This window comes from Hyla sarda, chromosome 4 (genome assembly GCF_029499605.1).
Source record: "Hyla sarda isolate aHylSar1 chromosome 4, aHylSar1.hap1, whole genome shotgun sequence".
Classification (NCBI taxonomy): domain Eukaryota; kingdom Metazoa; phylum Chordata; class Amphibia; order Anura; family Hylidae; genus Hyla; species Hyla sarda.
The window spans coordinates 189,927,535-189,999,623 of record NC_079192.1 but is presented as its reverse complement, the minus strand read 5'-3'; the positions used below and the strand labels follow the sequence as shown (position 1 = coordinate 189,999,623).

Sequence of the window (72,089 nt, the reverse complement as noted above, 5' to 3'; positions counted from 1 at the left end):
CCTCACCTGACCTAGACCCTATTGGATCTAGCACGTTTCATGCAACCCTGTTGGCTATTTTCAACAACGTTTGATGGTTCTGTGATCACGCCCCAATATCTTAGCTGCATCCCTCTGAAAGACTTTTTATGATTTTTTTTGGGTCCACTTTGCCTGAGAAAAAAAGCTTTACAATTATACAGTGTATTATACAGTGTATTTTTTTCTGCTCCATGTTTGAGCTGGAGTAAATTTAGTCAATTTTTAACCCTGTTGTGACTTTTTTTTTTGCGCAGTTGCGACTGTCGCAGTTAGTCCATTTTAAAATTATTACTTCGTAGTTAAGTTGTTGAAAACTTGCTTTTCTCGCTTTCCAGTCAAAATGTCGCACGAAAAATCACGTAGTCGCAGGTGCGACATTTTTGCTACATTTTTAGTAAAGAAAAATTAACTAAATCGCTTTATAAATGCCTGTCATGGTGAGGTCTTCCACGAGCTTTAACAAATGGGCCATATTCTGGCATCAGGGTTCTGGTGCTTTGAGTGTTAGGCACATGTAACCAGTAGATACTGTTCCATATGTCTTTAGATGACTGTAATAAGAAATGTATATGTGAACTGCAAATTTCTATTTAATCTGTGAATGTGTAATGTGAACATCCTGTTCCATATCATCCCACTTATGATCTAGCAACTGTGGCGCTTACTACACTGTGATGTTCCAGGAACAATTCCAGCATTCTTCTAGCCTTATGGTGCGGAGTATTGCATTGATGACAAAGCCAGACTGAAGGCATACTGCTGTCGATGAGAAAGGATCCTTGTCATGAGGAACCATGCGCATCTTCTGTAGATGTCACATATGCTATAGTTTGCTGGAATTAAAACAAAGAAGATTTAACCCAATCTGAGAATACAATTGGCACAATATTTTTGTAATATACAGATGGACACCAGATTAAAGAAGGTCTTACTACAATAAAGCATTGTTATATGTAAGGATTACTTTAAAAGGGTTCTCCGCTGGAATTATTATTATTTTTTTATCAACTGATGCCAGAAAGTTAAACAGATTTGTAAATTCTATTAAAAAATGTTAATCCTTCCAGTACTTATCAGCTGCTGTGTGCTCCACAGGAAGTTTTTTTCTTTTGGAATTTCCTTTCTGTCTGACCACAGTGCCCTCTGCTGACACCTCTGTCCATGTTAGGAACTCTCCAGAGCAGGATAGGTTTGCTATGGGAATTTGCTTCTACTCTGGACAGTCCTTAAAATGGACAGAGTTGTCAGCAGAGAGCACTGTGGTCAGACCGAAAGGAAATTCAAAAAGAAAAGAACTTCCTCTGGAACATACAGCAGCTCATAAGTACTGGAAGGATTAAGATGTTTTAATAGAAGTAATTTACAAATCTAATGGAAGAAGTAGGAATTCAGCTCACCTGATTCAGCACGTGCACGGCCAGCCTAGACAAAAATCAAGGAAGGGTGGAGCCAGCACTGTGTAAAGGGTACTTCTTTATTGTAATCCAAGTTAAAAGTCCATGGAAGGCAGGGACCAAATAAGCACAAGGACAAAAGTGCATGGTTGGAGCATCTCAGAATGCTGACGCATTTCAGGCCATTTGGCCCTTAGTCATGGCATACATGTTGTCTCTCCAACACACTCCTTTATACTGAAAAGGTCCAAAAGTTCTCCTCCCACAAGGGGAGGTAGAACCAGGACCAACCCATTTGGACAACCAACTTTATTGTCCAGAGTGCAATAAAAAAAACATATAAAAGAGGACACTTGCAAGAAAGGAAATTAAGGGTTAACAAAATTATATCAACGCAAAAATTCCAAAAGCTAGTAATGAAGAATTAAATCTGTTCTGTTACTTAAACCAAAGGGATAAATGCTATTGAATAAATAAATCCACATAACCTCCCTATTATGCAGATATCTTATATTATCACCTCCCCTTTTATTTGGAGTTATTTTTTCAATAGCAGAACATTTCTAATTTGACACATCGCCATTATGAACTAATTTACAAATCTGTTCAACTTTCTGGCATTAGTTGATAAAAAAAATAAAATAAAAATGTTTTCCAGTGGAGTACCCCTTTTATGGTGGGTCATCTTCTTATATACTTTATACTGTATATCTGAGGCCATGTTTTAAGAAATACTTCTTACCAGTCTCACAAATGTGCCAATAGTGTCTATAATCCCAAAAAGGGCTGATCTTTCACCCATGACATCTACCTATCTTGGGCATTACACTTTATTTTGGTCATCTATCTAAAAACTATTTGATTTTTTCCCTGGTTCTCTCTAAAGAAAGGACTCATGCCAGTTACAATACTGGTGTAAAATCTATGGAATACTATGAAAATACTGGTAGTTATTGTAGTAACACTGTATTCAGGATCTGTGAGATATGGTATGAATCCCAAATACACTTGTGTGTACACACACACACACACACACACACACACACACACACATATATATATATATATATATATATATATATATATATATAGCCTTAACCCATTAACCCCTTAAGGACGCAGCCCTTTTTCACCTTAAGGACTGAGCCCTTTTTCGCAATTCTAACCACCGTCGCTTTTTCGGTGTTACATGCATCTTTTTTTGGTGAAAAATCCCCAAATTTCATGAAAAGTTAGCATTTTTCTAACTTTGAAGCTCTCTGCTTGTAAGGAAAATGGATATTCCAAATACATTTTATTTTTCTTCACAAATACAATATGTCCACTTTATGTTGGCATCATAAAATGGACATATTTTTACTTTTTGAAAAAATTAGAGGGCTTCAAAGTAGAGCAGCAATTTTCAAAAATGTCATGAAAATTGCTAAATCTGAAGGGACAGATGCTACAGAACTACAACTCCCAGCATGCCTGGCCAGTCTAGGCATGCTGAGAGTTGTAGTTTGGCAATATCTGGAGGGCTACCGTTTGGGCACCACTGTAACAGTGGTCTCCAAACTGTGACCCTCCAGATGTTGCAAAACTACAACTCCCAGCATGCCCAGACAACCTTTGGCTGTCTGGGCATGCTGGGAGTTGCAGTTTGGCCTTCCTAGTGGTTGCCACAGTAAAGATCACTTTACTTTCACTTTCATTCCCCCCCCCCCCCCCCCCCCACACCGTCGTTTCCCTACCTGAGCCAAGATCTTTGCAGTCTCCAGCGACGATCAGCAGTTCCCAGGCATCTTCTCCTCCAGGGACCAGCCTCCATCTTCTTCCCATGTTCCCCTCGACATCCAGGGGTGGGCAGAAATGGGGGTTATTAACTGACAACCCTCAGGGTAGCCAGGGGTAATCACAACTATTAACCAAACCCTGGCCAAAAGCCTGGGGTAAAAAAAAACCCTGATTAGTCGATCCCTAAAATCACTTTTATTAGTTACATATCATATAAAATGTCCCCAAAAGAAATATTTAAAATTGACACTGGCAGGTGGTGACCGTGATATAGTATTATGCTGCGCAACACCCCTGTCTTAGTGTCTATTAAAATGAATCAACATGCCATCCCCAAAGATTCCCCCATATCACATAGCACATAGTTAGAGCCCCCCTTGAGGCAGCACATAGTGGGATTTGAATCCAAGGCCCCAGCCCTGCAAGGCAGCAGTGCTAACCTCTGAGCCACCATGTTACCCTTATGGCATGTTGATTCATGCGTACCTGTCAGATCCAACAAAATTTTTTTTTTTAAATATATCACTCAGTACCTAATCCTGACCATGTACATTTAGTTTTTATGTGTCTAGCACCTTTATTTATCATTTAGCATTTTGTCTGCTCACATCTCCCCTAGCATTAGCAAAACTACAACTCCCAGCTTGTCCTCACTGGCAGTAGCGGGACACAAGCTGACAGTGGGACGATTTTTCCTCCAGCTGTGAGCCCTGCACTCACAGCTGTCAATCAAGAAAGTGTGTCCATGACATAGGGGATGATGCATGGACACAGCAGGACTAGTATGTGTCCAAGCAGGCAGGGGGGCAGTTCAGTGGCTTTTTCTGTATGAAATACTGAAAAATTTCTAATGAAAGCAATTGCAAAACCTATTGGTTTTGCATGCTTTACAACATATCAAAAGTTCCAGGCCAATTTTATTTTAGCATTTTCGTTTTTTCCTTTTCGCCTTCTAAAAATCATAACTCTTTTATATTTTCACCCACAGAACCATATGAGGGCTTGCTTTTTGCGTGACCAATTTTACTTCGTAATGACATCACTTATTTTACCATAAAATGTACGGTGCAACCAAAAAAAATTATTTATGTGGGGAAATGGAAAAGAAAAACGCAATTTAGCAAATTTTGGAAGTTTTTGTTTTCACGCTGTACACTTTACGGTTAAAATGACATGTTTTCTTTATTCTGTGGGTCAATACGATTAAAATGATACCCATGTTATATGCTTTTCTATAATTGTACCGCTTAAAAAAAAATCTAACTATTTTGACCAAATTAGTATGTTTGAAATTGCCCTATTTTGCCCACCTATAACTTTCTCATTTTTTCCTATATGGGGCGGTATGAGGGCTTATTTTTTGTGCCATGATCTGTAGTTTTTATCGATACCACTTTTGTTTATATTTTACTTTTTAATCACTTTTTATTATTATTTTTTTTATAAAATGTGACAAAAAAGCAGCACCTTTGGACTTTTTTTATTTTTATGTTTACGCCATTCACCATACAGGATAATTAACATTATATTTTGATAGTTCGGACATTTACACATGCGGCGATATAAAATATGTTTATACATTTTTTTTACGCTTTTTGGGGGTAAAATGGGAAAAGGGGAGGATTTACATTTTTATTGGGGAGGGAAGTTTTTTTTAATGTTTTTCTGGAGACAAACGGAGGCAGGTGAAGGGACCTCCGGCCGCCATTATGGATGATCGGAACCCTTTGAAAATGCCGCTGGCGATCCGATCATCCATTTTACTGACCGCACTGCCGCAGATGCCATGATCTGTATAGGGGGCTAATGTCAGCCATTATCAGCAGGTCCCTGGCTGCTGTGCATGATGCGAACACCGGTCCGGAGGTCGCGGTTATGTTCATGACGTAAATGTACATGACGTAAAGGTGTGGGAAATCCCACCGCATCATGACGTACATTTATGTCAGATGTCGTTAAGGGGTTAAACAGATCTCAGAAGAGATTTGATTATTTCAAGCATTCTTTTATACAAGGTCAATTTTTAACTTTACCATTATATTTGACCATTTAGTTAAGTGTTTCCCAACCAGGGTGCCTCTAGCAGTTGCAAAACTCCAACTCCCAGCATGCCGTTGGCTGTCCGGGCAAGCTGGGAGTTGTAGTTTTGCAACAGCTGGTGGCACCCTGGTTGGGAAACACTGATCTAGTTTTTAACCCTTCAACATCATCTATAGCTAATGCATAGGTGTACTAGTTTTCTAGATGCCTCCACCGATTGGGGTCTGCCCAGTAATACGCTGGTAAATGCATACTCATATATCCAAAATAATGCTAGGACATTTGAGCACATGACCAATCAATTCTTTAAAAAAATAGAGGGTGACCTGGGGTCCTTGTTGGATGAGGATGGTCCACTGCATTATCCTATACTCCCCTGCTGTCCTTCTTTGAGGCTAACCGTTTGTTGAAGCCGTTCCTTCTACACAGGGTGTACAAAACTCCAGTGATCCTGCATAGGCTCGGTCTTAGACCTCACTCTTCATGCCAGAGAGGTGGCCAGTTGGGGGCCCATCTGTTTCACATGGTGTGGGAATGCCCAGTCTTGGTCCCTTTCTGGAGGGAGGTGCTGTCGCTCATCCACAGTGTGTATAGAATAGTGGTGGTACCACTGGAACTGAAGCCCTGTCTGCTGGGCCTAATATGGTGTGGAACTGAGCCATTGGGGAATGAACAGGTTAGGTTAGTCTTCGTATACTGTACCAAACAAGAAAGCTTATAGCTCAATACTGGATACGGGCGGGTCCCTCTACAGTAGCTGATTTAGTTGCTAGAATTACACTTATTGTTCGTTTAGAGAGGGGTATCTGTGAAAAGCGTAAAGCCAGGCGTACGTTCCATATGGTCTGGGATCCCTGGGTGCAGGTCTATAGTTCGTAAGTGACCTGTTTGTATTATTGTGTGTTCTTGTATGTCTATTGTCTTTCCTGGTGTATGCTATCGCTGTATTCATGAGGACCATAATTGCTATAGCCTTTTTGGAAGGTATTATTTCTTTGATTGTTTTGTGGGGGGAAGGGGGGAATGGGGAGTTGTGTTTCTTGAAATTGTACTTGTTAAAAAAAAACTTAATAAAAAAAAAATGTATTGGCATCACATGTTGTTCTTTATTAGTTCAGCACCATCTAGTGTTCATTCTTCATTATTACATTATAGTAAGATGCTTCAGCATTGGTTTACTATGTATGTTTGCTAAACATGGATAACATCATTGAGCTCTGTAAAGAAGCGATCTACAAAAGTATGTTATGTGGGGAAACCACCTAAAATAGTCAATCTCATTTTACTGGTTTACAGATTATGCTAATGTCAGATGCTCGACATGAGTATTTTTAGTCATTTTAGCTTTCTACAAAATCCAGTCGGACCCCCATGATCTGACACTTATTTCCCCTATCCTGCAGATAATGGATACATTTTATTTTATAATGGATAACACCCTTAATGAATAAAGGTAGCCTTCAAAAATCTGGGAAAGCAGAGACACCAACCCCTGTAAGCACCATAAGGGTATCCATGCTGGTAGTCTCTAAGATATAAAAAAAAACAAAAACAAAAAAAACTGATCAGAATAAAAACAGCTGAGTGAAGGTGTTATATTTGCAGAGGATTTTTCCATTTTAGAGAACTAACTTCTTCAATTACGTACGAGCTCCAACAGTAGCATTACGGCTCTAATATAAGATTTATTCATCCCATAAACAGTCCAGAATATATAAAATTGGGCAAAATTTATTAATTCATATTTACAGTATAAAGATACAAAAAATATTTTGGTAACAGCTTTGTGTTCAACATCTACAAATATTGTCATCTTACAAATTATTATTATTTTTAAATAAAAAAGGGAAGTCAAAATACTGCATTTACTATACAATGTTCAAGCGGCCAAGCGCAGTCCGTATACAAGCTCTTTTCTTTTGTTCTAAAACATTTCCCATTCCTGCCTTAGAATATCCAAACTCTCATAAAGGTGTTTTATCTCCTGTTTGTAGTGTGTGGAAACATATCTATAGGGCTACACAGTAGACCCTTGGGCACTGTACGTTTCCTGTACTAGCTCCAGAATCTCAATGCCCCTTTAGCTGAAGAATCAGAGTGGTGAAAAAAATCTATTGAACTTTTTGTTAGAAATATTAGATAAAAACCTTCTAAATACTATGCTATTTGGGGAAGTAGCATATACATATTTCCCATGATATGATCATTTTTTTCCCAACAAAGACTGGTTGAGGAAATATATTTATTCTTCTCTGGAAGAAATGGAGTGTAAATAGTAATATCTACTACAGATGACCACTTTTGCTGTCACAGGTACCCACATTTAGTTTAACTACATTTAAGGGGTACTCCGGTGGAAAACTTTTTTTTTTTTTTTTTTTTTAAATCAACTGGTGACAGAAAGTTAAACAGATTTGTAAATTACTTCTATTAAAAAATCTTAATCCTTCCAGTACTTTTTAGGGGCTGTATACTACAGAGAAAATGCTTTTCTTTTTGGATTTCTCTTCTGTCACGACCACAGTGCTCTGTGCTGACCTCTTCTGTCCATTTTAGGAACTGTCCAGAGCAGCATGTGTTTGCTATGGGGATTTTCTCCTGCTCGGGACAGTTCCTAAAATGGACAGCAGAGGTCAGCAGAGAGCATACTCGTGACAGAAGAGAAATCCAAAAAGAAAAGCATTTCCTCTTTAGTATACAGCCCCTAAAAAGTACTGGAAGGATTAAGATTTTTTTTAATAGAAGTGATTTACAAATCTGTTTAACTTTCTGGAGCCATTTGATTTAAAAAAAAAATGCAACTGTATCTGTGGCATTTCAAACTGCATATGAACGGCAGAAAATTGAGTCTACATCTGATTCCTGCTATGGATTTCTTTGCAACTTGTGTGCCATTTTTTCTACTGGAAAGGAGTGGAAATAAAGTCAAATTATGCACTTGGGAAATGAATAATATACTTTAAGGAGTTAATAACTTCTCAGAACTAAACAGACCCCTCTTTGTCACTAGTTAGTGGCTCGACAACAAAACCCCAAGAGGAGGTACTAGGGTCAAATCAACTAACAACATTAGCCACCAGACTTTACTGACGAAGCTGGGGTGCCAGTGAAACGTTGGAAGGGCTGGCTAATATCTGGTTATTTTAATTTGCAGTAGCCACCGGCTCCTAACAGATAGAAGAGTGAGCTACTAATCAACGCTCACTCTGTTATTTCACATTCAAGTGTTTACAAAAGACAAGCACAGGAGCTAGGGAGCCAGGTGGCAACTGTGGTTTTAAAGTTAGTGGTGGTGTCATTACACCTACTTGTAGAATCACATATTTATGTTGGTCACAGATTATATTTTAAATGGATCAATAAAAGGTATATTTTAATATTGGGGGGTACTTAGTTTAAGGGTTCCACTAGGGGGGTTCCCCTAAAATTGTTGTTAGTGGCTCGGACCCCCAAAAGTCACCTGATCTCATTTGGTGATCCACTTGGCTTCATGTGTCATTGCACATAAATATGGGACATAAGTCTGCCCTGATTTGTACCATTCACAACCATGACAATATGAACTAGGCCGAGATGACACAGGCATGTTCTGTGAGATAAGGGAACATGAACACTATGTAAACCTTTGCAATCACATGCGTTTTATTGTTCCAGTGAATCTGCAATAAAAAATGAAGCAAGTTTATAAAAAGGCTTTTTTTTTTCAAATTCTGTACAGTTTATGTCAGTCATTCTGTACAGTTTGTAATTTTTTCCCGAACATACACTAAGTCAGTGTTTTCCAACCAGTGTGCCTCCAGCTGTTGCAAAACCACAACTTCCAGCATGCCCAGACAGCCGAAGGCTGTCTGGGCATGCTGGAAATTGTAGTTTTGCATCAGCTGGAGGCACCCTGGTTGGGAAACACTGCACTAGGTATATTAGTAGGACGTAGGGGACAGATAAAAGGCAGAATGGCTGCAGGATTAGACTACACCGGGTTTGTTGTCTGTTCCCATGGAGACACACACCGGTTGTAGACACAAACTGTAGGAAATTTGTAATTAAGGCTATTTTTAAAATTGCTTCTTTTTCATATAAATTGCACTGCAGCAAGAAAAAAATAGCTGCAGAGGAGGACATAGCTTTTAAAGGAGTGCTCCGATGCAAAACAATTTTTTTTAAATCAACTGGTGCCATAAAGTTAGACAGATATGTAAATTACTTCTATAAAAACAATCTTAATCCTTCCAGTACTTATCAGCTGCTTTATGCTCTACAGGAAGCTCTTTACTTTTTGAATTTCTTTCCAGTCTGACCACAATGCTCTCTGCTGATCCCTCTGTCCGTGTCAGGAACTGTCCAGTTTCTGACATGGACAGAGGTGTCAGCAGAGAGCACTGTGGTCAGACTGGAAAGAAATGTAAAAAGAAAAGAACTACCTGTAGAGCATACAGCAGCTGATAAGTACTGGAAGGATTAAGAATTTTTAATAGAAGTAATTTACAAATCATTTTACCTTTCTGCCACCAGTTGATTTAAAAAAAAAATAAGTTTTCGACTGGAGTACCCCTTTAACCCCTTAACGACGCAGGATCACATCACGTCGCGTCGGTCCCGGCGCTCATCAACGTCCGGGACCCGCGGCTAATACCACACATCGCCGATTGCGGCAATGTACGGTATTAACCCTTTAGAAGTGGCGGTCAAAGCTGACCACCGCTTCTAAAGTGAAAGTGAAATTTTTGGGTACAATGACTAATGTCACTGCAAAGTAGAATTGGTGACGCAAAAAATAAGTCATAATATGGATTTTTAGGTGGAAAATTGAAAGGGTTATGATTTTTAAAAGGTAAGGAGGAAAAAACGAAAGCGCAAAAACTGAAAAACCCTGAGTCCTTAAGGGGTTAAAGATGGTGAGTTCCCGTGTCAAGCACTAATAAGTTTGCATATGTTTCAGACTGAATATTTAGCATCCGAGTATGCAGGTGTCCATTCTGCCTACCAAAATCCACATCAAATGACTGCAAGACAGCTTATGTGGCACACCAATGGCAGCACACAGATAATTGCAAACATTTAGGAATTCTCCAGTAGGTAAGAAGTTGTTACGTATGAAAAAAGGCTAAATATGTTGTAAACAAAAGTATTTTTTTTTTAAATATTAAAACCTACTCAAATGGGTTCACTGGGAAATAGAAAAAAAGCATAATACAAAATTCATTTCTATGTGCGTCATAAAGATTTTAGAAAATACACTGTACTTTTTTATTTTTATATAGAACTGCTCATTTTTTCTAGGAAGTACCTTAGCCAAAATGGCCGCTGTCACTTTGTTACAGATGCCATCTGTCCTAGCACACAGCAGGAAGGGTTGCCAATGACAGAACAGGAGACAGACATCACCCTACCTGCTCTGTCAGTAATTAGCACATTACAGGTTATGATACAGGGATAAATGTAGGAAAGTGGATGCCGCCTAAATGTATCTCAGTAGTACACTGTGTACTAACCCCCAAATAGAGCTATGCAGTGCTTTTGTCCCATTGAGGTTATCCACAAGTGTAACGTACATAGACACTGCTAATGGTGCCAGAAAGTTAAACAGGTTTGCAAATGACTTCAATTAAAACAAAAAAACAATCCTTCCAGTACTTATCAGCTGCTGTATTATACACAGAAAGTTCTTTTCTTTTTGAATTTCCTTTCTGCCTGACCACAGTGCTTTCTGCTGAGACCTCTGTCCATGTCAGGAACTGTACAGAGCAGGAGAGGTTTACTATGGGGATTTGCTCCTACACTGGACAGTTCCTAAAATAGACAGAGGTGTCAGCAGAGAGCACTTATGGTCAGACAGAAAGGAAATTCAAAAAGAAAAGAACTTCCTGTGTATTATACAGCAGCTGACAAGTAGTGGAAGGATTGGATTTTTTTAATAGAAGTAATTTACAAATCTGTTTAACTTTCTGGCACCAGTTGAGTAAAAAAAAAAAAAAATGTTCCAGTGGAGTATCCCTTTAAAAGCACACAGACACAGCCTAGGGATATTTTGGGGAAAAAGTACACAGTATAATATTAGGATAAATGTAGGTTAAATCCAAAGAGAGAAAAATCCAAAGAGTTTCATTGTTATCATGGTGGAAAAAGCTATCACCAGTTCTTCTAAAAGAAATTCAATGGTTCTAAATGAAAACAGAAAACAGACAGCATTCCTTATACCTGCATTGCACGCCTATGTTTATCACAAGGAAATATTCTGGCTCTTAAAGGGGTATTCCAGGAAAAATCTTTTTTATATATATCAACTGGCTCCAGAAAGTTAAACAGATTTGTAAATTACTTCTATTAAAAATCTTAATCATTTCAGTACTTATGAGCTTCTGAAGTTAAGGTTGTTCTTTTCTGTCTAAGTCCTCTCTGATGACACCTGTCTCGGGAAAGCCCAGTTTAGAAGAGGTTTGCTATGGGGATTTACTTCTAAACTGGGCGTTTCCCGAGACAGGTGTCATCAGAGAGGAGAGCACTTAGACAGAAAAGAACAACCTTAACTTCAGAAGCTCATAAGTACTGAAAGGCTTAAGATTTTTTAATAGAAGTCATTTACAAATCTGTTTAACTTTCTGGAGCCAGTTGATAGATATAAAAAAGTTTTTTTCCTGGAATACCCCTTTAAAGAATAAAATAGAATTTTCCGATACAAAATAAAAAGAAACACATTATCACAGGGTGCTGTTCTGTGCTTCCTACATATGACCATTAGTGTACCTTTAAAATTGAGTAATATCTATAGGTTACAAAAATATAAAAAACTAAAAAGCAAGCACATCAAATCATTTAGAGAATATATATCGACAATACAAATCAAGATGTATAGCCTATATAATACTTTCCATAGGAAAGTAAACTGACCAGACCTACAAAAATAAGTTTCTATCACAATACACTTAAAAAAAGCTGTTGATATGTAAGTTTAAGTGTACCTATATCTTAGGTGATAAGGTTACTGAATTTTTAAAATTGTATAAGAATTTCACCTACCGGTATTTATTTATTATATAGATAATGGGGGGGGGGGGGGGGGGAATAAAACTTAACTTTTAATAGATCGCTAAAAAAAGTATTAACATATAAGTGAATGTATCATGGAGAGAAACTAATGATGTCCCTCCATGGTCAAGACAACAATGACTACTGTTAAATGAGTAATGTCAAAGTGTGTCAGGTTATATAGGATATCATCCCACACAGTCCGACGCATTTCTGCCACTATATGTGGCCTCCTCAGAGACTCAATGAGGTATCAGACTATATCAATATGTATTATATAGAAACATCCGTTCCTGTAAATGTAGAAAACAACATACTAGATATACAAATAGGGACCGGTGATACAGTATCCATCCCTACTAATATCTGTGACCTAAAAGAATGGGTTCCCCAAGTCTTGGGGCACATAGTAAAACAATATATATAAGCCTCTTTCCGGGTCTGGTCAGCTGGTTAGGCGTATTAGTTCTCTCCTGTGCGACCCGCAGTAGCGGGGAGCCGTGCTGTCCCGCCAGGTACTCAGCAAGTCCCTGAGGAGGCCACATAGCCAAAATGTGTCGGATTGTGTGGGATGATATCATATATAACCTGACAGACTTTGACATTACTCATTTAACAGTAGCTATTGTTTTGCTCTTGACCATGGAGGGACATCATTAGTTTCTCTCCATGATACATTTTTAATACTTTTTTTTTAGCGATCTATTAAAAAGTTAAGATTTATTCACTCCCCCATTATCTATATATTATTAGTGTCTTGTATATACGTGTGGTGGGTAGATACCCGATATTTTTCTACAATTACTTTCACCTATTTATTTATCACAGAACAATGTTGATATCAAGACAAACACCCAAAGGCTCCTGCAATGAAATGCACAGTATGGCTTTCTATAATAAAGATGTTTGGACTCTCCTTTTCCATTCTTGGGGTTAAAAAAAAAAGACACAACTTGTGATCAAGTAGCCACAGGGGGGTTCACTTAATTAGAAAGAATTATCATGAGGAAAGCCCTTTGATGCTTTTCATATTTTATGGTAGTATACAGAACATGTGCAGTAATATGGCACATACTGTTAATGTACTATATCAATACTTTATTATACTACAAACTTAAGCAGCCCTGTAGTATAGCTTAGTATGGCTTTGTTCCAATATCATTACAGGTATATGTCAGGCATATTCTCTGAAGTATACTGCCATATAGCCCTAGAGTGACATGTAGCCATAAAGTGTTATGTTGTCCAGTTGAAAAAAAAATGAAAGTAACAGAATAAAAATAAAAAAACATATACTGGTATAATTTTCTTTTCCTTGGTGGCCCACTGTGAGCTGTGCTTTTTATTGTAAAAAGTGAAAATGTATGCTGAAACATACAACCCCAAGGGAGGCTAAAATGGCACTCTTTTGGCCTCTGTCAGATTACTAGTGGCCAATGACTTTGTTCACCACACTACGTTTACACTACGTTTGTACCAGTAAAGAAGGGGATTTATTAAGCTGTCTTATAATACGTTTTTCTTTGTTGCCCATAGCAACCAATCACAGCTCAGCTTTCATTTTACTAGAACAATAGGAGGAATGAAAGCTGAGCTGTGATTGGTTGCCATGGGCAACAAGAATTTAACTATAAGACAAAGAGATAAATCTCCCCCAAAATGTGAACAGACCCTTAGACATACAATCATACCAGAATATAAATTCATAGTGTAAACTTGTTACTTCTGAATGAAATATAATGTTTAAATAGTAAACAGAGGGTGGTTATTAATGGTGCTTTTTCTGATTGGGTGACTGTTACTAGTGGGGTACCACAGGGGTCCGTCTTGGGTCCTGTTCTATTTAATATATTCATTAATGAACTTGTAGAGGGTTTGAATAGTAAAGTAGGAATCTTTGCAGATGATACTAAACTCTGTAAAGCGTTAAACACAATAGAGGACAGTGCACTGTTACAAATGGATCTGGACAGGTTGGAGGTTTGGGTTGGTAAGTGGCAGATGAGGTTCAACACTGATAAATGTAAGGTAATGCACATGGGTAAGAAAAATCCGGGCTGGGATTATGTATTAAATGGGAGAACACTTGGGACGACTGACATGGAAAAGGACTTGGGAGTCTTAGTTAATAGTAAATTTAGCTGTAGTGACCAGTGTCGGGCAGAAGCTGCCAAGGCAAATAAAATCATGAGGTGCATCAATAGGGGCCAACGACAAGGAAATAATTCTACCGCTGTACAAATCACTAGTCAGACCACACATAGAATACTGTGTACAGTACAGGGCAACAGTATACAAGAAAGATATAGCGGAGCTGGAGAGGGTTCAAAGACGGGCAACCAGAGTAATACGGGGAATGGGAGGACTACAGTACCCAGAAAGATTATTAGAATTGGGGTTATTTAGTTTAGAAAAAAGAAGGCTTAGGGGCGACCTAATAACTAGGTATAAATATATCAGGGGACAGTACAGAGATCTTTCCCATGACCTATTTATACCCAGGACTGTTTCTATAACAACATCTTGAGGAAAGAAGGATTCTACACCAGCACAGACCGGGGTCCTTTACTGTAAGAGCAGTGAGACTGTGGAATTCTCTCCCGGATGACGGGCAACCAGAAGAATACGGGGAATGGGAGGACTACAGTACCCAGAAATACAGTCATGGCTGTAAATGTTGGCACCCCTGAAATTTTTATAGAAAATGAAGTATTTCTCACAGAAAAGGATTGCAGTAACACATGTTTTGCTGTACACATGTTTATTCCCTTTGTGTGTATTAGAACTAAACCAAAAAAGGAGGATAGAAAGCAAATTGGACATAATGTCACACCAAACTCCAAAAATTGGCTGGACAAAATTATTGGCACCCTTTCAAAAATGTGGAAAAATAAGATAGTTTCAAGGATGTGATGCTCCTTTAAACTCACCTGAGGCAAGTAATAGGTGTGGACAATATAAAAATCACACCTGAAAGCAGATAAAAAGTTCACTTAGTCTTTGCATTGTGTCTGTATGTGCCACACTAAGCATGGACAACAGAAAGAGAAGAGAACTGTCTGAGGACTTGAAGATTGTTAACCTTGAGATTGTTGATATGTTTCCACAATTTTGGTTCTCAAGTCCATCTCCAGAGATCTAGATTTGCCTTTGTCCACAGTGCGCAACATTATCAGGAAGTTTGCAACTTATGGCACTGTAGCTAATCTCCCTGGGTGTGGATGGAAGAGAAAAATTGATGAAAGGTGTCAAAGCAGGATAGTCCGGATGGTGGATAAGCAGCCCCAAACAAGTTCCAAAGATATTCAAGCTGTCCTGCAGGCTCAGGGAGCATCAGTGTCAGCGCGAACTATCCCTCGACATTTTAAATAAATAAAACGCTATGGCAGGAGACTCAGGAGGACCCCACTGCTGACACAGAGACATAAAAAGCAAGACTACATTTTGCCAAAATGAACTTGAGGAATCCAAAATCCTTCTGGGAAAACGTCTTGTGGACAGATGAGACCAAGATAGAGCTTTTTGGTAAAGCACATCATTCTACTGTTTACAAAAAAACAGAATGAGGCCTACAAAGAAAAGAACACAGTACCTAGAGGGAAATGTGGTGGAGGTTCAATGATGTTTTGGGGTTGTTCTGCAGCCTCTGGCACTGGGTGCCCTGAATGTGTGCAAGGCATCATGAAATCTGAGGATTACCAATGGATTTTGTGTCAATGGGTTTGCGTCCGAGATCTTGGGTCTTCTAGCAGGACAATTACACAAACATGTCAAAAAACACCCAGAAATGGATGGCAACAAAGTGCTGGAGAGTTCTGAAGAAGCCAGCAATTAGTCCAGATCTAAATCCCATTGAACACCTGTGGAGAGATCTTAAAAGCATCCTTCCATTATGAGAGACCTGGAGCAGTTTGCGAACTCGCTCTGTGCTGTAATGATAGCACAGTGCCGCAGCGGGGATCCCGGGGCTCCGCAGCAGCGGGACCGCGGCGATCTGACATCTTGTCCCCTATCCTTTGGATAGGGGATAAGATGTCTAGGGGCGGAGTACCCCTTTAAGGTTGCCAATAATTTTGTCCAGCTCATTTTTGGAGTTTGGTGTGACATTATGTCCAATTTGCTTTTTTCCTCCTTTTTTGGTTTAGTTCCAATACACACAAAGGGAATAAACATGTGTATAGCAAAACATGTGTTACTGCAATCCTATTCTGTGAGAAATACTTCATTTTCTAGAAAAATTTCAGGGGTGCCAACATTTACGGCCATGACTGTATTATCAGAATTAGGGTTATTTAGTTTAGAAAAAGAAGGCTTAGTGGAGACCTAATAACTATGTATAAATATATCAGGGGACAGTACAGAGATCTCTCCCATGATCTTTTTATACCCAGGACTGTATCTATAACAGGGGGGCAACCGCTACATCTGGAGGAAAAAAAGGTTTCTACACCAGCACAGATGGGGGTTCTTTACTGTAAGAGCAGTGAGACTGTGGAATCCTCTGCCTGAGGAGGTGGTCATGGTTAACTTGGTAAAAATATTTAAAAAGGGGTCTGGATGCCTTTTTGGAGAATAATAACATTACAGGTTATGGATTCTAGATCTATAGGGACAGAAGGTTGATCCAGGGATCTATTCTAATTGCCATATTTGGAGTCGGGAATTAATTTTTACCTCTGAGATGAGTTTTTTTTTTGCCTTCCTCTGGATCAACTCAGTAGGCACTCATTAGGGTTATAGTAAACTTGATTGACTCTGGTTTTTTTACCTTATGAACCATGTTACTATGTAAATTGGATGAACCTTAGTGCTAGGTGAAAGAGGCCAGAGTGTGCTTCTCCTGCGGCCAGAGAATGGATGTGAAACCCTGATAACCACCTACCAACAATACAGAAATCAAAAAGCAATTTCACAATGGCGCAAATAGAATCGACTCACTAATATTTACGTACATGGTTCTAACATGAACAAAGGGCACAACTGGCACAATCTGGTTTTGAAATAGAAACCAGAAGTAAGAAGTCTATAGTTTGAATGCAGAAAAACACCCCGTCCGGTGGCGCCTCAACAGCGCCTGTGCAAGCCATATATTCCTATGAGTTAGTGACGTCACTACTGGAGAGCAAACAGACCCAATTAAAACTTTAATACATTTCAGAGTGTATGCTTCTTCATCGGGGATGTCCACAGGTTGTTTGCACAATATTAAATAGCCAAGTGGCTAGGTTAAAGAGTTATATCTTTGAGATTGAATCCACTTCTGTTTCTCTTTATCCAGGTTTCCTGGTGAATAACAACATAATGGTCAAAATAAAAAGAAACAGAAGTGGAGTCAATCTGAAAGATACTTCTCTATAACCTAGTGCTTTTACTATTTAACATCATGCAAACACCAAAAGGACTTCTATGGCGAAAGAGCACTCTAAAACATGTTGAAGATTTTATGGTCTGCTTGCCCCCCAATAGAGACGTCAATAAATCGTAGAAATAAGGCTCTCTCTTACATATGCGCTGTTGAGACCCCACAAGCCAGGGCCCCACATTCAAACTACAGACTTCTTACCTCTGTATTGTTTTACATAACCAGATTAAGGAATTTTTTTTTCTCTACACAAAGAGAAAAGTCCTTCTTGACACCTACAAACCAGGTTAAAACCAACCACTATTATATCTTGGTGCTGGTTGATTAAAGTGTGCCTTTTGTTCCTGTTAGAACAGTGTACATAAATATTAGTGGATACCAATTGCTCCGTTGTCAAACTACTTTTTGCTTAAACTTAATATCAGTTTTGGAAAGAGTCTGAGACTCATCACATTGCCCTGTAAAACTTTCCTTTTCTCAGGTCCTGACCAAAGTTCCACCAATGTAACAGTGATGCATGTTATCTCTGTTCCCAAGGGCGAGACATTTAAAGTAAGAGTGGCTCCAATTTCACAAATGGTTAAATGCTGAGCAACATTTTGCTTAAGAAACTTGAAAGTTAATGCTTGGGCATGTGTGTTACACTGATATGTCCAGATGCAACCATCTACTCTGTAAGGCACATAGGATCTATAAAAAGGATCAAATATATTTTCAAATAAAGCTCCAGTGCTAACTCATTACAAGGGCCCCTCACCAACCATGATCCATTTATAATACTGGTGTGTTCTTATGTGGCACAGGGGTCTTAGGACCCACTCAGGCACTAGGTTGGACTGCTAACTGTGCTCCCCTATGCCCCTCATTCTGTGCAATGTCCTGAGTTCCAGAAGCCACTTCCACACAGGCAACCTAGCAGAAGTTTAGTCGGTGCCATCCTTAGCATGACATTAAAGGGGTTATCCAGGAATAGAAAAACACAGCTACTTTCTTTCAAAAACAGCTCCACGTCTGTCTCCAGGTTGGGTGTGGTTTTGCACCTCAGTTCCATTGAAGTGAACGGAGCTAAGTTGTAAAACCACACCCAACCTGGAGACAGACGTGGGCTGTTATGGAAAGAAAGTAGCTGTGTTTTTCTATTCCTGGATAACCCCTTTAATACGGATTTCAACCTGTCCTAGTTATTATGCATTTGTTCAGAAATTCCATTTTAATTAGGACAAAATATTTGTTCTGTACATAATAAATAAATGTCCTACAGAACATCCTCCGTTAGATAAACTGTACACATGAATAGAAGAGTGCTCTGTATAGCTGCTTATGAATGAACAGTAAAAAGATTCCACTGATGAACAATTCCTGTCAATCCCAGATAGTCCTGTCAAATATTCCATTTCTTCTTTTAAAAATATCCATGTTCAGTTATCATTTGACACCAACATGTATTTCCATCTCTGACAAATGTCAGTCAGCACAAAAAGGATGTAAAGGGCTCAGCCTGCATCTATCATCCACTCTGTGCTTTCGGGAAAGTCTGGAACATGTCTACCTAGCCACTAGAAATCAGAGTCTGTATCCATTAGCTCTGCATCCATAAGGTTTGCTCTGGAGTGCATTGGAGGCATTCCTGCTCTTCTAGTTTGAGTTCTTTCAGTACGATGCCCATTCCCCATATTATATAGATGAGAATTCCCACTTGAAAGCTGGAATGTTCCATCACGCTTTGGTTGAGGGATGAATTGAACATTGCTCTGTTCAGCAATGGGTAACTCATCAGCAGAATAGGGATGAGACATTACATTTGTGTGAGTGTATCTTCTGTATCCATGACGGTCATCCATGTTCTCAGCATGGTATAGACTACCCTGTAGAGGTGGCCACCTCCTATACTCTCTGTATGATCCTGGAAGAACTTCTTCAATTTCCTGTGGCTCTCTAGGCCTAGTCACCAGACCAGGTTTAGAAGGGAGCTTTGGAAGACGCGGCACAGCAGTTGATGTCCGAGATGGGTAGCCGTCCATACACCTTGTTTCCTCCACTGGTCTGATCTCTTTCTTCCTTCTCCTTTTTTTCTTTTTATTCTTCTTTTCTACCCCATAAGGATTATCTGCGTCTCCTAACCACACGTTTTCTCTATCCTCAGGAGGCACTAAGTAAAAAAAAAAAAAACATGTATTTTTATACATTGTTGATTGTATAAAATGTATAATTGCATAGCAAATAGAAAAGTACAATGCAGAAATTTGGAAAATTCAACACACAAGAAAATACTATTAGGATTTATATGGGTTTTTCAACTGCAAGATTTGAGAGATAAAAAAACAATGGTGAAAATGATTAAAAGTTGTAATAATTACCTTACTTATCCCCTGCTGCTCACATGCCACCCACCACTAGTGTCCCAATAGTATCTGTTCAAGCTGCTCCAGTGATGACTTTTTTACACCACATGTTACCACAGCAGTCACTCAGTAGTTGCAGTCGTGACCTCAGTGGTGACAAAACATCACTGCTACAGCCACTGACTGCCGTGGTCACATGTTGTGTTAACATGTCATCTCTGCAGCCGGAAAACAGACTGACAAGCGACCAGGAATGAACAGGCAAGTATTACTCACTTTCTTATTGTACATTATTGTAAGCTATGCTACATGGACAAAGGTATTGCAACATGTTATACCTACAAGTTTTTTTTAGGACATTTTATTTTATATCATAGGTATTAAAGGAGATCTGCAGCTGCATATAACTTATCTCCTATCCACAGGATAGGGCATAAGTGTTTAGTCAGGGGGGGTCCGACCGCTGGGACCCCCGCAATCTCCTGTACGGGGGCCCCAACTCTGCCACGGCTCTCCCGTGCAGGAGGTTTGTTGGCCGCAGCCGACACGCCCCCTCCATGTATCTCTATGGGAGAGGCGGAGACACAGTGTTCGTGCCTCCCTGCCTCTGTCATAGAGCTCAGTGAGGTCGATGACACGAGCAAAAGCCGCGCAGAGCCACGGGAGTGCCTTGCCACGTTATGGGAGATCGTACAGGGTCCCAGCGGTTGGATCCCCCCGATCAAACATTTATCCCTATGCTTCGAATAGGGGATAAGTTATATACCGCTGCAGTACTCTTTTAAAACAAAGTTGGTTCAACTTTGCAGTTACTTTCTACAAGACTTTGTAGTGTCTGTAGTGTCTTTGCAATTTAGATTATTTATCCAGAAAAGCAAATTTGAGGTCAGACACTGGTGATGATAAGGCCTGGCATGTAATCTTCATTCTAGTCCAAAGGTGTTTGATGGGTTCAGGTCAGGGCTCTGTATGGCCCAGTCAACTTCTTCCACATCAAACTCACCCAACCGTTTCTTTATGGACCTCGCTTTGAACAACGTGGAACAGTAATGCTAGAACAGAAAAGGTCTTCCCCAAATGGGTAGCATACAGTTTTCCAATACGCATTAATAGGCAAAATGTCAGCTCTGTGTCATCTTCTCTGGACCGTAAGAATATAATGTACCAATTCGCCTCTATAAGTGAACACTCACAACTAGATGTTGCATACAAACATGCGGTTATTTTATGCAATGTATGAACGTACGCGAAGATTCAAACATAAGGCACCTTCATACATTGCATAAAATAACCGCATGTTTGTATGCAACATCAAGTTGTGAGTGTTCACTTATAGAGGCGAATTGGTACATTATGGGGGAAATTTATCAAAACCTGTGCAAGGGAAAAATTGCCCAGTTGCCCATAGCAACCAATCAGATCACTTCTTTCATTTTGAAGAGGCCTTGTTAAAAATGAAAGAAGAAATCTGATTGGTTGCCATGGGCAACTGGGCAACTTTTCCTCTGGACAAGTTTTGATACATCTCCCCCTATATTCTTACGGTCCGGAGAAGATGACCAGACATAAAATATCTATGAGCATTCACACTAGGCAAGCATTCAGACCATGCGGCAAGCAACCTCTACTTTTGAATCATGGAATGTTCCCTGATTGTGCAATAGAAATTCAAAGGTAGCTACTATGCAGCACCTGTTTTTGGAACATGATGTCAGTTCCGATGAAAAAGATTAGAGGGTGTGTCTGATATGGGGCTATGTCATTTACAAATGTGTATATAAACCCCTCAATAAGGTAATGTCATTGCCATGATTAAGAGCTTATGCTCGAAACGCGTCGGCGTTTCACTCCGATTTTAGAGTGACATGTCACAATTCCCTTTCCACCATGTTTTTTTATTTTAATGGAATGAAGTAAACATTAAGTTTTATTGCACTTGCGGAGGCTGGATTTCCTTTCCTCTTTTTGTCTGCATGCTATGGGGGCGGGCGGGTCCCTGCATCCGTGCTTCCGCACCGTTGCCTATTCATGTCTGGAGTCTATGCATTTGAGTGGTGAGCTGGTCTATTTTTCCTTTCTTTATACCTGCCATATCCCTACAAAGCCTAACTCTGTAAACACTGATAAGAGAATGCCAGAATGTAGGAGTCTACAAGCAGAAGCTACATCTTAATAGTAATAATATAAGTAGTTGAAAAGTAGTACTACATATGAAAGTTTATTACCTGGAGTTGCCACTGGAGTTACAGACACATCCTGTGGTAAAATGGCTCCTCTTCTAGCCACCATCTTTGTAACATGTTGTGCCCATGCAGAAGACATATCAGCTGATGGCTCATTGATGTCAAAGTTCAAACCAGCTAAGGAGTAAAAAGATCACGCATAATTATTCCAGCAATACAGAGTATAATACACTATACTAAATGAAACATGAAAATAATTCAGTACTAAAGTATTTTCCCATCATCTAGGCCAGACAGTTTAGTCATCTTTAAAGGACAACTGCAGCGCAATATACACTTATCCCCTATCTACAAGATAGGGGATAAGTGTTCGATCGCGGGGGGTCCGACCGCTGGGACCCCCCCGCGATCCCCCTAACGGGGCGTCGCCATTAGCGCTCATAGTGAGTGCTAAGGCGCGTAGCGTCGACCTAGAGGTCGACGGTGACGCCCCGTCTCCTCCCCGTCCCCATACAGTTCTATGGGGGAGACACGAACGCTGCCTCCCCGCCTCTCCCATAGAGATGTATGGAGGAGGCGTGCCGGCCGCAACGTCATGCTGCGGCTGGCAAGCCCCCTGCACGGGACAGCCGCGGCCCCGTACAGGAGATCACAGGAGGTCCCAGCGGTCGGACCCCCCGCGATCAAACACTTATCCCCTGTGGATAGGGGATGAGTGTTAATCACGCTGTAGATGTCCTTTAAGATGGGAAAGGCGAATAAATTAGTTTGCCAGCAGTTATATTCTTTATTTGTATGTACTATTATAACAGCTATAGATGGGTTCTTTACTAAACAGTTGGCATTTCTTTTGCCTTATCACATTTTTTTAAACAATAGGTTAGGGCAGAGAAGGCCTGTAGGGCAACTTTATATTTTCTTTACAAGGACTAACATAACCTCCTGGCCTCATTTAGCAGTTTTTTAACAGTGTGTTTCCACATTCACATTTAACCATTTCAAATATATATTTTTCTATAAATTGTGTACTCACCAACTGGTCCATCATGGGATACTGTGTGCAGACTAAAGGATAGTTCCTTCTCCGGGTTGTTTAGCAGCTCCTTCCGTTTGGAAAATGCCTTTGCGATCATCTTACTTTTCTTGATTCTCTTGGGTTCATCATCACTACGTCCCAAAATCCTGACAAAGATTTATATATACATCAAAATTATTCCAACCCAACATTCTGTTCTACTGCTTTATAAATTGCTTTCTATAAAGGTCAAGCTAAACCTTTGCTATAAATACTGATAAAGATATGCCTAGAATACATTTAGTATTTTAGCCAATAATCATTTGATGTAATTCTGAAATATATGAGACATTAAAACATGACTGTGTTTTCACTGAACCCCTAACCGGAGACCTCACCTGCACCAGGCTCTCCTCCAGATTATAATTGTTGCTTTGGTCCACACCCATGTGCTCATAACTATGCCAGTTCCAAACATGGCAAAGAGGTTAATCTTCTCTACAAGAAGGCTGGGCCTGTTCTTTATTTCACACTTTGGAATCGGCTTGTTGGTCTCATAGGCAATGGTCACATTGGCTTCACATCTGAAAAACCAAAGATATAAATAGCACATGTACAATCCTGGGCTCCTTGATCAATTCATTTATTGTTTTATGACATTAGAAGGCTTATATTAGGAGCATTTTTTCAAATTTCCTACAAAAGTTCAAAATCAAATTTTTTAGAAGGAACAATAACATTTTGAATATATATGTGTATATAATATATATATGCACATATATATATATATATGTGTATATATACATATACACACACACAAACACACACACATTATACACACACACATATATATATATATATATATATCTATCTCCACAAAAAAAGTTGACCACAGCACACAAAAGTATAAAAAGCAAAAAAGGTGATTTATTAAATGAACCTAGAGTGCGACGTTTCGGTGCTCTCACAGCACCATTCTCAAGCTTGAGAATGGTGCTGTGAGAGCACCGAAACGTCGCACTCTAAGTTCATGGAATAAATCACATTTTTTGCTTTTGTTACTTTTGTGTGCTGCGGTCAACTTTCTTTGTGGATAGCTTGATTTGGACCCTGGGACCGGGGCCCCTTGGACCTGCCTGCACCTACTACTACTACTTTGGATGTGCTGCCTTCCTTTTTGTGTGTATATGTGTGTATATATATATAAAATTTTATAATTTTTTAATTTTTTTTTACTTCTGTACAACAGCTCCCCCCCCCCTAGTGTCTAGTGCACAAAACATGCCGTAACAGGTTTAGGGGAGCTGTTGTACACCTAAACAGCTCCTTTACAAAAAAAAAAAAAAAGTGTAAGTGAAACTAAAGCATGCCGGCGGGCACAGCGTCGGCAGCTTGGGACAGGTAGGGGACACCGGGGGAAGGGGGACAGGTAAGGGACACTGAGGTCTCCTAGCAGAGCAGTGCGGGGATCGGGACACACACACTGTGCTGCTCAGGATTTTTCTGTGCGAAACGCTGCCATCAGCTAGTCAGATTTGACTAGCTGATATGAGTGATCGCTGTGAGGGGGGGGGGGGGGGGGGAAACCCCCCTAGGTGCCGAGGCAAGATGGTTGGCTATCAGTGATAGCCACCATCTCACCGTGCGTGGCGGGATGTTCCCGGTCATGACGTACATGTATGTCATGGGTCGGGAAGGGGTTAATAAACAGAATGGGTGGCAGGTGAGGTCACCTTTAATGTTTATCCCCCTAAATACATTCTGAATTGGCCAAATAATTGCAATACTCACAAAACATATTCACGGAAACTCCGTTCCCACTCTGCTTGGTTGAAGAAGTCATAGAAATGACAGGTAAAGGTGAGGAGCACAAAACCAAATGCCAAGAATCCAAATATTCCTATATTGGAACAAATGAAGAAGAGCATGTGACTTAATGAAGTCTACGCTACACTTTACAGCAGGGGTGGGGAACTTTTTTTTTTTATACCAAGGGCAATTTGGATATTTACAGTCAGGTCCATAAATATTGGGACATCGACACAATTCTAAAATTTTTGGCTCTATACACCACCACAATGGATTTGAAATGAAACACAAGATGTGCTTTAACTGCAGATTGTCAGCTTTAATTTAAGGGTATTTACATCCAAATCAGGTGAACGGTGTAGGAATAACAATAGTTTGCATTTGTGCCTCCCACTTGTTAAGGGACCAAAAGTAATGGGACAGAATAATAATCATAAATCAAACTTTCAATTTTGAATACTTGGTTGCAAATCCTTTTGCAGTCAATTACATCCTGAAGTCTGGAACGCATAGACATCAGCAGACATTTCTGGGTTTCATCCCTGGTGATGCTCTGCCAGGCCTCTACTGCAACTGTATTCAGTTCCTGCTTGTTCTTGGGGCATTTTCCCTTCAGTTTTCAAGAGTAAAAAGGAATTTTCAAATCGGATTCAGTTCAGGTGATTGACTTGGAAATTGCATAACATTCCACTTCTTTCCTTTAAAAAACTCTTTGGTTGCTTTTGCAGTTTGCACTGTGAAGCGCTGTCCAATGAGTTCTGATGCATTTTGTTGAATATGAGTAGATAATATTGCCTGAAACACTTCAGAATTCCTCCTGCTACTTTTGTCAGCAGTCACTGGATTAAACATGTGTGTAGGGCCATTAAAGTGCTAACTTAAACAGTATTTTACGTGAGTAAAAATATGCAATAGCTCACTTTTCTCAGGAAGATTCTTCCGGCTTTATTTTCTTATTTCATATTGCACAAAGACAGTCTCGCAGGACTCAGTTAGTTACATATAGCAGCAAGAAATAGCAGCAACATCTGTACTTTCATCAGTCATGGCACAACGTTTCAGGGGCGGACCCCCTTATTCATGCGCGATGAGATTTGTCAGCAGTCACATCATCAATAAATACAAGAGAAGCAGTTCCATTGGCAGCCATACATGCCCACTATGCCATGACACTACCACAACCATGCTTCACTGATGAGGTTTTATGCTTAGGATCATGTTCTTTCCTTCTCCATACTCTTCTCTTCCCATCACTCTGGTACAAGTTGATCTCGGTCTCATCTGTCCATAGGATGCTGTTCCAGAACTGTGAAGGCTTTTTTAGATGTCGTTTGGCAAACTCCAATCTGGCCTTCCTGTTTTTGAGACTCACCAATGGTTTCCATCTTGTGGTGAACCCTCTGTATTCACTCTGGTGAAGTCTTCTCTTGATTGTTGACTTTGACACACATACACCTACCTCCTGGAGAATGTTCTTGATCTGGTCAACTGTTGTGAAGGGGGTTTTCTTCACTGGGGAAATAATTCTTCGGTCATCCTCCACAGTTGTTTTCCTTGGCCTTCCGGGTCTTTTGGTGTTGCTGAGCTCACCAGTGCATTCCTTCTTTTTTAGAATATTTCAAACAGTTGTTTTGGTCACCTCTAATGTTTTGGCTATCTCTCTGATGTTTTTTTTATTCTCAGCCTAATGATGGCTTGCTTCACTGATAGTGACAGCTCTTTGGATCTCATCTTGAGAGTTGACAGCAACATATTCCAAATGCAAATAGCACACTTGAAATGAACTCTGGACCTTTTATCTTCTGATTGTAATTGGGATAATGAGGGAATAACACACAACTGGACATGGAACAGCTGAGAAGCCAATTGTCCCATTACTTTTGGTCCCTTCGCAAGTGGGAGGCACATATGAAAACTGTTGTAATTCCTACACCGTTCACCTGATTTGGATGTAAATACCCTCAAATTAAAGCTGACAGTCTGGAGTTAAAGCACATTTTGTTGGTTTCATTTCTAATCCATTGTGGTGGTGTATGGAGCTAAATATGTTAGAATTGTGTCGATGTCCCAATATTTATGGACCTGACTGTATAGGATAATTTGCAGGCCATAAATAATAATACCGTCTTGCACTGCTATGCTCCTCCTGTTCTATGCTGTGTGCAGATTATACTGCATTTTTAACATGACATGTTCCCTTTGTTAGTAAATTAAAATCTTGCAGACTGAACATTTCTTTATGCAGACAACTAAGGAAATTACATGACACCCCTGTGCTTGTGCTGATGGGGTCATAAACCGTGCATATTTCTCCATGACATCACCAAGGTAAGCATAGGTAAGGTAATGACAGATAAACCCATCACCAAAAATGAACATTATTTTATAGTAACATTACCACCCTCTTCATCTCCTTTTGTAGGTAGTTTGGGACCATTATTCCAGCCATGTGTTTGTATATTTTTACTCAAATGTATTTGATAGCTTAACATTCTAATCCCAGTAGAGCATATCAGCATTACATCTACATTATGAGACTTACATGAATGTGTACAGGATTACCAAAGCCCGCTTAACAGGGATCAGTGCATTCAAGTGCATTTTAAATGTTAACATATGGAGAGTCAATCTACACTGGTCATTTGCTACAAACAATAAGTCTAATTTACCTGGCACAGATCCCGGGTTTTAAGGTTTTATAGAGTGGACAAACTGTTACAACAGGAGGAACAGACAGTAGTCATAGATTCATACAAGGGACAGCAAAATGTGCATCTTATAAGAAACTTCACTACCTTGCCAGGCTATGTATTGTACAGGAAAACCTCCATAGTTCTGTATTAGAATTCTTTTCAAATGAAGAGACAAAAACTTCACTCAATGAAGCCTATGCTACACTTTACAGCACGGGGTGGGGGTGATTCACGTACATGAAGTCCTTGGTGTCAATGCAAGAAAATAGGCTGTCCTAGTCAATCAGATTGCTTTTTTCCTTTTTCATAGGCCACATTCTCTACAGGCTTTGATAAAGCTCTCCCACAGTCCATAGACAGGACACAAACTCCAAATTTTAAAAATATGTAAATTTGTTTTTCTCCGATACTCTCTTATTGGAGATCACAGCTGACTACACTTTCCAATAAGAACAGAAAAACAGTATACTGTCCATATATTGTCCGAAAACACTTTTTGCCATATGCAGGACCCATTATTGGCTACCGATCTGTGTATGCACCAAATGTGCACACCAAAAGAGGTATGAACAATGACCTACTTCCTTTTTAAATGGATTCTTTAGCTTATAATGTGTATTCTCTGCATGACACCACATCCCAGCAAAGAAATGACAAAATGACTTTATATTAATTGAATAGCAATGGAAAAGTGTTACCTAGCCGCAGCATGGTCTCATTGATTTTACTGGCTGCTTTCTCACTAAGTAATCCAGGGTGATTGCTTTTGATGGAGAACAGCGTCATTACACCTAGATGAGAAATGTATATTCAGTAAACCGGAAACCTTCATTACTACAAAGATCTATTTGGAGACTGACAGCTACAAGGCTATTAAAAAGCCTGAATCGCATGTTATTTGAGATGTTTATAGTTTATCTTTTGTCCAACTAAGATTACAGGCATTTCAACCAAACAGTGAATAGAAGAATAGAAGTCTTTGAGTCATCTTCCCTTAGGGCTGGGTCACATGGGTTGCATATGGAGCATATTTCACACTGCGGATGCGCAGACAGCCGGGCGCAGCTCCTGGCTCCAGCCGGGTAGCTCTGTGTGTCAGATTTCTACAGTAGGAAATCTGCCACTATAAGCAAACACACAGAGCTACCCAGCTGCAGCCAGAACCTCACTCTACAGTCTCTCTGTGACTGCAGTCGATGCATCTTCATCGTGAAATACACTGCGAATGAGCCCCATGTAGGCCCTGCCCTTAAAGGGGTACTCCAATGGAAATCAATTTTTTTCTAATCAACTGGTGCCAGAAAGTTAAACAGATTTGTAAATAACTTTTATTTAAAAATCTTAATACTTCCAGTACTAATCAGCTGCTGTATGCTCCACAGGAAGTTCTTTTTTGTTTGAATTTCTTTTCTGTCTGACCACAGTGCTCTCTGCTGATACCTCTGCCTGTGTCAGGAACTGTCCAGAGCAGGAGAGGTTTGCTATGGGGATTTTCTCCTGCTCTGGACAGTTCCTGACATGGTCAGGGGTGTCAGCAGAGAGCACTGTGGTCAGACAGAAAATAAATAAAAAAGAACTTCCTGTGGAGCATACAGCAGCTGATAAGTACTGGATTTTTATATAGAAGTAATTTACAAATCTGTTTAACTTTCTGGCACCAGTTGATTTAAAAAAAAATTGTTGTCCCCTTTAATACTGCCACGTGAAAGTGGGCAAAAGAAAGAAAGAAAAGCAAAAGAAAATAAATAAACTGGACAGTGCACAAAAAGCTTCCTGGAATCTTTGTAAAACTTCTTAAACTGGCACACAGGTTTTCCTGCACATTATTTCTATAGTTTTTCGCAGCAGCTTTCCATATGCTCACCTCGGATAAGGAAGTAACCTCCAACAATCAGAACAATTCCGATTGGAGCCAAGACAAAGCCAGCTCTATACCTGTAGTTTTTGTATCCCACAAAGCAAATACCGCTCACAGAGTCACCATCCACCTGTTAAGACACAAACAAATATATCACAAGTGCAGTCTTTATATTTTATTTATTTTTTTACTAAAAGGGTTATCCAGGATTACAAAAACAAAGCTAATTTCTTCCAAAAACAGCATCACCCTGTCCTCAGGTTGTGGTATTGAAGTGAATGGAACAAAGTTGTAATACTGCACACAGACTGAGGACAGGGATGGCATTGTTTTATGAAGAAAGTAGCTCAGTTTTTGTAATTCTGTATAAACCCCTTAATTCTAGCATTTTATAGTATTGAACACTGTGGCCTCAAGGCTTCATACACATGGCAATGTGGTATGCACAGAGGCATACGTGTACACAGTAATACAACATGCGTCCGAGCATGCCATATTTTTCTCTATCTCATAACCAAAATCTCATGGGGGGCTTTATTGAGGATGCATGCAGTAAACATCCTTTATATGGCTATGTAGATGATGCCTAATACATTGGCCGACATTTATCTTTGACTTTAGACTGTTTTTTGTGTCTAGAAAAGGTGCAAAAAAGGCGCAAGCAGGGTTTACTTGAGCCTTTTGGTTTACACATTTCTGCTGATTTTGAGTTGCAATCCACTGATTTTGGCAATACACGTGACTTCTATATCATGTGTATTGCCAAAATCAGTGGATTGCAACTCAAAATCAGCAGAAATGTGTAAACCAAGAGGTGCAAGTAAACCCTGTTTTATGAACTGCGCCTTTTTGTGAAAAGGCGCAAAAAAGGCACAAAGCCACTGAAAAGTCTCTAAAACTACACCAGCCCAGACTTAACTTTTTGGTGTATGTGAAGAGAGAAATTTCAGAAAATGTGACCTGCACAAAATTTATGAAATGATCTGTGACCATTTAATAAATTTGGTTCTCCTACACATTACCAGCGCACACACAAAAAAAGGTGTAGAAAAATGCTGCACTTACACCTACAATGATAAATGTCGGCCATTGTGTTTATTTGTAAAAGATGGTTCTAAAATGCCACCTTGTGGCCAATTTGTGAAGTACACGTTGGAAGCTATGAAACTGTAACGGACAAAAAAAGTGTAGGAGTTAATAGTTTGTACACTTTATATATATATATTATATATATATATATATATAAAATGTTTAAAAGTAAAGAAATCTGAAAATACTTTGAAACACCATTATACTATCCTAATACTAAAAAATGTACCTAAAAAATACCTAAAAAAATTATCTGACAAAAAAAAAAAAAAGTGTAGGAGCTGCCCCAACAAACAGCTGTTTTACAGCTCAATAAAGGACTTAAAAATAGTCATTCTTAAGACTTAGGCTGCATTCACACCACGTTTTGTACATACGGGTGCCGGATCTGGCGGGGGAGGGGCAAACCGGGCGCTCCCGTACCCCGGCCGGATCAGCCCGTGACTCCATTTACTTTAATGATCCGACCGGAGTCAAACGGTGACTCCGGTCGGCTCAGTTTTGACCCGTATGCGGTTTCCTGACTGGACCTAATATTGTAGTATACTACGGTTTTAGGTCCGGTCCAAAACCGCATAGGGGTCAAAACTGAGCCGTCAGGAGTCACCGTTTGACTCCAGTCGGATCATTAAAGTAAATGGAGTCATGGGCTGATCCGGCTGGGGTACGGGAGCGCCCGGTTTGCCTCCCCCCACCGGATCCGGCACCCGTATGTACAAAACGTGGTGTGAATGTAGCCTTAGATTGGATTCATTGTTATTTGAAGTTTTGTGGTGCTTTAAAGCGCAATGAAAATTCATTAAAAAGACATTGTTATGCATGCCAAAAACAAGCATTACAATACCTGCAAGAATTTACACTAACACTTAACTGTTCCAAAGCAAACACACAAAGCACCAACCACTTCCCTTTGGTCTAAGTTCATCAATCTGCCAGAAACCAAAACTGTGTCTTTTCCCATAACAACCAATCACAGCTTGTTTGGAAATTAAAGCTGAGCTGTGATTGGTTGTTAAGGACAAAACCAGACAGTTCTGTTTTCTGGCAGCTTGATAATCCTTTGCCAAATGTTAATAAAATGTATTGGAGATTGCATTTCCTCTAAAGCATAGTGGGCTTCATAAATATTAGTCAAAAAAAGGTCATTATAGCCCCTGGAAATCAACATTCCCCTCTTTGCACTGTGGATGTATCAGCCAAATGCTGCCCACTATTTACCACAGCCTATTAAGTTCAGATTTCTTTTAGCCGAAGCCAGAAGTTGGATTCAAAAGTAATGGAAAATATAAAGAAAGGACCTGGCTGAATACCGTCAGCGGATCAGCGTTACCTGGAAATTAGGTTCATTTTAAGTAGAATTAACCTCGATTCCGGGTAGTGCGTATCAGCTAGGAAATAAACCCTTCCAATTCAAAGTCTTATTACCTACTGGGCTCTTCTGGGAGGAATCTGGAAACGCGAGAAAATTCCGCTACAGAACTTCTGTAATGTGCACTGAGCAGCAGAAACACTTTCCTTTTTTATTTTTATTTTTTATCTTTTGTTATGTTGAGGAATGTTACAAATCTTTTCTAATTTATTGTAAAAAGGAAAAACAAATATACTACATTGACATAAGTATTCAGACCCTTTACTCAGTATTTAGTTGAAGCTATTCAGGCTCCAGTCTTTTTGAGTTAGAAATCTTTCTTGTGTCATTTACTGAGGAGAGGCTTTTTTTCTGGCCCATTCTGCTGTAAAGCCCAGATTGGTGGAGTGCTGCAGTGATGGTTGGCACATGATCTTTGGCGCTTAGCCAGCTTGACTATTAGGTTCATCCTCCCCTGGTGGGGTGGCCAGTTTGAGGAAGAGTTCTAGTTGTTTTCCACTTAAGAATTATGGAGGCCACTGTGCTCTTGAGAACTTTAAATGTAGCAGTATTTATTTTTGTACCCTTCTCCAGATCTTTGCCTCCACACCACCCTATCTGAGCTCTACAGACAGTTCTTTCCACCTCATGACTTGGTTTTTGCTCTGATATGCATTGTCAGCTATGAGACCTTATATAGACAGGGATGTGTCTTTCCAAATCATGATGAAATGGTGGCGGTTTTCTATACCCTTATTCCACTCTACATGCAGGTCCTTTCACAGGGGGTTCCAGGTTGTATCTTTAGTGCGGATCTCCTTAGTCACTGTAGCATTTGTCTTTCACTATATGGTTAGTTTACATTTCAGTTTGGGGCTAGCTCTCATTTCTATTTGGCACTTTATCATGGATTGATTTGTACTGTTGCACTTTTATGCATGTTTTACAGAGACAGCACTTTACATTGTATATTTATTGAGAGCCCTGCATGTATTTGCTGTAGTCATATTTTGTATTCGTTATTTTGTGAGCCATTGCTCTTATTGCATACACCCACAGGTGTGTAGAAGGTGTTATATTTGTATCCTCCGCTCTGATATTTATCCAATTTTACATCGGAAAGATGATCAAGAGAAATGGGAGGTCCCAGAGCCAAATTTTCAAGTGTCAAAAGGGTCATAATACTTTTGTCCATGTAAAATTGTTAGTTATTCCTATTTAATACATTTTCTAAATTTTCTAAACTTTTGTTTTCAATTTGTCAATATGGGGTATTGAGTGGAGATTGATGGGGACATTTTATTTATTTCATTTTAGCACAAGGCCATAAAAAAATGTGAAAAGGGTCTGTAAACTTTTTGAATGCTTAATCCTGCTGGACCCACTTCTGTCTTCAGTTTAAAGGGAACAAGTCAGCAGATTTTACCCTATATAACGCTTGGCAAAGCGGGCACGGCGGTGACTAGTTTAGAAGTTCATATCCGAACCATCCCTGGGGGCAGCGCTATATAGGGTAATATCTAATGATTGGTTCCCTTTAAAGAGGTATTCCAGGGAGATAAAAATGCACGTTTTATTGTGTCACATACTGTTACACCGAGCGCTCCGGGTCCCTGCTCCTCCCCGGAGTGCTCGCGGCGTTCCTCTCTCTGCAGCGCCCCGGTCAGACCCGCTGACCGGGAGCGCTGCAGTGACACTGCCGGCGGGGATGCGATTTGCATAGCGGGACGCGCCCGCTCGCGAATCGCATCCCAAGTCACTCACCTGTCCCAGTCCCCGGCTGTCACGTCCTGGCGTGCGCGGCTCCGCTCCTTAGGGCGCGCGCGCGCCAGCTCTCTAAGATTTAAAGGGCCAGTGCACCAATGATTGGTGCCTGGCCCAATCAGTCTAACTAGCTTCCACCTGCTCCCTGTCTATATAACCTCACTTCCCCTTCCCTTCCTGGCCGGATCTTGTTGCCTTGTGCCAGAGAAAGTGTTTAGTGTTGGCCAAAGCCTGTGTACCAGATCTCTTGCTATCGTCATTGACTACGAACCTTGCCGCCTGCCCCGACTTTCTGCTACGTCTGACCTTGCCTCTGTCTAGTCCTTCTGTCCCACGCCTTCTCAGCAGTCAGCGAGGTTGAGCCGTTGCCGGTGGATACGACCTGGTTGCTACCGCCGCAGCAAGACCATCCCGCTTTGCGGCGGGCTCTGGTGAAAACCAGTAGCAACCTAGAACCGGTCCACCGACACGGTCCACGCCAATCCCTCTCTGACACAGAGGATCCACATCCAGCTAGCCGAATCCTAACACATACTTGTATTTAAAAATAGAAAACCTTTGTGTGATTCCCAGTGAGTGTATTTACTTCTTCCCAGAGGTTGTGTATCCCTGTCTTTTCCTCCTGCATGTCATCCCAGCAGTCTCTGCTTGCTCCCCCTCCCTTTGGAGCTGATACGTCACACATTTACCTCAGGAGGCTTGACTAGAACAGCAGGGCTGCATTATGAAAAGCCCCCTGAGCTTATATAAGGTGTCACATATTGGCCAAGACAGGAAAGGGAGCTGGCACGGAACAAAAAGCTGCCTGGATTAAAATGCAGGTGGAGAAGATAAAAATACAACATTTGTTAAGTACACTGGAAATTCAAGTAAATGGCATAATAAAAAAGCCTGCTTATTTCCAATAACAACTCTCAACCAAGTGCTCTAGTATTGCAGTACTGTCCTACAGAGAAAAATGTGGATGCCTTTATCTATTCCAGGACAAACCCTTTTAATATACTTGTATTTGCACTACCCAGTCTTCTTACCTGAGCAACTGCCAGGATAGCCACAGTCAGCACAAAGGGAATGGACCAGGTGATCAAATGGAAGTATGAGGTCCTGCCAGAAAGTGGCTGGTGAGTGGTGCCCAGGGCTTTGAAGGATGTGTGCCAAGCATATGTGAGCATGACAAACCAGATCACCCCTGACATCATGGAGTAGTAGACAATGACAAATATAATGACACAGGAAAGCGTTTCATTTGATCTGGAAAAAAAAGCAGAAATGAATATGAGCATCCGCTTCTACACTTATGCCCCATTCTTCACTCACATAAAAGTATCATTTGATCACATGAGGCTGTAAATGGTCATATAACCGCAATAACAATGTAAGCATTAGCGGCGAATACATAGACAGGATGTGTAATCCAAGAAACAACAAGAATTAGATTAGAAAACAGAATATTGCTCTTCAGCTTTCTTAGTACCTACCCACTCTCTTATCTCCTGCAAGCTATGATGCTGATCCGCTCTGACCACTACACAGGGAAATATTACATCACATCTTATTCACGATAAAAATAAAAACTACTAGGAAAAAAAGCAAGATGCTGGGGGAGACTCACTGAGAGGAATGCAGTATGGAGGGTATAACTAACAATAATTGTAAATGGGGTCAAATATATTAAGTTGTCATGATGTGGCATAAGGAAGAGAAATGTACAGTGACCCCCCCCCCGACCTACGATGGCCCTGACATACGATCATTTCAACAAACGATGGCCTCTCAGAGGCCATCGCATGTTGAAGGCAACATCAACATACGATGCTTTTGTATGTTGGGGCCATCGCATAAACGGCTATCCGACAGCGCAGACTGCTTCAGCTTCCACCGGATAGCCGTTTACGGTGCCCCGTGTGGTCCGCTCACGATCACTTACCTGTCCTTGGGGCTCCGGCGCGTCCTCTTCGGGATCCCCTGAATTGTCGGCGCTCTCCATCGTCGTCATCACGTCGCTGCGCACACCGTCCCGTCATCCAATAGGAGAGGCGTGCTTAGCGACGTGATGAGTCGTCGGAGAGCGAGGATGCCGGGGAAGCAGAGGCCTTGCCGGAGCGTCGGGGACACCCCAGGGACGTGGTGACACCGATGGAGGGCGACATCCAGGGCTGCGGTGAAGGGCAGTGACGGTCCGGAGCGGCGGGGACACGAGAGTATAACCTACAATACCAGTGGTCATCAACCTGCGGACCTCCAGATGTTGCAAAACTACAACTCCCAGCATGCCCGGACAGCCAACGGCTGTCCGGGAATGCTGGGTGTTGTAGTTTTGCAACATCTGGAGGTCCGCAGGTTGTAGACCACTGTCCTGTACTTTACATTGCACGGATCCCTCAACATCGTATGTTGAGGGACCACTGTACAGATGTGGACAAAACTGTTGGTATCCGTCTGTTATAGATAGAAAACCCCACAATGCTCCCTGAAATAATGTTCAACTGACAAAAGTAATAACGAATAAAAAGTGACTGAAAATAAACTAGAAAAAATTGGACACCGCTTTAGAATTGTGGTTCAAGAGAATCATATCGAAAAACAAACTAATAGAACTGGCCTGGACTTTACATTTAGTTGCACAAACTTTTGAGGCAGTCACTGCCATCCAGCGATTTCTGTCATTCTCAACGAGACATTAAAAGATTACAAAATTAACAAAGCTTACGTGGGTTCTCCAAGTCTCATGGTGCCATCTCCTCGACAAACAATTTCTTTCCGGGCACCATCCATGAATTGAGCTAGCCACCCAATGCTGCCCATGAAGAAACAGGCATTGACGTAAAAAAGGATAACAGCGGGGTATCGGTTGGAATTTTTCCAATCTGAAAGAAATGTAGCCTGGCAAAAAAAAAAAAAAGGAATTTAATAAAAAAAAGTTTCTCAAACAACCAATGACTGCATTGTGTAAAAGAAATTTGGTCATCTAAAACATGGCTAATGCCTGCTTGCATTTTCAGTACAATTTATACCAGCCCAACTCTTGATTTTTAATAGGAAAATTAGGGTCTGTGGCTATGTTTTGTCATATATTTGGGAGCATTCCTGGTGCATGCGGCAAACGTCTTCACCTGAATGCATTGTAAATATACCCTAATGTACACAATAAAAAGCAGCTGTGTTGCACCCATGCCCTTAAACAAGCAGTGTGCTCCATTGCCCACCAGCTTACCAGAGTGAAGAAGGTGAAAAATATAGTGACCGAGCTGAATATGGCGATGTAGACATGCATCTCTTGATGCTCCTTTGGAGTAAACAGGGGGTTCTCACACTGAATACCACAACCTTCCACGTCTTCATACCAACTCTTAGGATTGTCAGTGCGGACCAGTGGTGCTTCACAACGACCTGAGCTGTTGAACTTGATGTTTTGCACCTCGTTCTGCAAACAAGGGAACAGTGGCATTTAAGCAGACACATACACACAGATACGCAGTGTTACACTAGCACTGACTACCATTTAATGGAACAAAGATTTTAGGAATAAAAATCAGTAGGTAAATTAGCAAAGAAAGGTGGTTAGTCTACTGTATGTTCAACTGAGACTAAAAAAAATGGAAATGACTCCTACAGCTTTAGTTACATATTTTTAGAGGCCCCTTTAAATATAATACTTTCTAATGTGGGAAACATTTTAATGTTTCCCTTTGGTTGGGGTATAGAAGATAAAAACAGGCTAACAAACGAAAAGAATGCTGTCCATGCTTATGTTAAAGTATTATGCCCATCTTAAATAGTGATCTTAAAGATGTATTAAATAGCGAATTATATTAAATGGAATCTGCTAAATCTATTTGCTGAAAAGAGCTGTACACATTGTTGGATAGCTGTTCAGGTACAAAAACAAGCTGTGCAATTCCTGGACTAGTTTCTAAACTCTTTTTTTTCCTCAGCAATGTGTCAAGGATGTGGTGTCGAGCTACTTAAAGGGGTATGCCAGGAAAAACTTTATATAATATATATATATATATATATATATATATATATATATATATGTCACGATGCCGGCTGGCAGGTAGTGGATCCTCTGTGCCGGAGAGGGATTGGCGTGGACCGTGCTAGTGGATCGGTTCTAAGTCACTACTGGTTTTCACCAGAGCCCGCCGCAAAGCGGGATGGTCTTGCTGCGGCGGTAGTGACCAGGTCGTATCCACTAGCAACGGCTCACCTCTCTGGCTGCTGAAGATAGGCGCGGTACAAGGGAGTAGACAGAAGCAAGGTCGGACGTAGCAGAAGGTCGGGGCAGGCAGCAAGGATCGTAGTCAGGGGCAACGGCAGGAGGTCTGGAACACAGGCTAGGAACACACAAGGAAACGCTTTCACTGGCACGATGGCAACAAGATCCGGCAAGGAAGTGCAAGGGAAGTGAGGTGATATAGGGAAGTGCACAGGTGATCAGACTAATTGGAACCACTGCGCCAATCAGCGGCGCAGTGGCCCTTTAAATCGCAAAGACCCGGCGCGCGCGCGCCCTAAGGAGCGGGGCCGCGCGCGCCGGGACAGGACCGACGGAGAGCGAGTCAGGTACGGGAGCCGGGGTGCGCATCGCGAGCGGGCGCTACCCGCATCGCGAATCGCATCCCGGCTGGAGGCAGTATCGCAGCGCCCCGGGTCAGTGGATCTGACCGGAGCGCTGCAGTGAGGAGAGTGTAGCGAGCGCTCCGGGGAGGAGCGGGGACCCGGAGCGCTCGGCGTAACAATATATATATATATATATATATATTAGGGATCGACCGATTATCGGTATGGCCGATATTATCGGCCGATAATCACGATTTTGAGCATTATCGGTATCGGCAATTATCTTGCCGATAAGCCGATAATGCCCCGCCCCCCGCACCGCGACCGCCACCCCCTCGACCCGCCGCACCGCACCTCCGACCCACCGCACCGCGTCGCCCCCCCCCACCGTGATGCTAGGCGGTATACCGGTATGGATTTTTTCCCATACCGCTATACCGGTCGGGCCCCTCCCCCACCCTCCGAGTGAATAAAAAAATTAAACTTACCCGTAATGGGGGTGGTCCAGGCCATCCTTCCTTCATGTAGTGTCCGGGGGCGTTCCGGGTGGAGGGTGGTCCGGTCCGGGCTGTCCTTCTTCTCCGGCGGGCCTCTTCTCCACTCCGGGCAGGCTCCGGCCTAGTATGCATAGACGCCGCTACGCCGTGACGTCAGGTGCGTCGCTGCGCACGGGCGTCACTGCGCAGCGACGTCTATGCAGCGTACTAGGCCGGAGCCTGCCCGGAGTGGAGAAGAGGCCCGCCGGAGAAGAAGGACAGCCCGGACCGGACCACCCTCCACCCGGAACGCCCCCGGACACTACAGGAACGATGGATGGATGGCCCGGAGCACCCTGGCAGGTAGGGGAGAGAAGCGGGTGGCTGCGGCAGCGGCCTATGGCCCCGCAAAAGCCACTGCAGATCATTGATTTAAAGCACCCGCTTTAAATCAATGATCTGCAGCAGTGTCGCAGGGGGTTAAATAGCCGATAACTTATACCGAAATATCGGTATAAGTTATCGGCTATCGGCCCTAACCTGCACTGATTATCGGTATCGGCCCTAAAAAAACGATATCGGTCGATCCCTAATATATATATCTCAACTGGCTCCAGAAAGTTAAACAGATTTGTAAATTACTCCTATTAAAAAATCTTCATCCTTACAATAATTATCAGCTGCTGAAGTTGAGTTGTTCTTTTCGGTCTGGCAACAGTGCTCTCTTCTGACATCTCTGCTTGTCTCGGGAACTGCACAGAGTAGAAGAGGTTTGCTATGGGGATTTGCTTCTACTCTGGATAGTTCCCAAGACACGTGTCATCAGAGAGCATTTAGACAGAAAAGAACAACTATACTTCAGCAGCTCATAAGTACTGAAAGGATTAAGATTTTTTTATAGAAGTAATTTACAAATCTGTTTAACTTTCTGGAGCCAGTTGATATATAAAAAAAAAAAGTATTTTTCTTGGATAACCCCTTTAAGTACCACAGCCTGGCAAAACTAATCACTTGCCCTCACCTCCCAGCCCCTTCTATATATATTTGAGGTCTCTCTAGAGATATAGGCAAGTGAGGTGGTGTGCCAGGCTGGGGAATTAGAGCAGCTAGGCTTTACATCTTTGACACTTGACTGGCAAATAAAAAGCTGACAGATTCCCTTTAAATAATGATGACATTTTCCTAGGATAAGCCTAGACGGGATCACTTCACTGTCAGTAAGGGGTCTGATCTAGTGCTGTGTTCTATTAATGCAATGCAAAAAAAGCACAGCATGGTCCAGTTCCAAGCAATATTTTATAAGGAGACAATAACCCTGTAATAAAGAGGATGTTTTCATGAAGTGCCACACAAAAGGTACTGATTCTTTAAGTGAAGACACAGCAACTAGGGCATCTTTTGGGCAATGGACTCTGTGATTAGCTTTGCAAAATATCTTTACTCTATGAGGAAGAAAATGGTCTCTCTAGTGCCACTTATAGGTAGGTAGTCTGTCTTCGTAGTCTTCACTGCAAGTAAGATCCTGCAAAGATAATTGGAAGTGGACTTGGTTATCAGACTAAATACACCCATCTATAGGCACCTCAGGAAAGGACACTGACTTATAAGTGGCACTGAACAGAGTTTTCATCCTTCTGGAGGAGAGCTATTTTGCACACTTTTCATGTTAAAACTGTCTATAAGAAAACCACCCAATCTGAGCTCAGCTTTCATTTTGTATTTTGTTATATAAATTTAAAGCTGAACTCTAACTGCTTGCTACGGAAAAAAAGACAGTTTTTCTTTTAGACAAATTTTAAATATATCCCGTGTCTTAGAGCAGTTTTATATACTATAGTATTGCTGCTGTTATCTGATATGGCCATTGTGTCATTTCCTTTTCTTTGTACTTTATGTTTTGTTTTTTAACTGTTTTTTTTACAATTTCATTTTTGGGGGGAACATACATATTTAGAAAAAAGGGTTTAAGTAGAAGCTCTGCAACTGCTTACCGGACAACCCTCGGGGAACCGATCTGTGGAGCACTTCAGAAAATCCGGCCAGCCCCTCTCCCGCTCTACAATAGCGCAAGGGCCACGTGTAGCCAGACACAAGCCTTGACTTGGCAGCTCTACTTTGCCAGCCTCACACTTTGGCATGTACACAGCACACAGCAGGGGTTGTATCGCCTCCCAGCAGCGGGGAGCATTCCGTAACCCTGACAAACAAAAACAAGTTTAGATTTCATTAAACATATACAGTATACACTAATGGATAGTTCAGTGTAAATACAATAGTCTACATTATGCTACATACACATTTCATATGCAGACATTTAACCACTCTATGGGGGGGATTCATCAACATCCGTGTATGGTAGAGCTTTTTTACCCCTTTCTGCTGCGTGTATTTGTCATTAACCTGCGCAAAATTTACTAAACTTGCGCACGGGTCTCTGTGAATCATTTGCAGTAATAGAATCCAGCCCATCTCAGCTCTTGAAAAAAATACAAGGCAGACTTGTACGTGTGCTCGGAGCTGGTGTATATTTGCGCAAGAAAATGACACTTTTTTTTTGTGCAAAAATAAAAGACACAGTTAATAAATTCATGTCTATCAGAAAAAAAACGGCTCCACGGTACACCTGAAGGGTGACATCTTTAGAAAAAGTTCCACCAAAAAAGACGCACAAAAAGAACGCAGGAAATATCCTTGCGCAAGATTTTGCACAAGAAAATACACCTAAAATGACTCTATATAGATTGATGAATCCCCCCCTATGTCTATATACTTGGGTACATTCCAGTAGAAAAATAAATAGTGGAGTAAAATGCATATGGGTATGTTAGGTGTTCCATTTCAATGACAAAATTCTGTATTTTTTTACCTGCTTACATACATGACAGTGTGCCACGCTTGTCTAATGTTTAAGCCTTATTTACAAATCTGACTAGACATTGTTTTGGCACCGAAAAGTGGCACATTATAAGCCAAAATAGAATTGGTGTAAAACATTTAGACACTTTTAGGCTATGTTCACACCTCGGAATGTCCGCACAGAAAATCTCCGTGCAGACATTCTAAAGACTGCGGGCACCGGCAGCGCAAGAGAATCCCATTGAATTAAACCGGACTCTGCTGCTACGAAATCTCAGTGCAGAATTCCAATGTGGAATTCCGCACCAAAAATTCAGAGGTGTGAACATATACTATGTTCACACGCCAGAATTTCTGCATGGAATTCTGCATGCATTTATAGCCAGAATTTTTGCTGCAGAATTTGGGCTGCAGGAATTAAATTAAAGGAAATCTGCAGCCATATAACACTTATCCTCTATCCACAGGATAGGGGATAAGTGTCTGATAGCGGGGGCTGATAGTGCCTCCCCGCCTCTTCCATAGAACTGTATGGGGAGGGGGCGTAACCGTCGACCTCTCAGGTCGATGCTACACGCATTAGTGCTCACACTGAGCACTAATGTGGGGGCCCCAATCAGGAAATCGCGGGTGACCCCCACAATCAAAAACTTATCCCCTATCCTGTGGATAGGGGATAAATGTTTTTTGGCTGCAGTTGTCCTTTAAAGTGAATTGGCTATAAACTCATGCAGAATTCTGATGCAGAATTCCAGGCAGAAATTCTGCCGTGTGAACATAGCCTTAGAGTTAAACATTTCACTTTAATACAGACCATGCACCAAAACCATTTAAAAAAAAAAAATCTAGAGCGAAGCCCGTTTTATTAAATTATTTTCTCCAAAGCAAGCCCACACTGGCATTGGGATGTCAGAAGGGAGATATGCAGTAGTTGTTCCAAAGGGGCATATCAAGCAGCTAGTTTATGGGTATATGGAATATAAAATCATCTTAGGCAGCAGATCATTTAACAACTAACATTTGGCCTGCCAAGTATTACAAAAATAAGTCCTTAGATAAAAGGGTTGTCTGGTCCCAACATATTGATGGCCAATCCTCATAGAATAGGTCACCAATATTAAAATATCAGATTGGGGAGGCTGACACTTGGCACCCATGTAATCACCTGTCCCCCCAAACAGCTCCATTCGCTGTGTAGTAGTCATGCTGGGTTATTGCAGGACACTAAACAGAGAATGCAGCCAGCTTTCTTCACTGTGTATATGCCAGAGCTGCTGCTTGGACAAACAGCTGTCATCACCCCCCGATATATTATGGAGGACATAACCTAAGAATAGGCTTTCAATATGTTGTGAAAACCTGGAAAACCCTTTTAGGGTACATTCACATGTACAGAACCTGCTGCATATTTTGCGCAGCTGATTTTGCTACCTACTGAAGTAAATGGGTGGTAAAATCAGCAGGAGAAAATATGCAAGCAGGTCCTGTACATGTGAACATATCCTTAAAGGGAAACTGATGATCACATGCACTAAACCCAATATACAGGGTTATAGTGTGGGTGAACAGCATTAAGCTGACTTTAATTGGTCCTGTAGTGGCAAAGTTCTGTCCATTTTAACCCTTTTTACTATAGCGCTTCTCTGAGCATAGGAGGAAAGGAGCTGGCTCGCCGTGCTTCCCTGCCTCCTCAATATGCCTTGCTATGCCAGCCTCTGTAATGAATATGGTAACTTCTTCACTCACATTACTGGGATGTAAGACTGCTGGCGCATGAGTGCTTTGCTCTTGTAGCAGAGTGCAGGCGCCTCTGCCTTGCTACACAAGTCAGATGTAGAGTTGCAGTGGCGCTTGCACTCTGCTACAAGAGCAAAGCACTCATGTGTCAGTGCAGGAACTCACCCAAGATTTCCACTCAAGGGCTGGTCCTTCAGGGCTCCTGCTGTGGAAAAAGTGCAGGAACTCAGTTCCTACGCGTTCCTGCAGGACTTGAGCCCTGTTTAATATTTAAGGGGAAGAATAGAGAATATGCATATTGAGGAAACAGGGAAGCACAGCAAGCCAGCTCCCCACCTCCATCGTGCAGAGAAGCACAATAGCAATAGGGGATTAAACGGCCAGAAGTTTGCCACTACGGACCAATTATAGTAAGTGACCACTCAGATTAATGCGGTTCAACCGCACTATTACCCAGTATACTCAGTTTAGTGCAGGTAAACAGCCTGTCAGTTTCTCTTCAAAGGGAACGAATTATCCTGATTTTTACCGATTAGTGCCAGACACTAAAAAAAGTTATTTTGTTTCTATTTTCTGATTTGTAATTTTTTTATTACATTTTTGTACATTATTATGGGGCAGCCATCGTGCCTGCACTATGTTTCACAGCATTCAGAGATGTGCCTAACAGCAAGCCCCATAGAGACAGGCAACAACAAACTGAAGCTGTCCTATTGACTGTGACCATTGCAGAGGTCATTTTATTTTTTTTAATAGCCGAGACAAGTGCTCTCTATCACCCAAAATGCAAGAAAAAGTGCAAGCGTGTCACACTAAAAAAAACATGCACAAAGGATGTGGTCTATCGCTAAGCCCTTCTCCAACAGGAGAGAGGCCCCCCAACAAACCAACCCTTCACATCCGGGCCAAAAGGCACCTGCAAGGATCCAGGTTCTATGCCCCTTTTCGTCGAAGCTACTAAGGGGACACAAATGCACCCTGCTTCAACCTAGGCGTTAACCAGGGTATCAGCCGAGAAGCCGTATACTGATGGCATCTCGACCAAAGCCAAGATGGCCAGACTCTAAATTCATAAGATGACGCTTTGGGTTTACACAAAATGTTCCCCTGCATATTTTAAAAGGGAGGGATGCCTAAGGGTAAGAGTAGTGACTAATATGGGGTTCATTTGACAGATAAATTGTAAGCTTTTTCATTAAAGGGGTACTCCGGTGGAAAACTTTTTTTTTTTAAATCAACTGGTGCCAGAAAGTTAAACAGATTTGTAAATTACTTCTATTAAAACATCTTTACCTTTCCAATACTTTTTAGCAGCTGTATGCTACAGAGGAAATTATTTTCTTTTTGAATTTATTTTTTGTCTTGTCCACAGTGCTCTCTGCTGACACCTGATGCCCATAACAGGAACTGTCCAGAGCAGGAGAAAATCCCCATAGCAAACCTATGCTGCTCTGGACAGTTCCTGACACAGACCGGGGAAAGGTATGATACAGAGTTTTTTACAGCTTGGAAAAATGTTTTAAGTGTAGGAGGGGTGTTAGGAGTAGTTAGGGAATATAATCTGAGTTAGTTTAGAAAATATGGTTTGATGACAGGTACTCTTTAATGCATTTGTCACCCCTAGACTAATATGGCGTCAGTTTAATGGATATCAACTATAGAAAAAGAAGGAGGGGGGCTCAATCCACACAAAACCCCATAAAATACAGGTGCTACTCAGTGATAAAGAAACCAAATTCAAAAACACAAAAACAACACTGGAATAGCAGCACACCAGAATTATAATGATAAACAAATCTTTATTATACAACACGTATTCTGTAAACATTACAAATATTGCACTTGTGGAAGGAGACCAGTGCAATATTTGTAATGTTTACAGAATACGTATAATAAAGATTCGTTTATCATTATAATTTTGGTGTGCTACTATTTCAGTGTTGCTTCTGTGTTTTTGAATTTAGTTTAAAGAGGTACTCCGGTGAAAAACGTAATTTTTTTTTTTTTTTTTTTATCAACTGGTGCCAGAAAGTTAAACAGATTTGTAAATTACTTCTATTAAAAAATCTTATTCCTTCCTGTACTTATTAGCTGCTGAATACTACAGCGGAAATTATTTTCTTTTTGAAACACAGAACTGTCTGCTGACATCATGAGCACAGTGCTCTCTGCTGACATCTCTGTCCATTTTATGAACTGTCCAGAACAGCATATGTTTGCTGTGGGGATTTCCTTTTACCCTGGACAGTTCCTAAAAATGGGCAGAGATGTCAGCAGAGAGCACTGTGCTCGTGATGTCAGCAGACAGCTTTGTGTTTCAAACGGAAAATAATTTCCACTGTAGTATTCAGCAGCTAATAAGTACAGGAAGGATTAAGATTTTTTTAATAGAAGTAATTTACAAATCTGTTTAGCTTTCTGGCACCAGTTGATTTAAAAAAAAAAAAAAGTTTTTCACCGGAGTACCCCTTTTAAGTGGATACGTCTACAAAGCTATTCTATATTTCTTGTTCTTGCAGTATAGGCTACCTTTACACAGGCATTAAACACGCTGTTGAGCATTGTTCTTATCCTATCGAGAGACCTGAGTAACTGAAGTATTATTGTGAATGTATTTTTAGGGATCATTTTACTACTAGTATTTAAAGTGCTATACCTGTCTGGGAGACTGGCTGTGGAACCAAGGAGCTAAGGCACAGGGGAAAGGAGAAGTAGGAAGTGCTTGACTGTGTACAGTATTAAATGAGTATTCCCATTAGTGGCATTATGGCATGTCCACAGTATATGCCATAAATGTCTGATAGATGTGGGCCCGTACAGCCTGGTTGCAATGGCCAATCGTTATTCCCATTGACAAAACTGGGTGCTGTGCAAAGAGGACCGCTATCCCCACCATTGCTGTGGCCACAGCGAAGAGATCCTGGTGATTGAGGCCCCCTGAGCAGTGAGCATGCCATGAATCCCCAGGAGCCATAAACAGTGAGCATGCCATGAATGCAACAATGCATCTATAAACAGCACCAGAGTGCCCCTTTAAAAAGTGTCAAAAAGGCTCAAAAAGAAGACCCGCTAAGATGGCAATACCCCTTCTTTATAAAGTCCCACCGGCCAGACACCCCACAATCAGACATCTTACCCCTCTGTTTTCTTGTTGTTGGACAACTCCTTTTGTAACTCAGAGGTAGTAACTTTTTATTTATAGTTACTGGATCTGGCTAGGAAGTGTCAAAACTCGTTTGTGTCAGCTCATTTGTCCCCTATATCGGGTTTTGTGGTCGGACTAAAAACTGTGGTATGCTACAGTTTTCAGTCTGGCCGCAAAATTGGATACGGGGCAAAAATGAGCTGACCAGAGTCACTATCTGACCCAGGTTGGCTCATTCAAATGAAGGAGATGTGGAGTGTCAAAACTTAACGCTCCCGTATCCGGTGACTGTATGAAGAAAAAGTGATGTGAATGCACCCTAAGTACAGCGGATAGAATCCCTTTCTTGCAGCAGCCATTAACTCCTCCTTAACATGAAAATAATGTATCCTGGCTAGGACATCTCAAGGCACATCTTCTGCCAGGTGTTTTGGCCTGGGGACCCTATGTGCCCTGTCAATGATCATGTCCCGGTCCACAGAAGTGCAGTGTGGAAGGACTAACTGAATAATGTCCTGCAGATATTGTTTAAGAGCAGAGGGTGCCACAGTCTCTGGGATACCACGGAACTTGATATTATTCCGGCATGACCGGTCTTCAAGGTCTGCGATCTTGGTTCTAATGGATGCCACCTCATCCTCTAATTCATAATGGGCATCCACCAGCTCATTGTGTGAGGGCACCAGCTCCCCCATCTTCGACTCAACATGGGTGATTCTGGACTGGACCTCAGCTAGGTCCTCTCGCACAGGGTGGAGCAGTCGCACCACATCACAGTGGATGGATTGATGAAGTGCCAGGAGCATATTCTTCGAGGTCAACTCAGTGACCAGAGCATTGGAGGAGGGTTGATTTGCCAGGCAATCCGCCACTCCACATATGGAGTCGCTCACCTCAGTCTCAGGAATCAGCACGTCCTCACCATGCAAGCGCTGCCGTTGTTTCACTGGACTTCCGGAGGATGGAGTAGCGACAGAAGACCGCGAGGTACCGCCGCCCGAGTGCCGCTTCTGGTTATCAGAGGTTCTCGAGTCCAGCAAAACCTCCGCCGGATTAGGTAAGAGAGGTGAGGGTGGCACAGATGCGCTCCGCCGCCGGTCCCCAGCAGCGAGAAGCAGGTCTTGAGATGCAGGCGAGGCAGGGCCTGCAAGGGAGCGCACGCCAACGCCATCTTGGGTTCCTCAGGGATCAGAGTGCGTGTAAAAGTCCGTGAGCTTGCGGACCTTATTGCCCGGTTTCGTCCTCCTGCGGGACCTGGAAGACATAGCGAGTCGGCAGGTGTGGGTGTCAGCCAAATTAGAAAGCTGAGTGGGCTAAAAGTCGCTGTTAGTCGCCTGAAGTGCACGGAGCTCCCCGATCAAGCGGCCATCTCCGGCAAGCGCCAAGCCACGCCCAGCGCCAAGCTGACCACTGCCCAAACCCTCACTAATTCAGGCTTGTCTGTGTGACACATCAGAAGTTTGTATAAATGATAAGAAGCAGCTCTAGATAATAAGGGGACTTTATCATACAGTTTACCCTCTTTTTTACTGTAAAAGTAACAAATTGGGTGCACATGCCCTCTTGTAGTCTCTAAACCAATCCAAGTCTGACCAGCCTTACAAAAGCATCTAAACAGGCAGCATGTTGTTGGAAATTGCAAAAGGGCTTTAAAATTCATGTAAAAATGGAGTACATATTTGTTCCTTTTTTTTCACTTTGATGCCTATACTTACTATAAAGTAATACAGGCAAAGCTATTTTTGCCATAAAAACAATAAAACAAAGGCATATGGCAAGGTAAAGCATTTTCCGGCTCCTCATATACTAGCTAGCTGTGTTCTCAACTGGAGCTTCTCTGAAATGATCTTGCCGCACCACAAATTTAGCAAGTGCTGTGCGATACTTTGATAAATTTGTCGTATGGCTGTCAGAAATCCTGTAAATAATGTGCTCTATGAACTGATTGATAAATTCCCCTCAAAGCCGATAATGCCCCGCCCCCCCGCACTGCGACCGCCCCCCCCCCCGACAAGCCGCACAGCGACCGCACCCCCGACCCGCCGCACCGCACCCCCCCACCGCACCGCCCCGGCCCCATTGCCTCCCCCATCCCCGGTTTTATTATTACCTGTTCCTGGGGCCCACGCTACTTCTGGCTCCTGCTGCGTCCTGCGTTACGCTGTGCACAATGACGAGTGACGTGACTTGCGCGACGTGACGTCAACGTCAGTGCGCACAGTGACAGCTCAGGAGGACGCCACCGGAGCCAGATGTAGAGTGGACCCCTACATCTGGATGTGGGGGTGCGACATGGTGCAGCGGTGGGGGAAGCGGTGCAGGGGTGGCGGTGATAGGACTCAGGACCCCCGGACAGGCAGGGGGAGAGTAGCGGGTGGCGGTCTATGGCACCGCAAAAGCCACTGCAGTGCATTGATTTAACCCCTTAAGGACCAGGCCATTTTATACCTTAAGGACCGGAGCGTTTTTTGCAATTCTGACCACTGTCACTTTAAACATTAATAACTCTGGAATGCTTTTAGATATCAGTCTGATTCCGAGATTGTTTTTTCGTGACATATTCTACTTTAACTTAGTGGTAAAATTTTATGGTAACTTGCATCCTTTCTTGGTGAAAAATCCCAAAATTTGATGAAAAAAATGAAAATTTTGCATTTTTCTAACTTTGAAGCTCTCTGCTTGTAAGGAAAATGGATATTCAAAATATATTTTTTTGGGGTTCACATATACAATATGTCTACTTTATGTTTGCATCATAAAATTTATGAGTTTTTACTTTTGGAAGACACCAGAGGGCTTCAAAGTTCAGTAGCAATTTTGAAATTTTTCACAAAATTTTCAAACTCACTATTTTTCAGGGACCAGTTCAGTTTTGAAGTGGATTTGAAGGGTCTTCATATTAGAAATACCCCATAAAAGACCTCATTATAAAAACTACACCCCCTAAAGTATTCAAAAAAACATTCAGTAAGTGTATTAACCCTTTAGGTGTTTCACAGGAATAGCAGCAAAGTGAAGGAGAAAATTCAAAATCTTCATTTTTTACACTCGCATGTTCTTGTAGACCCAATTTTTGAATTTTTGCAAGGGATAAAAAGGAGAAAATTTTTACTTGTATTTGAAACCCAATTTCTCTCGAGTAAGCACATACCTCATATGTCTATGTTAATTGTTCGGTGGGCGCAGTAGAGGGCTCAGAAGGGAAGGAGCGACAAATGGTTTTTGGGGGGCATGCCGCATTTAGGAAGCCCCTATGGTGCCAGGACAGCAAAAAAAAACACATGGCATACCATTTTGGAAACTAGACCCCTCAGGGAACGTAACAAGGGGTAAAGTGAACCTTAATACCCTACAGGTGATTCACGACTTTTGCATATGTAAAAAAAATATATATTTTTTTTACCTAAAATGCTTGGTTTCCCAAAAATTTTACATTTTTAAAAAGGGTAATAGCAGAAAATACCCCCCAAAATTTGAAGCCCAATTTCTCCCGATACAGAAAACACCTCGCATGGGGGTGAAAAGTGCTCTGCTGGCGCACTACAGGTCTCAGAAGAGAAGGAGTCACATTTGGCTTTTTGAAAGCGAATTTTGCTCTGGGGGCATGCCGCATTTAGGAAGCCCCTATGGTGCCAGGACAGCAAAAAAAAAAACACATGGCATACCATTTTGGAAACTAGACCCCTCGGGGAACGTAACAAGGGGTAATTTGAACCTTAATACCCTACAGGTGTTTCACGACTTTTGCATATGTAAAAAAAAATATATTTTTTTTTACCTAAAATGCTTGTTTTCCCAAAAATTTTACATTTTTTAAAAGGGTAATAGCAGAAAATACCCCCCAAAATTTGAAGCCCAATTTCTCCCGAGTACGGCGATACCCCATATGTGGCCCTAAACTGTTGCCTTGAAATATGACAGGGCTCCAAAGTGAGAGCGCCATGCGCATTTGAGGGACTTGCATAGGGGTGGACATAGGGGTATTCTACGCCAGTGATTCCCAAACAGGGTGCCTCCAGCTGTTGTAAAACTCCCAGCATGCCTGGACAGTCAACGGCTATCTGGCAATACTGGGAGTAGTTGTTTTGCAACAGCTGGAGGCTCCGTTTTGGAAACAGTGGCGTACCAGACGTTTTTCATTTTTATTGGGGAGGGGGGTTGTATAGGGGTATGTGTATATGTAGTGTTTTTTACTTTTTATTTTATTTTGTGTTAGTGTAGTATAGTGTTTTTAGGGTACAGTCGCACGGGCGGGGGGTTCACAGTAGTTTCTCGCTGGCAGTTTGAGCTACGGCAGAAAATTTGACGCAGCTCAAACTTGCAGCCGGATACTTACTGTAATCCTCCGCCCATGTGAGTGTACCCTGTACGTTCACATTGGGGGGGAATCAGTGCAAAACTACAACTCCCAGCATGTACGGTCTATCAGTGCATGCTGGGAGTTGTAGTTTTGCAACCGCTGGAGGCTCCGTTTTGGAAACAGTGGCGTACCAGACGTTTTTCATTTTTATTGGGGAGGGGAGGGGGGCTGTGTAGGGGTATGTGTATATGTAGAGTTTTTTACTTTTTATTTTATTGTGTGTTAGTGTAGTGTTTTTAGGGTACAGTCACACCGGCGGGGGGTTCACAGTAGTTTCTCGCTGGCAGTTTGAGCTGCGGCAGAAATTTTGCCGCACCTCAAACTTGCAGCCGGATACTTACTGTAATCCTCCGCCCATGTGAGTGTACCCTGTACGTTCACATTGGGGGGGGAACATCCAGCTGTTGCAAAACTACAACTCCCAGCATGTACGGTCTATCAGTGCATGCTGGGAGTTGTAGTTTTGCAACAGCTGGAGGCACACTGGTTGTGAAACACAGAGTTTGGTAACAAACTCAGTGTTTTGCAACCAGTGTGCCTTCAGCTGTTGCAAAAGCTACAACCCCCAGCATGTACGGACAGCGGAAGGGCATGCTGGGTGTTGTAGTTATGCAACAGCTGGAGGCATACTACTTTGGCTGGGGATGCTGGGGATTGTAGTTATGCAACAGCTGGAGACACACTGGTTTGCTACTTAACTCAGTGTGCCTTCAGCTGTTGCAAAACTACAACTCTCAGCAGTCACCGACAGCCAACGGGCATGCTGGGAGTTGTAGTTATGCAACCACCAGATGCACCACTACAACTCCCAGCATGCACTTTAGCTGATTGTGCAAGCTGGGAGTTGTAGTTACACAACAGCTGAAGGTACACTTTTCCATAGAAAGAATGTGCCTCCAGCTGTTGCAAAACTACAAGTCCCAGCATGCCCATAAGGGCATGCTGGGAGTTGTGGTGGTCTGCCTCCTGCTGTTGCATAACTACAGCTCCCAGCATGCCCTTTTTGCATGCTGGGAGCTGTTGCTAAGCAACAGCAGGAGGCTGTCACTCACCTCCAACGATCCTCGCTGCACCAGGTCAGTCCCTCGTCGTCTCCGCCGCCGCCGCTGCTCCTGGGGCCCCGATCCCAACAGGGGCGCCGGGGATCGGGGTCCCCAGCACCCGGGGTGCACGTCCCGCACCCGCTCACGTCCTCCGGAAGAGGGGCGGAGCGGGTTGCGGGAGTGACACCCGCAGCAGGCGCCCTGATTGGTCGGCCGGTAATCCGGCCGACAAATCAGGGCGATCGTGAGGTGGCACCAGTGCCACCTCACCCCTGCTGGCTCTGGCTGTTCGGGGCCGTCGGAGACGGCCCCGAACAGCCTGTAATTCCGGGTCACTGGAGACCCGATTGACCCGGAATCCGCCGCAGATCGCTGGACTGAATTGTCCAGCGATCTGCGGCCATCGCCGACATGGGGGGTCATAATGACCCCCCTGGGCGATATGCCCCGATGCCTGCTGAACGATTTCAGCAGGCATCGGGGACCGGCTCCGCTCCAGATGGTTGCGGGGGGCCGGTAAAACACATGACGTTCTCATACGTCATGTGTCCTTAAGGACTCGGAAATGGAGACGTATGAGAACGTCATGTGTCCTTAAGGGGTTAAAGCTTTAAATCAATGATCTGCAGCGGTGTCGCGGGGGGATAAATAGCCGATAACTTATACCGGAATATCGGTATAAGTTATCGGCTATCGGCCCTAACCTCCACCGATTATCGTATCGGCCCTAAAAAAACGATATTGGTCGATCCCTAGATACGGCTAGACCCCCCCCCCCAAAAAACACCTCCATAGGAGTTCTCCTCAAATAAGTGGATGGCAAACCAGGGGTATCAATCCAAGGCCCCCAAATGGACTCAAATTCAAGTATAACTTTTCTTTTAAGATACACACATTTTTCCAATCTAATAATATGATTTAATTTTATAATTAAAGGCCCGCAACCAATGCTGTGCAATCAGTTTACACGCTTGGTGTAAAATCCTACTTATACCTATGTACAAGCCACCATCCTCATCCAACCCCTCCAAATATCCCAGTACACATGTCAAGGCAGATAAGCTGAACGGACAACCATACACCCGCCTAATCAATTGTCCCACATCATTCCCAAATTGTATAAGATGAGTACAGTCCCACATCACACAAAGCAAGTGAGCATTGGGCAAGGAACAACGGGGACAGCAGGAATCCGGCCGCACTTCAATCCTACGTAAAAAGGCAGGAGTACGATACACCCGATGTAGTAGAAAGATTTGGGACACCTGGTGGGCCTCTGACACTGCAAGCCGCGGGGTCATAATCTATGTCCACTGCTCATCCAACATGGGACCCACATCCGCCTCCCATTTATCCTTAATACTCAATGGATATGCCTCATGATAAGAGGACAGCAATTCCCTATACAACACAGATATCACACCTTTAGTAGAAATCTGAGTGAACAAATCTTTCACCACCACGGACGAGACGACACAAGCTCGAGACTGCGCATCAAGGGCATGTCGCAGTTGTAGGTAACGATAAAAAAAATGAGTGAGTCAGAATAAATTCCTTCCGTAATTGAACAAATGACTTCAATATCGGCCCATCATACAGCTGGGAAAGATACAAAATCCCATGGGTAATCCAAAGTAGGGATCGACCGATTATCGGCTGATATTCACGATTTTGGACTTTATCGGTATCGGCAATTATCACTGCCCCATTGCCTCCCCCATCCCTGGTTTTATAATTACCTGTTCCCGGGGCCCGGGGTCCGCGCTACTTCTGCCTCCTGCGGCATCCTGTGTTACGCTGTGCGCTGGGCAATGACGAGTGACGAGCGGTGGTGGTTGGACTAAGGACCGGCAGGGGGATAGAAGTGGGCAGCGGCAGTCTCTGGGCAGAGGATAGGTGGGGGGGGGGTAGGACTCAGGAGGACCCCAGGACAGGCAGGGGGAGAGAAGCGGGTGGCGGCGGCGGTCTCTGGCACTGCAAAAGCCGCTGCAGTTCATTGATTTAAAGTGCCCGCTTTAAATCAACGATCTGCAGCGGCGTCGCCAGGGGGAGGGATAAATAGACGATAACTTATATCGGAATATCGGTATAAGTTATCAGCCTTAACCTCCACATATTATCGGTATCGGTCCTAAAAAATCAATATTGGTCGATCCCTAATCCAAAGGGAGATATCAGGTAATGAACACAGTTCAGATAGAACAGGATTATGAGAGGAGAATATGTAACGAAAACAGGATAGTGCATAAGGGTCTTAAATTTCATCCACACCTTACGGATAAGCACAAAAGTAGGAGGGAGGTCCGGGGGGCAAGTCTGTGCAGCCATTTCCCATAGATAAATAAGGGTCACTTTGCCAATAAACCTTGAGACAAGATCACCATACGCCCAATAGTAGCAAATTGCGCCCACCCCTTCAACTGTTGAACCTGCTAAAAGTATAGTGAAGGATTTGGTATGGACAAACCACCCGCCTCTTTGCCACGTTGCAATGTTCCAAGACGGATCCTATCCGGTTTGCCATTCCAAATGAGCTCCCTAAACAAAGACTGAATCCTAAGAAATATTTCTTAGGAATCCAGACTGTGGTATAAGAATAATTTTAACTAAGTTAGATCTGCCGATCATGGAGAGGGGAGGTTTACGCCAAGTAGCTACTTTACGAGAACTACGGTCCAGCAATGAAATAAGATTGAGAGTAATGTTGCTGGTTATGTATATTAGATTTCTAGGGACAGAACGTTGATCCAGGGATTTATTCTGACTGCCATTTTTGGAGCCGGGAAGGAAATTTTACCTCTAGTATGAGGGTTTTTTTGCCTTCCTCTGGATCAACTCATTAGGGACTCATTAGGAATATAGGATGAACTTGATGGACTCTGGTCTCTTTTCAACCTTATTAACTATGTTACTATGTAACATAATCCGAGGGGAGGGAAGTAACATACACACCCAAATAAACTGTGTAACTACAGGAAGGCCAAACCTAGCAACAACTGGTATAGAAGGCAGGTGGTCAAGGGGAAGGATCGTGGATTTGTCCCAATAAATAGATAGGCAGGAGTAACTTCCATATAGTTCTATGAGGGCCATCAAGGGAGCAAGGAATGCGCAACATCTCCCAGGAAGAGGAGCATATCATCTGCATAAAGGGCAATACGTTCCTACAGATCCCTATAACGGAAGCCTCTAAATTCCGTGGAAGCCGTAATTAGTACCGCCAGGGGCTCTATTGCTATGGGAAATAGAAATGGAGATAAGGGGCACCCCTGGCGTGTACCACAACACAGAAGAAAGGAATGGGAAAGCAAACCATTAGCCCGAATTCTAGCATGAGGGGCAGCATACAGCAATTGCACCCATGTCAAAAACCTGGGCCCAAATCCCATGTGAAAAAAATAAATGAAAAAAAGACAATTAGCAACAATGGAATAACATAGGGACAGACACACGTCCAAAACCATGGGGCCTAAATATAAACCAAGGCACAGGAAGTCCCAGGCAGACTAAAAGGACCAATAGTGGCACACATAGTCCACATAGGAACTTCGGGTTCGGGTGCGCCGTATTTGCGCCTCATGAATGTCCAACCATTCTGCAGCCGCCACAGAGGTGTCAAACATATGGGTAGTTCCTAAAGCAACCACTCGGAGACATGCAGGGTACATCACATTCAGTGCATGCAGGCGTCGTTTAACATCCGTATATTTAGCTCGCCTCTTCTGAACTTGGGCCAAAAAATCCGGGAAGATAGAGATACGGCTGCCATTGATAGTGAGCGAGTCCATGTCCCTAGCTTTACGAAGAATGATATCTCTATCCTTATAGTGTAAAATGCGGATGAGGACAGCTTGGGGTGGGGCCCCCTGGCGGGAGAGGACGAGTTGGCACCCTGTAAGCGCGTTCAACTGCAAATAAAGGTGTTAAAGTTTCTTTTCCAAAAGTAGTAAGGAGCCAATTCTCAAAGTATTCCCCAGGGTCACAACCCTCGACTTTTTCAGGGACGCCCACTAGGTGCACATTGTTCCGTCGCAGGTGGTTTTCCATGTCATAAGATTTAGCGACAAGTGCAATCAAATGATTAAAAGGGGTATTCCAGGCAAAAACTTTTTTTTACATATCAACTGGCTCCGGAAAGTTAAACAGATTTGTAAATTACTTTTATTAAAAAATCTTAATCCTTCCAATAGTTATTTGCTTCTGAAGTTGAGTTGCTGTTTTCTGTCTAACTGCTTTCTGATGAGTCACATCCCGGGAGCTGTCCAGGTCCTATGGGGATATTCTCCCATCATGCAAGGGATATTCTCCCATCATGCACAGCTCCCGTGTCGTGACATCATCATTGAGCAGTTAGACAGAAAACTTCAGAAGCTAATAACTATTGGAAGGATTAAGATTTTTTAATAGAAGTAATTTACAAATCTGTTTAACTTTCCGGAGCCAGTTGATATATAAAAAAAAGTTTTTGCCTGGAATACCCCTTTAATCACACGGTGTATATCTCTCTTAAGCGGAGGGACTTGATCTTCCAGATCCCCCACTCTTTCCTCAACCAAACTAACCCGCTTAGAATCCTTCTGCATATCATGGCAGATAAGGTTAATGTCCTCACGCAGGCCGCCCAGTAGCATTTTATCATCAGTGTTGTCCTTGGAGACAGCCAAAAAGACATCTTTCAAAATGGGCTCAGCAGGAGTAGATGGAGATAATGGGGTGCTTAATGTTGCAGACACCACGCCAGCAATGGAGGGGTTAACATTGGCAGGGAGCTGTGCAGCTGCTACAGAGATAGCAGTGCAGCAATGGTAGAGGAGTCTCCTTGGCAGGCAGATGGCACTCCGGAATGTAAAGGGTTAAATTCAGACTGACCATCTTCAAATAAATGGAGTACATTGTCGATACCCTTCTCTTTCCAATTTGTGAATTTTGTGATTTTCAAAAATTCTCTCATGTGTATATTATCCCATATTGGTGTGAACTCAAAACTCCCTTTTACACCCAACAATTTTCTAAATTTCAACCACCACACCTCTAGTGCCTGTATACTCAACTCTTCTAAATTCTCTCTTCCCTAATTACCCACTCTCTAAAAACTCCCAAATGTCTTTCCCTTTAATCCCTTTTTCTCTAAGAATCTTACTCAATAGTTCACCTTCTTGTGTAATATATATTATTTGTGTTACTACATAGTAGTAATAGAAATTGGGAAAACCCAGACCCCCTTTCTCCATTGGAGGGTTCAGGTAACAGCTCTTAAGCCGAACTTTTTTCCCCACCCCATACAAGCTCAGTTATCTTCCTATCTATCTCCTCAAAGAATTTGTTTCTAATCCCAATTGGAATCACCCTAAAATAGCGCAACACCATTGGTGACAGTACCATTTTTACCAAGGCAATTTTATCAGCCATATATAATCCTAATTTACTCCAAATCTGACATTTATTTAAATTTTTTTCTTTCAACGGGCAGATATTAAATTTCTCAAATTCTTGAATATTATTTGAAACTATTACTCCAAGATATTGAAAATTCTCATCTAACTTCAGTATTTTAATATGACCTATTGGTCTATCTATGGCTTTGTCCAATGGGAGAAGTGCAGATTTTTTTCAATTTATTCTAAACCCTGATTTTTTTCTCCAAATTCTTCTACTTCCCCCATTACTTCTATAACATTGCTTTCTGGGTTGCGAACAAACAAAACCACGTCATCCGCATATAAGAGGAGTTTTTGACAGACAGATTCCCTTTAACTTTCAGGATTTGAAATGCAAGTGCCTATGTAGCAGCTAGCACTCGTCCAGCAAGAATCATATGACAAACATGCTCTGAGAGGGGAGGTCTCGTTAGCTTGCGAGACTCTTAAACGGGCACTGTCACTCTCAAAAACTTTCCATATGTTAGGGGCTAGTTCACATATGTGTGGCATCAGTCATCTTTTCCCTCTGTTGCTTGCTAAATAGCTCTTGAGGGAAACAGATGCTAGAACTGATGCCATTCATTTGAATGGAACAGTTTCCATTCATCTGGCATCTTAAATTGGAAGCTGGATGGTTGGACTTGCCGGACTGGCACTGAACGGGGGAATGCAGCTTGCGTTCAGATACAATGGAAGCCGGATGCTAAATGACTGATGACAACTGATGCATGATCAATTGTGTCATCAGTTGTGTTGAGATTTATTCTAAGTTCACGTATGTGGGACACCAGTCATATGTGAACCCAGCCGTACAGAGACAAGTGAAAAGTTTTGCTTGGTCGTAGTCTCAGTGCCGAGACCTCCACTGATTAGAAGAACAAGTGGGAATAAGTGTGGACAGCACACATTACTCCCCGACACTCAGCGTTCTTTGTCTTGCTGCCCTGTAGACTTATAATGGAACAGCAGGACAAAGATCGGCAAAAGCCAAAGAGTAATAATGCCATGCTCTTATCCCTGCTCGTTCTTCTGAGCAGTTGGGGGGGTCTCAGCACTGAGACCCTAACTGATGTAAACTTTTCACATGTCTCTGTGACATGTGAAATTTTTTTTTAAAGGGGTTCTCCGCTGCCCTGTCTTTCGGAGCTTCACTCGCAGCGTCCGAAAGTTTATTACTCTGAACGCTGTGTGCGGGCTTCCGTGTTCGAGGCCGCCCCCTCGTGATGTAATGCCCGCCCCCTCAATGAAAGTCTATGGGAAGGGGGCGTGACAGCGGTGGCGCCCCCTTTCCATGGAGTTTCGTTGAGGGGGCGGGCGTGACGTCACGAGGGGGCGACCTCGAACACGGAAGCCCGCACACAGCGTTCGGAGTAATAAACTTCCGGACGCTGCAAGCGGAGCTCCAGAGGGCAGGGCAGCGGAGAACCCCTTTAAGGGACAATGATGCTTTAAGCTGGCAATGCACATAGATATGATAGCTGCTAGCTGAACAAAAGGATTGGAATTAAACATGACCGATTTTCTCTCTCAAGATCATCTGTCGAGGGAAGGGTCGGTTGATACAGCTGAAATTGGCAAGTATGGACTTCTTTACCCTAATCTATATGGACGCCTTTAAAAAATCCAGACAAGGCAAGTATGGTGTTAATATACAGTGGGGCAAAAAAGTATTTAGTCAGCCACTAATTGTGCAAGTTCTCCCACTTAAAAAGATGAGAGAGGCCTGTAATTTTCATCATAGGTATAACTCAACTATGAGAGACATAATGAGAAAAAAAATCCATAAAATCACATTGTCTGATTTTGTAAGAATTTATTTGCAAATTATGGTGGAAAATAAATATTTGGTCACCTACAAACAAGCAAGATTTCTGGCTCTCACAGACCTGTAACTTCTTAACCTGTTAGGGATGGAGGTCCGCCCTCCGCCCACTCCCTTTCTATAACACGGGGCCACGGCGGATCGGGCCCGGCCTCTAACAACAGCTGGAACCGTGCCACACGCTATTAACCCTTTAGACTCAGCATTCGAAGTTGAACGCTGCGTCTAAAGTGAAAGTAAACTAATGGAGGTTAGCTCAGGGGGCTGTCTGGGATCGCCGCGGCAAAATCACAGCATCCCAAACAGCTGTAGGACAGCAGGAGGGTCTCCTACCTTCCTCCTCGCTGTCCGATCACCAAATGACTGCTCAGTGCCTGATATCCAGGCATAAGCAGTCAAGCGGCAGAATCATTGATCAATGGTTTCCTATGAGAAACCACTGATCAATGTAAAAGATCAGTGTGTGCAGTGTTATAGCCCCCTATGGGAGCTATAACACTGCAAAAAAATTAAAAAAATAAAAAAAGTTAATAAAGATCATTTAACCCCTTCCTTAATAAAAGTTTGAATCACCCCCCTTTTCCAATTAAAAAAAAAAAAAACAATGTAAATAAAAATAAACATATGTGGTATCGTCGCGTGCGGAAATGTCCGAATTATAAAAATATATAGTTAATTAATCCACACGGTTAATGGCGCACACGCGAAAAAATTCCAAAGTCCATAATAGCTTATTCTTGGTCACTTTTTTTATCATGAATAAAAAGCGATCAAAAAGTCAGATCAATACAAAAATGGTACCGCTAACAACTTCAGATCACAGCCCAAAAAATGAGCCCTCATACCGGTCCGTACGCGAAAAAAAAAAAAGTTATAGGGGTCAGAAGATGACAATTTTAAACTTATAAATTTTCCGGCATGTAGTTATGATTTTTTCCAGAAGTAAGACTAAATCAAACCTATATAAGCAGGGTATCATGTTAATTGTATGGACCAACAGAATAAAGATAAGGTATTTCTACCGAAAAATTTACTGCGTAGAAATGGAAGCCCCCAAAAGTTACAAAATGGCGTTTTTTCTTACATTTTGTCGCACAATGATTTTTTTTTCCGTTTTGCCGTCCATTTTTGGGTAAAATGACATTATAAAGTAGAATTGGTGGCGCAAAAAATAAGCCTTCATATGGATTTTTAGGTGCAAAATTGAAAGGGTTGATTTTTTTAAAGGTAAGGAGGAAAAAACGAAAGTGCAAAAATGGAAAAACCCTCCGTCCCCAAGGGGTTAAGAGTCTCCTCTGTCCTCCACCCGTTACCTATATTAATGGCACCTGTATGAATTTGTTATCAGTATAAAAGACACCTGTCCACAACCTCAAACAGTCACACTCAAAACTCCACTATGGCCAAGACCAAAGAGCTGTTGAAGGACACCAGAAACAAAATTGTAGACCTGAACCAGGCTGTGAAGACTGAATCTGTAATAGGCAAGCAGCTTGGTGTGAAGAAATCAACTGTAGGAGCAATTATTAGAAAATGGAAGACATACAAGACCACTGATAATCTCCCTCAATCTGGGGCTCCACGCAAGATTTCACCCCGTGGTGTCAAAATGATCACAAGAACGGTGAGCAACAATCCCAGAACCACATGGGGGGGACCTAGTTAATGACCTGCAGAGAGATGGGACCAAAGTAATAAAGGCTACCATCAGTAACACACTATGGCGCCAGGGACTCAAAACATGCAGTGCCAGACATGTCCCTCTGCTTAAGCCAGTACATGTCTGGGCCAATCTGAAGTTTTCTAGAGAGCATTTGGATGATCCAGAAGAGTATTAGGAGAATGTAATATGGTCAGATGAAACCGAAGTAGAACTTTTTGGTAAAAACTCAACTCCTCGTGTTTGGAGAAGAAAGAATGCTGAGTTGCATTCAAAGAACACCATACCTACTGTGAAGCATGGAGGTGGAAACATCATGCTTTGGGGCTCAGGACGACTGATCCGTGTAAAGGAAAGAATGAATGGGGCCATGTATCATGAGATTTTGAGTGAAAACCTCCTTTTTATCAGCAAGGGCATTGAAGATGAAACATGGCTGGGTCTTTCAGCATGAAAATGATCCCTAACACACCGCCTGGGCAACGAAGGAGTGACTTCGTAAGAAGCATTTCAAGGTCCTGGAGTGGCCTAGCCAGTCTCCAGATCTCAACCCCATAGAAAACCTTTGGAAGGAGTTGAAAGTCTGTGTTGCCCAGCGACAACCCCAAAACATCACTGCTCTAGAGGAGATCTACATGGAAGAATGGGCCAAAATACCAGCAACAGTGTGTGAAAACCTTTGTGAAGACGTACTGAAAACGTTTGACCTCTGTCATTGCCAACAAAGGGTATATAACAAAATATTGAGATGAACTTCTGTTATTGACCAAATACTTATTTCCCATCATAATTTGCAAATAAATTCTTTAAAAAGGTGATTTTATGGATCTCATTCTGTTTCTCATAGTTGAGGTATACCTATGATGACAATTACAGGCCTCTCTCATCTTTTTAAGTGGGAGAACTTGCACAATTGGCGGCTGACTAAATACTTTTTTGCCCCACTGTATATGGAAACCCTCAGATCTGGAGAATAAGACTTGATCTTGAAGTTGGCCGTTTTCTGAACTTTAGGGAAGATTAATCCAAGCTCGTGCAGAGGAACAGTAGCTCAAAAACTCTAAAGGCATTCAAAAAGGTCAGCCTCATCCCAGCCAGAAATGGCTGATAACAGGGAACAATATAATGTATTAAAATACATACAAGTGCCCTGAAATATGGACATAATAAAGAAGGGACTGTAACTTCCTGCATATAGGTGAACCTTCGGTTGTGTTCACAATGCCATCAAAAGCTCAGTCAGTAATTCCAGTAGATGTGATGAAAGTCACTGGGTGGTAACCCTTACCTACAGGCGCCAGTGTATACAACTCAGAATATTTTTTTTCTGGCTATCTCGCCATGAAGTGGCACAACTGGCATACAGTGAAAACAATCCTAAAACCTATCACTAGAGTCCAAAAAGGGAATTCTTGGTTTCCATAGGGTGATCAGATCTATGGATATGTTTACCATATACGCCAGCAGCTTTCCAAATGTAGACAATAAATGGACACACCAAATGCAGTGTGAAAATAGCCTTAGGGCACTTTTACACAAGCCGATGGGCTAAAGGATAGGCGTTTACAGAGCCTTCACAAAGCTTGATCAATTGTGCTACCGGGCCGCAGGGACATTCATTGGAGAGATTATACAAGGTGATGTGTGGCCGATGACCATGGATTTTCGATGTGAACAGCTGATGAACAAGCGTTTGTTCATTCTTTAGCTGATCGCTGGTCCTTTTTACATGCATTCCTAGGAACACTCAATCACCTGATAGCTAGCCCATAAAAAAGGGTCTTAAAGGGGTACTCAGCTGGAAAACTTTTTTTTTTTTTTTTTTAAATCAACTGGTTCCAGAAAGTTAAACAGATTTGTAAATTAGTTCTATTAAAAAATCTTAATCCAGTACTTCCAGTACTTATCAGCAACTATATGGTCCACAGGAAGTTCTTTTCTTTTTGAATTTCCTTTCTGTCTGACCACAGTGCTCTCTGCTGACACCTCTGTCCATTTTAGGTACTGTCCAGAGTAGGAGCAAATCCCCATAGCAAACCTCTCCTGCTCTGGACATTTCCTAAAATGGACAGAGGTGTCAGCAGAGAGCACTGTGGTCAGACAGAAAAGAAATTCAAAAAGAAAAGAACTTCCTGTGGACCATATAGCAGCTGATAAGGTCTGTTGGTGCGGGGGTTTCCATCTTGTGACACATCTAACAATTTGCCATTGTTTCTATTGAAAGCATAAACCACAACACAAGTGTAATGCCCCCTACCTGCTGTAAATCCATAGTGGTATATGAATATGTCCAGTGCCACCCATCATAATGTCATACAAAAGAGCAGTGTTGCCCAACCAGGTTGCCTCCAGCTGTTGCAAAACTACAACTCTCAGCATGCCCGGACAGCCTTTGGCTGTCCGGGAATGCTGGGAGTTGTAGTTTTTTGCAATAGCTGGAGGCATTCTTGTTGGTAAACTCTGCTATAGAGACTGCCAAGTGCTTTTGCATAAACAATTCATATAATGGTTATAATGGTGTAAGATAAGAGTTTGCGGCCTGTACTCCAATGAGGAACAGGACTAAAACTTGGCTGTTTTTATAAAGAAGACCAAATAGTTAGAACATTCTGGTAGTAAACCCCCTTTAAGGGTATGTTCACACTACGTAATTCCCGCGGTATTCCGCAATAGGAATTACGCGCTGTGAACATAAACATCAGTGTGAATGATTTCCGCGAGACCCGTTCACACTGAGATATTTCAGCGGCGGAAAATTCCGATGCTGAAATAGTTCCGAGCAAAGAAAGAACATGTTCATTCTTTGCGCGGAAGTCCGCGGGCACTGTATAGCCATGAATGGTGATGGTGCAGTGCCGCGCGGTCCTACCGCCAAAGTATTTTGGAGGCGACTGCCAGAATGGAATCTCCGCTCGCGGAATTCTGCAAGAAGAGATTCCATACACAATCCGTAGTGATTGTGAATGGAGGGTCTATTCACATGGCAAAATTTCCGCTCATCCTTCCCAATTACGCTTCCGCTTGTGGATTTTGTGCTGAATTGGTGCGGAATTGGTGAGGAATCCAAGCGGAAATTCTGCAGAAGTGTGAATGGGAATGTGGATTCCTATAGAAGTGTATTGGGCTTTCATTGGAATTTCCTCCTCAAATGGAAGCCCAATAGACTTCTATGGGATCACACTCTTTTCAATTTCCTCATGCGGAAATTCCGCAAGAATTCCACACAAAATCCGCACAAGCCAGAAACCACCCAAGGAAGCGGGAATTGGTGCGGAAATACCGCCCGTGTGAATAGACCCTTAGACTGCATTCACACTACATTTGGGGCATACGACATCCAGGTCCAGCAGGAGAATTTGAAAACCCTACTGGGCCTGGGCCATACCTCACTCATTGCAATGAGATAGACGGGGTCAGGTCGGCCATTTTCAGACAGTATCCATTTTTTTTCCTTCTGAAAACGTTGGACTGCTGTTTTCAGTCTGGCAAAGAACGGTCCAAAAATGAGCCGACCGAGTCACTAGCTAACTGTTTGGCTCATTGAAATGAATGGGATATGGCACGGGCCTGACAGGGATGTGGTGACAGCTGGTTTTCAAATTCTCCAGGCAGATCTGGATGCCATATGCCCCAAAACATGGTGTGAATGCCCCCACTATGGATTTGTAAAACCCTATGAGCAAAAAACCTTCTGGACCTGTATAGAACTGAATTCACACAGTTTTACATGGTTCTCATTAACTACAATACTGTAAAAAAAAATATTTTAAAAACTGTATACGGCAAAAACGGTCAGAAACGCAACCGTATTAAATTGTACAAAACTGGATTCAGCATTTTAGTATGATTTATGGATACGGTATCATATAAAACCGTATTATGGTCGCCGTATACACAAACCGCGTTGTAGATGCACCCTAAGGGTACGTTCCCACACGGCGTATTTTGCTGCGTATTTGGTGCTGCGTATTTTCCTACCCATTGACTTCAACAGAGAAAATAAAATACGCAGCAGCAAATACGCAGCAAATACGCCGTGTGGGAATGTACCCTAAAAGAGCAGTTGCCCACAGCAACAAGTATTTTCAGTGTATGTTATGAAATGGGGAAAAAGATGCTTTTAGGCAATGGATGCCATGGTAAACACAGTGCCCCCTTCTCACCGGAAGTGTCACCATACTGTACATGTGGGGGAGCAGCACATCACGTGATCAGCGCCACACATAACTGCACCGAACAGTCACAGGGTCTTAGGACCCTACATATGAACACCACATTACTAAATAGCCAAGTGTATAGTGACAAAGGAGACAGAAACTTCCCACAAACAGTTAACAAGGCACTGCTAAGTAACTTAGCGAACAACTGGCCATGGGCAAGCAGTGACCATTAATGGCGAGTGTGCGGGCACGGAACTCACCAGACCACAGCACGAGCTTATCGAAAACTTCTTCCTGAGACGAGGAGTCCTCCGCCAGGATAGTGGACGTCAGGGTGTAGGGTAAAGCGGAGCCCAGGCACGCGTTATACTTCATGGCCTCACAAGTGGTGGTCTTCTTACACCTATCCATGTAAAACGACTCGTTGAACTGAGCCCCTCGAGTTGTGGAGATGGAGCCGAAGAAGCAGAGCCCCAGGATGCAGCAGAGGCTCCGCACCACAGAGGAGGACATGTTTAGGAGAGGGGGAGGATGGGAGCGCTGGGCGCCTATTGCATTCAGCAGCACTGCTTTGTCTCCAGTTCAGCAGGATGGGTGCACGGCTGTCCCCCTCTCTCCCAGCTTGCCCTCCTCCATTTTGCTTTAGACGATCCTAAAATCCAGAAGTACAACTTAAGATCGTGCCAAGATGCCATAAACTCCCATCCGGATCCCTGGGACAGGCAGCTTGTTTAGCTACAACAACCCACTTCTTCCCCCATGGAGAAAAGTTGCAGGAAAGGGATTTGTGGGGAGAGGAGTGAAAGAATGTAATCTGATCCCGGCTATGGCTGATGCCTCCTCCTCCACTCTCTGCCTCCTCACATCTCACACTACTTCACACTTAGGAAAGTGTCTTCTCAGAGGGGTCTAGGACCAGGAGAGCTCCAGATCAGGGGCCAAATCATCCCTATTCTGTATATGGAATCTTTACTGGGGGACAGACATGTTCTAACATCCAGTAGATGAGGTAGATCCAGAATAACTTCTATTAGGAAAGATGGGACAAGAAGTAGGGAGCGGAGTGGAAGAATGTAATCTGATCTTGGTTATGGCTGTTCTGTTCTTATTCCTCCTCCACTGTCTCCATCTCACACTATACAGTGGTCTTCATACTATGGCTCTACAAATGTGGCAAAACTACAACTCCCAGCATGTCCAGACAACCAACAGCTTTGGTTATGGCTGTTCTGTTCTTATTCCTCCTCCACTGTCTCCATCTCACACTATACAGTGGTCTTCATACTATGGCTCTACAAATGTGGCAAAACTACAACTCCCAGCATGTCCAGACAACCAACAGCTTTGGTTATGGCTGTTCTGTTCTTATTCCTCCTCCACTGTCTCCATCTCACACTATACAGTACTGTCTTCAAACTATGGCTCTACAAATGTGGCAAAACTACAACTCCCAGCATGTCCAGACAACCAACAGCTTTGGTTATGGCTGTTCTGTTCTTATTCCTCCTCCACTGTCTCCATCTCACACTATACAGTACTGTCTTCAAACTATGGCTCTACAAATGTGGCAAAACTACAACTCCCAGCATGTCCAGACAACCAACAGCTTTGGCTATGGCTGTTCTGTTCTTATTCCTCCTCCACTGTCTCCATCTCACACTATACAGTACTGTCTTCAAACTATGGCTCTACAAATGTGACAAAACTACAACTCCCAGCATGTCCAGACAACCAACAGCTTTGGTTATGGCTATTCTGTTCTTATTCCTCCTCCACTGTCTCCATCTCACACTATACTGTACTGTCTTCAAACTATGGCTCTACAAATGTGGCAAAACTACAACTCCCAGCATGTCCAGACAACCAACAGCTTTGGTTATGGCTGTTCTGTTCTTATTCCTCCTCCACTGTCTCCATCTCACACTATACAGTACTGTCTTCAAACTATGGCTCTACAAATGTGGCAAAACTACAACTCCCAGCATATCCAGACAACCAACAGCTTTGGCTATGGCTGTTCTGTTCTTATTCCTCCTCCACTGTCTCCATCTCACACTATACAGTGGTCTTCAAACTATGGCTCTACAAATGTGGCAAAACTACAACTCCCAGCATATCCAGACAACCAACAGCTTTGGCTATGGCTGTTCTGTTCTTATTCCTCCTCCACTGTCTCCATCTCACACTATACAGTGGTCTTCATACTATGGCTCTACAAATGTGGCAAAACTACAACTCCCAGCATGTCCAGACAACCAACAGCTTTGGTTATGGCTGTTCTGTTCTTATTCCTCCTCCACTGTCTCCATCTCACACTATACAGTACTGTCTTCAAACTATGGCTCTACAAATGTGGCAAAACTACAACTCCCAGCATGTCCAGACAACCAACAGCTTTGGTTATGGCTGTTCTGTTCTTATTCCTCCTCAACTGTCTCCATCTCACACTATACTGTACTGTCTTCCCAGACACTAAACAGTGGTCTCCAAACTGGGGATCTACAGATGTTGCAAAACTACAACTCCCAGTATATCCAGACAACCAACAGCTTTGGTTATGGCTGTTCTGTTCTTATTCCTCCTCCGCTGTCTCCATCTCACACTATACTGTACTGTCTTCCCAGACACTATACAGTGGTCTTCATACTATGGCTCTACAAATGTGGCAAAACTACAACTCCCAGCATATCCAGACAACCAACAGCTTTGGTTATGGCTGTTTTAGTTTTATTCCTCCTCCGCTGTCTCCATCTCACACTATACTGTCTTCCCAGACACTAAACAGTGGTCTGCAAACTGGGGATCTACAGATGTTGCAAAACTACAACTCCCAGCATGCCTGGACAGGCCTTGGCCGTTCTGTTTTTATTTCCCTTCCTCCACTGTCTTAAAGGAGTACTCCAGTCAACACCCCAGAAAGTTTTACAGACTTGTAAATTACTTCTATTAAAAAATCTTAATCCTTTCAGTACTTATAAGCTGCTGTATGCACCAGAGGAAGTTGAGTTATTCTTTCCAGTCTGGCCACAGTGCTCTCTGCTGACACCTCTGTCCCTATCAGGAACTGTCAAGAGTAGGAAAAAAAAATCCCATAGCAAACCTCTCCTGCTGCAGACAGTTCCTGAATGGACAGAAGTGTCAGCAGAGAGCACTGTGGTCAGACAGAAAAGAACAACTCAACTTCCTCTAGTGCATACAGTAGCTGATAAGTACTGGAAGGATTAAGATTTTTAAATAAAGTAATCTACAAAAATGTTAAACTTTCTGGCACCAGTTGATTTGAAAAAACACTGTACTGTCTTTCTTGACACTAGGGCAGTGGGCTCCAAACTGTGGATCTACAGATGTCCAGGCATGCTGGAAGTTGTAGTTTTGCAGCGTCTGGAGTTCAACAGTTTGAAGACTGCTGCACTAAAGGACCTAATGCAATAAACTGAAATGCTTCAGGAAGGATGAAGCTTAAGTACCTAAAAGTACATTGGAGGAATTTATCATTACTTTTTTTCTGGTCTATGATGCATGTTTTTTTTAATTAATTTTTTTTGTTCTACTAGCTAAGTGCTTTTTCGAAACTGGTGTCAGTGCAATAGTCACTAATTTATCATTTGCGAGCAGTCGAAGAAGTCGCAACTTTACACTTTAAACCCCAAGTGTGGACCACCCTCGAGTGCTGCTATAGAAACCTGCTTGACAATGTGAAAAACGGGGCTGCAAAGTCATTTTGTTAGTTTTGACAGACTTTTGCATTATTTATCACACACTGTGAATTATGTGATAAATTAGGGGCACTTCCGCTGAAAAAACCCGCAACAAAAGTGATTAGAAAAATGATGTTAAGAATGTCAGTGATAAACCTCCCCATGATCTGGATTCAAGAGTGATAAGTAAGGTTTATAGCTACCAGTGGGGAGAAAAAAGAAGGGCTCATTTTGGGTAGACTGTGGAAATTCCACCCACTGCAGCAGGCGTTGGCAGAAGCGGCGCTAATGTCCATGTGCACATTAAGCATCGTCCCCATTAACAGCAATGCCGGTAGAATTCAGGAAAAATTAGAAAATGATTACCCTATGTAAAAGGCACAGTGATCAGCTGATCGACGATGAAAGGCTCATCTGTTTGCTCACCTCTTGTGTAGACCTAAAAATGATTGTTAGTCAGCAACACCTTTCCACGTGTGTACATTGGATATGATGCGGACAAAGATGAAAGTGAATGGCTGCCAAAACAATCCAGCTATTGTTCAGACAGCAGTTTGCTGCCAGTTATTGTGCCAGTACATGTTAATCAGTGCTTGTATTGGACACCTATCTGTCCGTGCAGCAGGACCCTTAGGAAGGTGTGAACATTTGTAGGGGAGGAAGGGTGAGACAATATGTTGGTGGAAAATACATTAAGGGTACGTTCACACGAGCTGGTTACCCTGCGGGTTTGAGTTTCCTGCTGCTGGTTTTCTGCAGTGGAATCTCTGCAGCCGAAAATCTGCAGCAGATTACATTGACCTCAGTCATGCAGTGTGAACATACCCATAGAGCAGGTCTTCATGCGGCAGGTCAGTTGCAGAAGATGCAGTATTTTTGATTTTGCTCTATCACCCAGGTGCATAAAAAGTGCAAATATATTACACAAAAAAGTGCACAATGATGCAGTCTACTGCAAGCACATTTCCTAAAGAAGAGGGGTCCTCACAAACCTTTCCTCCTAAAGGCCAAAAGGCACCTGCAAGGGTCTATGATTGATGTCTTCCCTTCATTAATGCTCAGGGAGGACCAACATTGCTCTCGACATCCATTTGGGCAGCAACCCAAGTATCAGCCAAGGAGCACAACAGCTGGTAAAAACAGGGACCCTGGGTTGAAGGGAGAAACCTGTTGGCCACAAACACCTCCCCTAGTCCTTCAGGAGGGACATCGAAAAAGGGCACCACACTCTAAAAAATTTTTGGGGACAAACACACATAAAAAGTGAATGACACAAAGAATAAATAATCAGACGTTTGCTTTGTAGTACAGCCCGGACATCTGGATGGATCTATAAAAAATAGATAGCAACCAACAATCAGAAGGCCAGGAAGCTAGAGGTGTGGCAATTTAGAGCAGAGACATTTTTCTTTTTTGCATTTTTCATTTTTGCATTTTTTTTCTCCTCCCTTCTAAAAATCATATCGCTTTCCATATTCCACCTACAGACCTAAATGAGGGCTTGTTTTTTGCGCCACCAATTTTACTTTGTAATTACAGCAGTCATTTCACCACAAAATCTATGGCGTAACAAAAAAAAATATTTGTGGGGCAAAATTGTGAAAAAAAAAAAAAAACACCATTTTGTACGTTTTTGGGTCTTTCGATTCCACGCAGTGCACTTTTCGGTAAAAAAAAAAATTATAACTTTTTGTACGAAATCTAGCATGTTTAAAATTGTCCTCTTCTGACCCCTATAACATAGAAACATAGAATGTGTCGGCAGATAAGAACCATTTTGGCCACTCTAGTCTGCCCAATAATCTGAATCCTATGAATAGTCCCTGGCCCTATCTTATATGAAGGATAGCCTTATGCCTAGCCCATGCATGTTTAAACTCCTTCACTGTATTTGCAATGACCACTTCTGCAGGAAGGCTATTCCATGCATACACTACTCTCTCAGTAAAGCAATATTTCCTGATATTACTGCATAAACCTTTGCCCCTCTAAAATGATGTCCTCTTGTGGTAGTTTTTCTTCTTTTAAATATCTTCTCAGTCTCTATCATATCCCCTCTCTCTCTTCTTTCTTCCAAGCTATACATGTTAAGGTCCTTTAACCCCTTAAGGACTCAGGGTTTTTCCGTTTTTGCACTTTCGTTTTTTCGTCCTTACCTTTTAAAAATCAGAACCCTTTCAATTTTCCACCTAAAAATCCATATTATGGCTTATTTTTTGCGTCACCAATTCTACTTTGCAGTTACATTAGTCATTTTACCCAAAAATTCACGGCGAAACGGAAAAAAAAATCATTGTGCGACAAAATCGGAAAAAAAACGCCATAAATTTTGGGGCTTCCGTTTTTACGCAGTGCATATTTCGGTAAAAATTACACCTTATCATTATTCTGTAGGTCCATACGGTTAAAATGATACCCTACCCTTATATAGGTTTGATTTTGTTGTACTTCTGGAAAAAATCATAACTACATGAAGGAAAATGTATACGTTTAAAAATTTCATCTTCTGACCCCTATAACTTTTTTATTTTTCCACGTGCAGGGCGGTATGAGAACTATTTTTTTGCGCCGTGATTTTTGTTTTGATCAGACTTTTTGATCACTTTTTATTCTTTTTTTAATGGTGTAAAAAGTGACCAAAATACGCTTTTTTGGACTTTGGAATTTTTTTTTACGTGTACACCATTGACCGTGCTGTTTAATTAATGATATATTTTAATAGTTCGGACATTTACGCACGCGGCGATACCAAATATGTTTATTTTTATTTACACTGTTTTATTTTTTTTATGGGAAAAGGGGGGTGATTCAAACTTTTATTAGGGAAGGGGTTAAATGACCTTTATTAACACATAGGGACCTATAACACTGCGCACACTGATCTCTTACACAGATCACTGGCGTGTATTAACACGCCTGTGATCGGTGTTATCGGCGCTTGACTGCTTCTGCCTGGATCTCAGGCACGGAGCAGTCATTCGTCGATCGGACACCGAGGAGGCAGGTAAGGGCCCTCCCGGTGTCCTGTAAGCTGTTCGGGACGCCGCGATTTCACCGCGGCGGTCCCGAACAGCCCGACTGACTAGCCGGGATACTTTCACTTTCACTTTAGAAGCGGCGGTCAGCTTTGACCGCCGCTTCTAAAGGGTTAATACCGCACTTTGCCGCGATCGGCGATGTGTGGTATTAGCCGCGGGTCCCGCCGTTGATGAGCGCCGGGACCGACGCAATGTGATGCGGGGTTGCAGCGCGACCCGCTTCATATCGCAGGAGTCGGCGCAGGACGTAAATATATGTCCTGCGTCGTTAAGGGGTTAATCTTTCCTGGTAAGTTTTATCCTGCAATCCATGTACTAGTTTAGTAGCTCTTCTCTGAACTCTCTCTAGAGTTTTTATATCCTTCTGGAGATACGGCCTCCAGTACTGCGC

General features: G+C 42.3%; 1 protein-coding gene across 2 annotated transcripts; it reads right to left on the bottom strand.

Moving 5' to 3' along the window:
- Nucleotides 1-18,750: 18,750 nt before the first annotated feature.
- On the bottom strand, nucleotides 18,751-66,478 carry SMO (smoothened, frizzled class receptor). 2 transcript variants are annotated; one of them, XM_056569327.1, is made up of 12 exons: nucleotides 65,223-66,478; nucleotides 40,751-40,956; nucleotides 36,935-37,144; nucleotides 36,431-36,603; nucleotides 34,752-34,971; nucleotides 29,526-29,649; nucleotides 28,360-28,452; nucleotides 24,951-25,059; nucleotides 23,558-23,743; nucleotides 23,178-23,326; nucleotides 22,187-22,321; nucleotides 18,751-19,768 (listed from the first exon to the last, which is right to left on the bottom strand). In XM_056569327.1, exons 1-12 carry the CDS (start codon nucleotides 65,473-65,475, stop codon nucleotides 19,176-19,178), a joined length of 2,451 nt encoding a protein of 816 aa, XP_056425302.1. In that variant the 5' UTR covers nucleotides 65,476-66,478; the 3' UTR covers nucleotides 18,751-19,175. The 2 variants fall into 2 exon arrangements, with proteins under 2 accessions (XP_056425302.1, XP_056425303.1); XM_056569328.1 differs by lacking the exon at nucleotides 65,223-66,478 and adding an exon at nucleotides 64,966-65,208.
- Nucleotides 66,479-72,089: the final 5,611 nt, after the last annotated feature.

Coding starts and splice junctions, on each gene's coding strand:
- SMO (XM_056569327.1), bottom strand. CDS start 65,475: ATGTCCTCCTCTGTGGTGCGGAGCCTCTGCTGCATCCTGGGGCTCTGC. Junction 23,327..23,557: donor TGGAGGAGAGCCTGGTGCAG/GTGAGGTCTCCG, acceptor AATCTTTGTCAG/GATTTTGGGACGTAGTGATG. Junction 19,769..22,186: donor AACTCCAGTGGCAACTCCAG/GTAATAAACTTT, acceptor TTTTTTACTTAG/TGCCTCCTGAGGATAGAGAA.